This window comes from Carettochelys insculpta, chromosome 11 (genome assembly GCF_033958435.1).
Source record: "Carettochelys insculpta isolate YL-2023 chromosome 11, ASM3395843v1, whole genome shotgun sequence".
In the NCBI taxonomy this organism is placed as follows: Eukaryota; Metazoa; Chordata; order Testudines; family Carettochelyidae; genus Carettochelys; species Carettochelys insculpta.
Window position 1 is genome coordinate 18,274,489 of NC_134147.1, and position 65,023 is coordinate 18,339,511.

General features: G+C 53.3%; 6 protein-coding genes across 8 annotated transcripts; 4 read left to right on the forward strand and 2 right to left on the reverse strand.

Annotated features, from left to right (window-relative positions):
- Positions 1-10,891: 10,891 nt before the first annotated feature.
- Positions 10,892-20,617, reverse strand: CDCA5 (cell division cycle associated 5). Its single transcript, XM_075005251.1, has 6 exons — positions 20,505-20,617; positions 19,443-19,552; positions 15,445-15,507; positions 13,205-13,246; positions 12,239-12,772; positions 10,892-12,074 (listed from the first exon to the last, which is right to left on the reverse strand). Exons 1-6 carry the CDS (start codon positions 20,572-20,574, stop codon positions 11,994-11,996), a joined length of 900 nt encoding a protein of 299 aa, XP_074861352.1. The 5' UTR covers positions 20,575-20,617; the 3' UTR covers positions 10,892-11,993.
- A 122-nt stretch (positions 20,618-20,739) lies between these two features.
- ZFPL1 (zinc finger protein like 1) lies at positions 20,740-27,022 on the forward strand. 3 transcript variants are annotated; one of them, XM_075005139.1, is made up of 8 exons: positions 20,740-20,775; positions 21,067-21,189; positions 22,625-22,736; positions 23,249-23,442; positions 23,730-23,805; positions 24,260-24,445; positions 24,920-25,052; positions 25,293-27,022. In XM_075005139.1, the coding sequence occupies exons 2-8, from the start codon at positions 21,088-21,090 to the stop codon at positions 25,480-25,482; spliced, it is 993 nt and encodes a 330-aa protein (XP_074861240.1). In that variant the 5' UTR covers positions 20,740-20,775; positions 21,067-21,087; the 3' UTR covers positions 25,483-27,022. The 3 variants fall into 3 exon arrangements, with proteins under 3 accessions (XP_074861240.1, XP_074861239.1, XP_074861241.1); XM_075005138.1 differs by lacking the exon at positions 20,740-20,775 and having other exon boundaries at positions 20,796-21,189; XM_075005140.1 differs by lacking the exon at positions 20,740-20,775 and having other exon boundaries at positions 20,796-21,189; positions 24,923-25,052.
- A 1,225-nt stretch (positions 27,023-28,247) lies between these two features.
- On the reverse strand, positions 28,248-29,643 carry CATSPERH (catsper channel auxiliary subunit eta). Its single transcript, XM_075005597.1, has 3 exons — positions 29,410-29,643; positions 28,906-29,005; positions 28,248-28,324 (listed from the first exon to the last, which is right to left on the reverse strand). The coding sequence occupies exons 1-3, from the start codon at positions 29,641-29,643 to the stop codon at positions 28,248-28,250; spliced, it is 411 nt and encodes a 136-aa protein (XP_074861698.1).
- A 1,331-nt stretch (positions 29,644-30,974) lies between these two features.
- Positions 30,975-40,147, forward strand: VPS51 (VPS51 subunit of GARP complex). Its single transcript, XM_075005150.1, has 10 exons — positions 30,975-31,231; positions 32,027-32,156; positions 32,273-32,419; positions 33,661-33,880; positions 34,403-35,144; positions 37,101-37,316; positions 38,085-38,303; positions 38,388-38,509; positions 38,811-38,898; positions 39,631-40,147. The coding sequence occupies exons 1-10, from the start codon at positions 31,016-31,018 to the stop codon at positions 39,889-39,891; spliced, it is 2,361 nt and encodes a 786-aa protein (XP_074861251.1). The 5' UTR covers positions 30,975-31,015; the 3' UTR covers positions 39,892-40,147.
- A 3,421-nt stretch (positions 40,148-43,568) lies between these two features.
- On the forward strand, positions 43,569-48,831 carry LOC142019058 (toll-like receptor 5). Its single transcript, XM_075005414.1, has 2 exons — positions 43,569-44,155; positions 45,746-48,831. The coding sequence occupies exon 2, from the start codon at positions 45,757-45,759 to the stop codon at positions 47,716-47,718; it is 1,962 nt and encodes a 653-aa protein (XP_074861515.1). The 5' UTR covers positions 43,569-44,155; positions 45,746-45,756; the 3' UTR covers positions 47,719-48,831.
- A 1,567-nt stretch (positions 48,832-50,398) lies between these two features.
- Positions 50,399-59,588, forward strand: TM7SF2 (transmembrane 7 superfamily member 2). The gene is made up of 11 exons (XM_075005081.1): positions 50,399-50,473; positions 53,159-53,338; positions 53,603-53,799; positions 54,106-54,160; positions 54,507-54,701; positions 55,461-55,564; positions 56,324-56,443; positions 57,649-57,817; positions 58,249-58,329; positions 58,484-58,606; positions 59,313-59,588. Exons 2-11 carry the CDS (start codon positions 53,284-53,286, stop codon positions 59,471-59,473), a joined length of 1,260 nt encoding a protein of 419 aa, XP_074861182.1. The 5' UTR covers positions 50,399-50,473; positions 53,159-53,283; the 3' UTR covers positions 59,474-59,588.
- Positions 59,589-65,023: the final 5,435 nt, after the last annotated feature.

A 65,023-nucleotide genomic window follows, 5' to 3' on the forward strand; every position in this document is an offset into this window, starting at 1 on the left:
CACGGGTGGGGCGGGAGGGGAGAATTTTAATCCACCCCTGCCCTGAGGCAGGGCCCGTGCACCCAGAGCATCCCTGCCCTCGGGAAACCTGTTCTTAAAGCCCTCCAAGCGCAGCGCGTCCTGCGTCCCTCGGTAACCTCTTCCCACGGGAACGGTTCCCACCAGCCCTACGCTCTCCCTGGCCGTGCCTGAAGCAGGTGCCTTCCTGGCCCATTGGTGCACCTGCAGAACGACCGATCTCTGGCTTCTCTGGAATAACCCCTCACAGACTGGAACTCTTCCCCGGCCCCCTCGGCGTCCCAGCCGCGGGCTCCATGCACCCCCCGGGGCAGGCTTGCTAACTGCAGCCCGTGGTCATTGCTGCCCTCCAACCACTCCTGTTCGTCCCCCTCTTTCTGACAGCGCGGGGCCCAGGCTGGCTGCAAGCCCCCAGCTGAGGCCTGGCCTGTGCTGGGCAAATCAGGACAGTGAGTGCGTCTCTCACATGCAGCTTAAAGGGCACCTGGCTTTAGACTTCAGTACTCACTTAGCTGGCTCCATATCGGCCGCCTGCGGCTGCACTTCCTGGAGAGACCAACGGAGACAGACGTCAGCAAACGACCCCAATGCCCAAGAGCCCCGAGTGGGTGAATCCGCGTGGCCCCCGTGTGCACCCCGGGAAACGAGCGGAAGGGACTTATGCCCCTGGCACAAGCCCCAGCCCCCGACTCCACTCCCCTGCCGGAGCTGGAGACAGAGCCCTGCGGCCAAGCTGGGAGTGAGTGATGGGCAGCAAAGTGACTTGTTGTTGGCCCGTTGTCCGAGCCATCTTGCAGTGTTGGTGTGAGGGCAGCCCGGACTGGCTGATTGAAGGGGAGGCCTGGGAGGAGGTGGGGGGCACAGGAGCTAGGTGTTTCTGGGCTAGCGGTGGGGGGGTGCAGGGAACTGGGGTACAGGAGGACTTAGTTGGGGCAGCAGGGTGATGGGGGAGGTGGGTCAGAGGGAATATGTTTGGTGCTGCAGGGTAATCCTGGAGGGTGTGCAAACCTGCTGAGTCTGCAGGGTTCAGGGGAGCTGGGAGGGGACGAGGGGAGATCTGTGGGGCTGCAGAGGGTGAGCGCACTGCAGGGGATCTGTGGGGCTGCAGGGTCTGGGTGCACTACAGGGGATCTATGGGGCTGCAGGGTCTGGGTGCACTGCAGGGGATCTGTGGGGCTGCAGGGTCTGGGCGCACTGGAGGGGATCTATGGGGCTGCAGGGTCTGGGTGCACTGCAGGGGATCTGTGGGGCTGTAGGGTCTGGGTGCACTGCAGGGGATCTGTGGGGCTGCAGGGTCTGGGTGCACTGCAGGGGATCTTAGGGGCTGCAGGATCTGGGTGCACTGGAGGGGATCTATGGGGCTGCAGGGTCTGGGTGCACTGCAGGGGATCTGTGGGGCTGCAGGGTCTGGGTGCACTGGAGGGGATCTGTGGGGCTGCAGAGTCTGGGTGCACTGGAAGGGATCTGCGGGGCTGCAGGGTCTGGGTGCACTGCAGGGGATCTGCGGGGCTGCAGGGTCTGGGTGCACTGCAGGGGATCTGTGGGGCTGCAGGGTCTGGACGCACTGGAGGGGATCTATGGGGCTGCAGGGTCTGGGTGCACTGGAGGGGATCTGTGGGGCTGCAGGGTCTGGGTGCACTGGAGGGGATCTGCGGGGCTGCAGGGTCTGGGTGCACTGCAGGGGATCTGTGGGGCTGCAGGGTCTGGACGCACTGGAGGGGATCTGTGGGGCTGCAGGGTCTGGGTGCACTGGAGGGGATCTGTGGGGCTGCAGGGTCTGGGTGCACTGGAGGGGCGGGTATGGGCCAAAAAGGGAACTGGGGGAGAGCGAAGTAACTAGTGCTGCCTACCTTGCCGTAGGCCAGGCCTTTTTGTGTTGGCTCCTCTGGCTGCTCCTTGCCCCTGGGCCCCTCCCGGGAGCCGGCCTGCTCCTTCGCCCCAGTCCTGGGGGCAGCGGGCTGCTCGTGGCTCTTGGTCTCCTCCCCACGGCCTGGCCTGCCTTCTCGGGGCCTCCTCTGCTCCTCACCCCCTGGCCTGGCCTTGGGGGCTGTGCCCATCTCTGGACTGCTGCCATTGTCCGTGCGCCTGGAGGGTGCTGGGTTGGTGTGATCCCCCTGGAGGCCCCTCCTCTTGCCGTGGGGGCCCCTCTCCTGCTGACGTTGGCCCTCCCGGCTCTCAGCCAGGGACCCCTGTGAGCTGGCTTTGCTGCCGGAGCTCTTGGATTCAGAGCTGTCTGTACTGGAGCCCTTGCCGGCAGTGGAGGCCTCTGGCGGCTTCCAGCCCAGGGAGCTGAGGCTGGATGGGCTCATGACCTGCCTGGTGATCTCATTGAGGAACTCGGAGAACCTCAGCTTCTCCTCCACTAGCTTCATCTGGTCCATGCTGTGGTGCTTCTTGGTGATGCCCAGCGCGGTCAGCAACTCCAGCTCATCCTCAGCCATGGGGGGAGGTGGGGCCCGGGGCTCCCTCCCCCCTGTCCGCACAGGGATGGTCTCAATGGACTTGGCCTTGCGCAGCCCGTCACCCTTGGCAACAGCCCCATTCTTCAGGATGCTTTTGGTGCGGGCCGGGGCCCTCGCCCGCCTTTGCAGCTGAGGGGCCAAGATCTCAGCCTGCTCGTTGAAGACCAAGCTCCTCTCCAGGCTGCCGGCTTTGTAGAGCCACCTGCCCCTGCCAGCCTGCGCAGAAGGTGAGGACTGGGCCTCCTGGGGACCCCGTGGCTGGGACAGCCGGTCGGCACTCTGGCTGTGCCCCTTTTTCAGCCTGGGAAAGGAGAGAGGCTGCTCAACCTTGTAGCTGGCAGGCCCCTCCCTGCCTCGGCAGAAGGCCTTGGCTTCCCTGGAGATGTCCACACAGGACCGGGCATGTTTGGGCTGCGACCTGGGGCCACCCACCAAGAAGGCCTCCTTCTCCAGGCTGGCTTCAGATGAGCAGGAGGCTGCAGTGGTGGAAGAGGCAGCTGAGGAGGAGGAAGAGAAGCGGTCCATCTGGTCTTCCATCCACTGCTGGTGGCTCCGGCTCAGCTCCTGCTCTGCACCCTTCTGCTGCAGTGGGGTGAAGAACTTCTCCATCACCTGCAGCTTCCCAGCATGGACCTGGCCCCCATCGGCCTTGTCCCAGTGCACCAGGGAGAAGGTCCCTGCCTGCCCCTGGGCTTTCTTGTAGGATTTCCTGCGGATGGCCGAGGCACTCATCCTCAAACCAGGGCGCACCGTCCAAGAGCTGCTCACAGCACCGGCAGGCCCTGCCTGGCTCTGACGCCAACCCCCAGCACAGTTAGTTAACCAGACCCGACGGCTTAGTGGAGCAGAAGCAGCATGTGTCAATACGATGGGTGTTGCAGCATGTGATGCAGGCAAGGGAGGGAGGAAGGATGGGTCCTGGCCACATCTACCTACCCCTGCTGGCCTTGCAGCAGCTCAAGGAAACAGTACCCAAAAAGCTACTTGAATAGAAGTGCAGCTGCTTTTCGTGGTGGGCAGGAACGGGGGCGCGATGCACAAGTTGTGTTCCTGGTCCTCTTGGCAAATAGCCACTGGGGGACCCGTCCTTCACGAGCTTATCCAATTCTTTTTGAATCTTGTTATCGGTTTGGCCTTCACAACGTCGCCTGGCACTGAGTGCCACAGGTGGATGGGGCTGTGTGAAGAAGTGCAGCCTGGGGTTTGCTTAAAACGTGGTGCCTGCTAATTTCATCAGCAGGCTCCTAGTTCTTGTAACACTTCACCATTCCCCAGCCATGATTTTACAGACCTGTCCTGTCCCGCTTCATCGTCTCTTTCTCAGCTGAGCGCTCCGAGTCTGTTTAATTTCTCTTCACTGTTCCATCCCCCCTCACCTGTTGTCCTGCTCTGAACCTTTTCCAATTCTAACCTATCTTTCCAGAGACAGGGCAGTGAGCACTGCACGCAGGCATCCCTCTCCCATGCCAGCTCTCAGCATGAACCAGGGATTTATGCAGCGGCATTATGGTATTTACAGTCTTATTCTCGCTCCGTTTCCTAGTGGTCCCTAACATCTGTTAGCTTTTTTGACTGCTGCTTGCAGTGAGCAGTTGTTTTCAGAGCCCTAGCCACGATGAGTCCCAGAGCTCGTTCTTGGGAGGTGATGGTTCATCTAGCCCCCGGCATTTAATATGCAGATTTGGGATTCCATTTTTCAATGTGTCTTGCTTTGCACTTATCAACACTGAATTTCACCTGCCACTTTGATGCCCAGTCACTCAGTTATGTGAAATCCCTTCGCAGCTCCTCATGGTGAGCTTCGGACTTAGCTGTCTTGAGTAATTCTGGATCAGTTGCAAATTTTGCCACCTAACCCTGGACCCCCTTTTCTAGATAATTTATGAGTTGGTTGAACAGCACTGGTCCCAGTTCAGATCTTTGGGAAGCCCCACGCTTTACTCTCCCCACTAAAAAGACCATTTATTCCTAAGTGTCCTTTGTTTCCTGTCTTTCTGACCAGGAGAGGACCTTCCTTCTTATCCCGTGATGGATTTAGTTTGCATAACGGCCTTGGGCGAGGGACCCAGTCAAAGGCGTTCCAGAAGTACAAGTACAGCTATTCCCACTGATGTCACACACTCGTGGACACCCTCTAAGACATCTAACCCTCGGCAACCCCTCGAGCCGGGGGACGATCTTTCACTGGTTTTATTTTTCATGTGTCCTTTGGTGGCTGAAGCATCCAATCTTTGCACCCCAGGCTCGTTGGCAGACGTCACAGGTGATGAAGGAAAATAGGGTTGGGCCACAATTAGTCTTTCCTTTCTTCTCTGGTGTTTTTCTGTGGCTGGTTTTCCACAGAAGACCTTCCTCTGTGACAAGTCTTCACCAGCCACCCCCAGCCTGGGTCGTTGTCTCCCAGCGTGTGTCGTTGCAGTGCCACTTCTCCTGATGATGAGCTTGTGGGTCTCTCTAAAGCATTTCTTTTGGGCTCCCTGTTTCCTTCCTCCTTTGTGAGTGGGTCGCACAGCAGTGGTTTTGGTAAGAACTCAGAAGGCAGGAGATGCCAGCGTTAATGTTGGTGCAGGTAGCAGGTTCTTATCTTACTATCCAGTAGGGGGAGTCCCAGACACACGTTGCTACTCAGAGGTTTGCTTCTGGTTAATCTGAACCACTGACCTGAGTGGGACTAGACAACAGGCGCCTGATTCTGAGCATGTTGGTTGAATTTGTGCCCAGGCCAGCTGGATGCTGACACTGGTTAGTGCTGTTGCATTCAGGTCTGGTATGAGGGTCTCTTTTGCATTGCGTCCTCTGCAGCTCTGCCAGGATTAATTAACCCCAGGCCTGATCTCCACCCTGGCCCAGCACTGGCCACCCAAAGGGCAGCTGGTTCCCTTCTCCTCCCGGGCTGCTGCTCCCATCTCTGTACCAGCCCTGCCCTTCACTCTGGGAGCTCTGCCTGGTGGGGCCTCCCCGGCCCACAATCCATCTCCCCCTGCCTCCTGCTCATGGGGTTGCCACGGGGACAGCTGTGTGCCTACGCCTGCCTTCTGCTGTCCTGTGCATTGACTGATGCTCTCACTCTGCGGCATGCAAAGCACACCAAGGTGGCAGGAGTAGGGCAGGCAGCCCCCCGATCCCATTGACAGAACGGGATTTAAAGCTATCATGCCCATGAGGTTGGGGTGTTTTTAACCCTGCCCTGAAGGTGGCCCCAGCAGCTGGGTCCCATTGAGTTTGGGTCAGGCTGCAAAGCTCTGACACACACATCCATAATGCTGGGCAGCTCTGAATTACACTCTCGCTGCTAGTCCTCAAGTAACGGTAGTGCTGCCTACGGCATAGGGCACTGCATTCAGGACACCGGGGTCCTGTGCTCAGATCTGCCACTGTCTTGCTGGGCGAGCTAGCGGAAGGCTCCCTCCTCTGTGTCTCGGTGTCCTCACGATACTGGCATCCGGGGCATAGGGCTTTGAGCTGTACAGACTGCAAGTGCCTTCTAAGAGGGAGGCGGCGGTGTGAGGCCAGTGCGAAAGCAAAGGGATGCGCAGGTAATTATAAAGTGAGATCAGACGCAGAACGGAGAAGTTGGGGGCACTGGCCTCTCTGGTGTCGCTTTGCGGTGTTGGAATGGCTGCACTGGAGCGCTGGGTGTGAGCTGCTGTGACTCTGGGCAGCACTGGGCCCTGATCTCGGGGCTGCACCCACAGATAATGCTGGGGATGTCACTGAACCCAAGATACGAGTCTTGGCCCTTCCCTGGAAGCACTGTGGCTGGCTGGGTGCGTGCTGGAGTCGGGGGACCAGAGGTGTGGGATTTGGGGATGTCTCCAGTCCCCTGTCTCTGTAGCATCTGAGCATCTCACACTTCTCCCCACTCAGTCCCCCCTCTGTCATTATCCCCGTGTTAGGGATGGGGAAACTGGGGCCTGGAGAGGCCAAGTGACCTACTACGAAGCCTGTGACAAGGCAGAAAATTAGCTCCAGGCCCAAGCAGGTGCCCTAGTCCCTGAGCTGTCCTTCCCACCCCTGAGCCATCCTGCAGCAGGGCTGCTATGCTGGCAGCTGCTGGCCACTAACACACCACACACCTTTAACGCCGAGGGAAACCTGAAATCCTCATCTCCCAGACGCTGCAGGTGCTCTCGGAAAGTCCCCTGGCTCATGTGATCAGGTGACTACCAATGATGGGCCTTATCCTCAGCTATGCCACCCACTCCCTAGCCTGCTCTGGGCGTAGATGGGCTCCCGAGGATCCCCACTCCCACGCGGTGCAGAGCTGGTGTTAGGGAGTGCCCTGCACCCTGGCTAGTCTGTCCCCCAGGCGCCCTGGGAAGGCTGCTGGAACTCGTGGCAGAAAGAGAGAAGATTAACCTGTGGAACTCCTTGCCCGAGGAGGCTGTGAAGGCCAGGACTCTATTAGGGTTTAAAAAAGAGCTTGATAAATTTTTGCAGGTCAGGTCCATAAATGGCTATTAGCCAGGGATAAAGTATGGTGCCCTAGCCTTCATAACAAGGGCAGGAGATGGATGGCAGGAGATAAATCACTTGTCTTCTGTTCTCCTTCTCTGGGGCACCTGGCATTGGCCACCGTCGGCAGATGGGATGCTGGGCTTGATGGACCTTTGGTCTGACCCAGTATGGCCATTCTTATGTTCTTATGTTCTTATCTACACACATATGTTAGTCACCCACCTCAGTCACTCAGCTGGGGAGTGTGAAAAATCCACCGTCCCCACAAGTGGTGGAGTTAAGCCGACCTCCCCCCCGGCAGACATGGACCTCACTACTGCTTCTCTGGGAGGCAGATTAACTAAGACCCTCCTAAAACCAACGACGAGTCCTGTGGCACCATAAAGGCTAACAGATCTCTCTGGGTGTAAGCTTTCATGGGCCGGAACCCGGTATATCAACTAAATCTGTTAGTAAAACAAAAAGCAGTCAAGTTGCACTTTAAAGACTAGCAAAATAGTTTATTAGGTGAGCTTTCGTGGGACAGACCCACTTCTTCAGACCATAGCCAGACCAGAACAGACTCAGTATTTAAGACACAGAGAACCAAAAACAGTAAGCAAGGAGGACAAATCAGAAAAAGATAATCAAGGTGAGCAAATCAGAGAGTGGAGGGGTGGGAGGGAAGATCAAGAATTAGATTGAGTTAAGTATGCAGACGAGCCCCTATAGTGACTCAGAAATTTCCCATCACGATTTAAACCATGTGTTAATGTTCCGAATTTGAACATAAATGTCAGTTCGTCCACTTCTCTTTCTAAAACGGTGCGATAATTTCTCTTCAGTAACACACATACCTTGAGGTCATTGACAGAATGCCCCATTCCATTAAAATGTTGACTAACTGGTTTGTGGATCTGGAGTGTTCCACCCAACGCCTCCCTGGTTTTGGGGATACAGGCTAACACGGCTGCCCTGGGAGACTTGAGACTCCTCTGTTGCTACAGCAAATGACTACACCGAAACACTACAGCTCTGCCGTTGTAGCACATCAAGCCCCTAAAGGCACCTGCTCCTTATCCCCACTTCAGGGCCAGTGCAACTGAGCACTGGGCTTTAAAGAGTAGTGAGGGGGCCTCAGGACCCCTGGGTTCTATTCCCACCTCTACTGCTGTCCTGCTGTGTGACGACTACAGCAAGTCATGTCCTTGTATGCTGCCTCAGTTTCCGTTCCCACACTGCGGTGTGGGTCTGTGCCGTGCACAACAGGGCCCTGAGCTCAGTTCAGCTTGTGAGTGCTAAGGCTGTACAGATAACGAATGGGCTTGCAGGGCAGAGGTGTGTTACCTGATCTCAGGTCTCACGTTTCTAACTCAGCAGCCTCAGTGCGGGGGCTGTCTGGTGTAGCCTTCGTTGGCTGGGTCATTTCACAGCAGTTTCCCCAGAGCCTGGAATTATTTGGCTTGACAGATCTGAACAATGCAGCGACCCAGACAGGCACTGAGGCTGGTACTACTCTCTTCAGGCAAGGGGGACAGGCTCTATGCTGTGTGAGGGATGTCACCCACATGCCAGCATGTAGCCACATCAGGTCTCGGGCATCGGGAACATTTGCAGTCACAAAGCAGTGGTGCACAGGAGTCGAGGGGAGAAGACAGCTGGCCTGGTGTGACGGGAGGGGCCGTCTCTGCCTTGTGCTGCGCTGTGCGGGTGTTAATACGCTGACCATTCTGTCCCGGCCCTGGTGAAATGGCTGAGTTTCTTTTCAGGGACAGTCAGGGTGTAGAGTGTCAAGGTGGGCCTGAGTCAGACCCACTGAGGTAAGCAACAACCTGTGTTACCTGTCCACTCCCCTGCCCCTTCTGTTAGCCAGATCCCTCTCCCAGCTACTGCACCTTCCAAGCCAGTTACAGCCCCACCACCTAGCAACCCGTGCTCTTAGCTGGCCAGGGCTGCTTATATCTGGGATCCTTCACTCTGATAGCTGCTTCAGGGATGGGTTTATTGAAGCCGGAGGGGGATGTGTGCACACACGCACACAAGCTATAACCCAGCAATTCAGAATCAAGCACCTCACACATCTGACCTGGACGACTATTGCAAAAACTCTGTGCACATCCCCTGGGGCTCTCCCTCCTCTCACAGCCACTTGCACTCAAACTCACTGTGACCCATTTGGTCTTCTCACCTGTAGATGAACTAGGCCCAAGGACGCGGCTGCTAATTTCACTGGGAGGGGCCCAGTCTGCCCTCCTCCCCAGAACACAGTTAGACGCAGAGCCTGAGTCCATTGCCAGAGCACAGCCTTCAGCCCCCACCTCCCCTCCTGAATCGATATCATGTGATTCTCTCTGCTCCCAGCAAAGATACAGCAAGGTTAGAGCCAGCCCCACTGGCATCCTGGGCAGGGATCGATGGACCATGGATGTAATCAGCTCTTAAACAAGCAGCTGGGGACTATGATGTGTGTGGGGGTGGGAAGTAGCAGTGGGGGGAGGCTGCTGCTAAACTCCTCCCAGTAGACTCCCCCCTCCAGTGTCTGTGAAACAATGGCTTTACACCCCCCACCCCTGATGTTTTGCAGAATCAAAATTAGCTGGTTTCAGCACTTGGGTCCTACCAGGGATCAGGCAACGGAGGGGCTGTTACCCAGGAGCTGCAGTGGTACTGGGACAGGGCAGGGCAGGGCGAGATTTTTGGAGCAGGTGAGAGGTAGGTGTGCTGCTCTGCTCTCAAGGCAAGATGGACTGTGGCTTCCGGACATGCAGGCTCTACGGGCTGGGCCGGGGCAAGCCCAGCTGGGTGTGCAAGAATATCAGTGTGGCAACTCACATGGGGCCGTGGTCTGCCCCTTGTGCTGCAATAACTGGTGTCACCCACGTCACTATGATGGGTCCAGCCTTCCTTCCCGGGCCTGGGGCATGCAGCATTGACAGGCCTCGTGCTGCTACCAATGGCAGGCATCCAGCCCCTCTTTTTTCCACCGCGCCAGGGCCTCATGGTGCCTGAGGTTTTCCATGGGGCAGCACTGCAGCTGTCAGCCAGGAGCAGCACAGGGGGTTGGTGCAAAGCATGCCGCTGGCACAGGCTTTGTGCGTATGGGGCTGTACTGAGCCCAGGCAATAAAAAGCGTGGGGGAGGGGTGGCACCTGGGAGGACTGAGTGCCTGGTCTAGGAAAGCCAACATGGGGAAGGACTCAGCCAGGGTTCCTGCAGCCTCCCCGTGCTCACCTGGCCGCTGAGATTGCAGGGGGTGGCTCATACAGGATCTGCCCCAGATGCACCCTGTGCAACCCCTCATTGCAAGAGCTGCTGGTGGGCCAGGTAGGAAGTGCCCCCATTAAGAGCAGCTCCCCCCACAATGTACCGCCTCTGCTGGCTTCCCACAAGCAGCTGAACCAAATGCCTGGGAGAGAGGGAGGGAAACATTGATAGACATTTCAGGGGCCTGACATCCAAGCAGACACCTTAAAACAGGGTATGACTAGTCTCCCATTGGTCAGGGCTGTAGCCAATGGGGAGGCAGGAGCACTTCCCCAAAAGCCTGCTCCCCCTTCTTGCACTCCTAATCCCTGCCCTCCTCCTGCACCCGTGGGGGAAAAGTAGCCTGGCTGCATAATATGCTTAGGGCGCAATGACAAGGGAGCAAGGAGCCACTTCAGGGCTTCCTGCATCTTAGGTACCTTCCCCGCCTGGCCTGTGTAAGGGGCTACCTGCTCAGTAGCTCTCGGCAACTCACCTCCCGGCCCAGCTGGGGAGAGTGACCTAGCTGCAGGGACCGCTGGTGTATAACAAAAGCCAGAGCTGGCCAGAACACCAGCCATGCACTGCTCCCTCTGAAAGGGAACCACCAAACTATCTCATCTTGACATTTCTCACACCAACTGCCAGGGCAGAATTACATTGTTGTATGAACTAGGGATGAACTTAGAAACGGTTTAAAACATTTTAGAAATAAGAACTATGAAAAACTTGAATACATTTTATTTCCAGTGCCATTATTCATACTAATCTTGCTGGTCTTCCTCCCGTAGGCCGAGAGGTGCAAAGACTGGGATCAGGACCAGCCCAAAAGACCAGGCCTGGCCTCTCTCCCCAGACAAGGTGCTCTGTGGGGTTGGGGCCTCTCTCAGTCACTTGTCCCTCCCACAAGAGCAGTGCAGAAAGGGAGAGCGAAAAGCAGCTGCACAGCCTTTCAAAATAAGCTCAACCCATTTCAGTGAGGGTGGGGTTATAGGAATGCCATAAATTTTTAGTAGTTCTAGTTTTGCTACACATAACATTAATTTACAAAGTTAAAAGTAATAAAGTGGTGTATTTACACTATTAGAAACAGGTTACAACCCACAGTCAGTAGTATCATCATTTCAAAAGTCGGGTTCTGTCCTGGAGGATAGCTCGTGTGATGCTAATTTTTAAAAACAGAAAATGGCTCCAGAGATGATCCCAGCAATCACAGACTTCTGCAACTGGGTAAAGGATGTGTTTTGGGGGGGTGGGGTGGTCAATGGCCTCCTCTAATTGTTTCCAGCCAGGTCCAGAATACATACAGTGGGGCACAAGAGCGTAAGGCTGGTAAGTGTCTGCACCACCAGTAGATATGTACCCCAGCCAGGTCAGTCGCTTTAGAATTCACTACTCAAAGAATTAAATTGAAGTGTAAAGAGGTGTGCCGTGCTTTAGGCTGTGAGAATGCATAAGCTACTGGGTTGGCTTGAAAGATTCAGAAGAGGTCTCAGGGTGGAGGGGTATCGGCTGAGCTGCCCACCTGGCTTGCACCAGCCCCAGAAAGCGGGAAGAGCTGATTGGCTGCAATGCCTGGAAACAGCTGATGAGGCAGCCCATGCAGGAGCTGATCTTCTCTGGGTGGATCCCTCCTAATCAGCTGGACAGCTGCATATTTCCCCGAGAAAGAGAGAGAGAGACGGTCCTTTGGCACACGACCCAGTATGGCTGTGTTCTAAAGCTACGGGAGACAGAGCCACTTTATTCGGTTTTAGACTGAACAAACCCTACCGTGCCATTACACACTTAACACTTCAGCTATGTACAAAGGAGCAGCGCTAGGGAGAAGTTTCATTCCACGAGAAGATCAAACTGCTCTGCTTCTTCAAACTGTGCGTTCATCTGAGCAGCCCACTCATCCAGTTCCGATTTCTGGAGCAGAGGGAAGGAAGTTACAAAAAGAAAAAAGCCTGTAATTGAAACAAGCACAGGTGGATGCAGAGCAGCCCCATGTACCACCGAACAGAACCCAGGCGTCCCTGCCCACAGATCTATCATCCCCCCATCCAAGCATGAGTCCCAAAGGCAACACTCACGTCTATCTGGGGGATCTTCTTTTTCTTCCGTTTCTCTTTGGGGAAGGCGATGCCAGGAATGTCTGTGTCCCATTCCGTAGTGGAGCCCAGAGCCTTGGGTGCCACAGGCAGCTCCTGGGAAGGGGAAGCTTTACCCACTGGTGACACACCTGCCAGCGCATCAGGCACCAGAAGCTTCTCAAAGCCAAAGAGTGGGGACTTCTGCAGGCCACGGCTGAACGCGGGCGTGGACATGTCCAAGAGGTCAGCGCTGGGTGAGGCATAGCGCCCCGGGGAGCTGTGATGAAAGGAGGCATCGAGCCGACTGTAAGATCGACGCACTTTCTTAGCCATCAGCACATCCCTCTCATCCTGGGGAGAAGGGTCGCATACACAGCTGCTATATGCGGATACGACAGCCTTCTCCATCGTCACAGGGCCTGAGGCACTGGCAGGGGGAGATGATGCTGAGACTGGGTCAGCATTAGTGCTTTCACATCCTTCAGTCTTGCTGCTCTCCACCGGGACATTCTCTTTCCCTGCCTTCTGGGAGATCTGCAAGAAAAAAAAAAGTGGTGTTATCCTTCTGTCTGCCCCTTCTCCTACACGTTGTGTCAATACGGCTGCTCACTGGCAGGGCCAATCAACACAAGTCTCAGGGCTGCCGAAAGGAAATTGAAAATATAAGGTAGCCCAGCCCATATTTACTTTAAATCGAAGCAGATCTGTAAGAGTTCAAAGACTGACCCAAGTGTGTGGAGCAAATCCAGCCCTAGTAATTAGTTGTCTCCTACTGTCCTGCTTATTCCAACTTGCAAAATCACCCCAAAAGCGCAGGATCTTAGTCCATATCTCCTGTAACATCTTTTTACAGATGAGGAGGTAAGACACAGAAACCAAGACCCAGATCTGCCAAGGGACCACCCTTCCCTTCATATCCAGTATAGTAGTATCGACTCAAACCCAAAGGAGAACATAGACACTTACCCTGGGACTGCGCCACGGAGTCAAAGCAGCAGCAGCAGTCCCCTTGGAGGAACAAATGAATCACAGTTAGCATTCAGCCAGAAGACTGGGGTAGAACAAGGGGTGAGGAAGGCGAAAAGGAAGACAAAATATTTGTAGAACACTGAAGCTAGATGTGCACGTGTGGACCACGGGCACCTGTACGGTGTGTTTAGAACGGAATACCAAACCAGTACTAGCTGTTAGGACTCTCATAAAAATCACATCATTTCCCAAACATCAAATGTCTCAATTCAGAACTTGAAGCCGATTCCTTGAGTGCGCGCGCTTGGGATGAGAATATGCTCAGCAACACATAGGGAATGTAGCTCAGTCATTCCTCACAGGCCATAAGGTTTCTAATTATACCACATTGCCGCAGTGGAGTTTTCATTTTACTCAACACCAGCGTAAGGAATCAAGGATCAATCAGTGAAATAAAACATCCTGGGCGTTGCAATAACTTACATGTGTTTTTTTTTTTGTTTGTTTTTTTTAAATTTCAGTTAAAGCAACTGCAGATCGGAAGGCAAAAAAGGAAATAAATGAAACTTACATCAGCCAAAAAATAACTTTTTTTTGTTGTGGAGGGAGAGGTCTTCGGCTGGGAGATAAATTAAACAGCCTGGGCTCTTTACCAAAAAGATGGAGGAATTACTTACCTGGTATAGTAACTTGAATTCTTCGAGGTGTGTCACCCTGGGAGTGCTCCACATCAATGTACGTGTGGGCTCTTGACTGGAGATTTTTGTCCATAGCGTCAACAGCTCCACGATTGCACCCCAGAGACCCTTGTGCCCAGATACAAGGGTATATAGGGATGTGTGCACCTGATGTCTCTGCAGTTACTTCTCAACCATGGAAGTCCCAAAGAGGAGACTCCAAGGCTGAGGAGAAAGAAAGCAGGCAGTGGATAACCCAAGGAACGACATCTTGAAAAATTCAAGTTACTGTCCGAGGTAAATAACCTCTCCTTCATTTGTTCCCCTATTGGTGCTCCATGTCTTGAGACCCACAGTGGAGGAGGGTGCCAAGAAAGTGGGTTCAGTTCTGCTCATAGGACAGCACCACCAAAACTGCATCAGGCCTGGAATGGGGCACAAGAGTGCAAGGCTGGTATGTGTGTGCAACATACACCTGGTTGCTGTTTTGCAGGTGTCTGATACATTTCTAAGAACGGCAACTGTGGTAGATTTAGCTCTGGTGGCACAAGCAGTGACTTCTGGAGCGTGGATGAACCCCTGAAAACTCATAGCTTGATCGAACACAACCTACAAACCACATGGACAGTGTGTGGGTAGAGATCGGCTGTCCCTTCATTGTTCTGCACAGAGATGAAGAACCCAGGAGAAACCTGAAAAAAGGCCTATTCCTGTGGAGGTAAAAGGCAAGAGCTCTTTCCACATTCAGTGTCTGGAGGTTCACTTCTTGTCTACAGGAAGGCGGCTTGGGGTAAAATACTAACAGGTGAATTTCTTCATTAATGTAGCATTCAGAAGAAACTCAAGGAAACAAGCAAGGACAAAGGTGTTTGGTTTTTTTTGCGCTAAGTGTAGTACTCATGTGAAAATCAAAGATATGAAATTCAATAAAGACAACTGCAATTCATTAGGGCCATTCTGATTTCCAATCCATTCCTCCAAATTGCAGTCCTTCCTAGTGTGGTGTCATGCACAGATTTTATAAGCATACTCTCCACTCCATTTTTCAAGTCATTAATAAAGTATTGAATATACTGCACCCAGGAGAAATCCTTCAGGACCCCACTAGATATACGCTCCCAGGTCAACAGTGAATCATTGATCACTATTCTTTGTGAACAAAATGGGACACAATCTTTCAATCAATCTTCTACCCAACTTGTTGTAATTTCATATTTCCCTAGTTTGCTTATGAGACTGGCACATAGGCAATCCCCTTGCAACTGCTGTTTGAGTCACTATCCACCGCAGTCTGAGAAAGGCTGGTCTGCCCCATGAAATCTGAATGGTACAGAGTAAAAGCACACAGAAGACCAGATATTGTGGTTTGTGATACATTTTACATGGCTGTCAATTTGGGAGGGACCTTTACAGATCCTTATTTATGCTCATTTTAATTCTTTATTTCTCCATTTATTGTGTGGGCTGAGGCTGGTTTAGAGCTGGGGAGTGTAATCAAAACAGATGTCAGTTCATGTGCATACACAAACAGCTAGCTACAGGAAGATTTGACTCACAGACCTGCTGCTTTCGGGGCATGATCTTTTTCACCATGATCGAGCGCTTCACCACAGGAGCTGGAAGCTGCATAAATTAGATAAAGGTGACAAGACTTATTATTTGTTTCCTCTAGTATAGCCTAGGACTTCCATTGCATTAGGTGATGCACAACAACAGAATAAAAAGATGGCCCCTGCTACACAAAGCTTTCAGTCCAAGTAAAGACAAACCAGGCAGATATACTCAAGAAATGAAAGGTCAGACTGGAACACAATCATCTCTGATGGTACACTGAGCTAGCTTTAGCATATTATTTTACTGAACAATAAAACACAAAGCATCCACAGGCCTTAGCCTGTAACATATTAGCTTACATGGTTACCATAATAAGGCTTTGAGGCCCACAAACTGTTACAGATGAATGGCCCAACAGTGACCGTGAGTTCTACGGAAGTGAGAACAGTGTTCTTAAAGCAGAGATTCTGTACAATAAAATAGCAGGTAACCAAAGGAACATGGAAGTGATAACAGGGTTAGGATATTTTAGGATAAAATGTTAGCCAATGCATAACAGCAAACTTGCCTAGGCAACAAATTGTTTAACTGAAACCATTAATATACTGATCTATAGGATAAGGGCACCCAGCATAGCTAGGGTGATGAAGTTAGACAAGGACGAGGGAAGCCGGGCATTTGTGCGAATACTCACGATAGCCCCAGGCCCTGTAACAGGGGATCTGGACCATTGGATTTCTTTGGCATGACAAAGACAGAGCAGGACCATTGTCCCTTACCACCAGTCTACCAAGGAAGGATGAGCGTGCAAGGAAAGGTAAATAAAGCTAATAAAAGCTAAGATGATTCCTCTGCCTCTCCTGAGGATCCAGGTATCAGAAGCTCTTCAGCAGCTTTTCTGTACCAAGGCAACTGACTGGCAGATGGCATAAGCTTGATACTGACTGGCAGATGGCATAAGCTTTTTATAGGGATGCCTGGGTCAGACAACTGCATAATAGTTCATGTGAGTTCTCTGCAGAAAGCCGATAGCCCACTGACCATCATCATAATTACAAAATGTATGAATAGAAGAATGAGGAAGTTATGTATTTATGCTGAAAATTATGCTGTGAAGGTCTTGGAGTTAAGAGGGTCATCACAAATGACTCACCTTAGAAACGTTCCTTTCAAATATGAGATAAACGCTTGTCTATATGCTGATTATGAATTTATATGCTCTTTATGAATTAACACAAAGGACTGTTCTGAGATATCTTAGGGTACAAAGGAACACACAGCATCCTTCATCTAGCAGGCAGACCGACAGTATTCTGTCTTATAAAAGCAGGTTTACAGCCAGACATGACAGTATTAGTTAATTAAATTCACGGTAGATAAAAATAGATGATTAAAAAAATTAAAAACAGAATTTTTTTTTAATTTAAATGGGATAAAAAACAATAAAATACTAAATTTCCCATTTAAAAATAACAGTTACAATTAAATCTACACATGCTATACATACACTTACAGTCCCATAAAAGCGGACTAAGGGCTCTAGTCTGGCCAGCCTACCTACTATATCTCTTGCTTCTACAAAGTTCTGAGTTTTCAATTTCCTTATCTCAGCAGACTGAAAAGTAATGTGTGAAAAGAAAGACAAGCTAGAGCGGACTGTTTTTGTTCTGTGCTTATGTGATGGTGGACCTTGGCCAAGCACAGCAAAATGCTGTCTTAAGACAGAGACAATATATAGGAAAAGACGGAGGTAGCAATGAAAGGAACAATGGAGTGGAATGGAAAGAAAAAAGGGAAGACATTATTCACCCACTTCCCACACACACACCTTCCTATATTCTCCCACACTTTTGCCACAGAATTCTGAAGAAATTTCTCTGGGTGAAAAAAGAAAGTGTGTCAAGTGTAAGCAGTGGCAGGAGGAGATGCAGGGCCTAGCTCTAAGAATGAAACATAAGGAAAACTTCTTATTGGGAAAAAAATTATGTGGATGGAGATGTGGACATGGCTGAGTAGATCCACTGGTTAGTAACAAATAAATATCAGAGATGTAGCTGAGTTAGTCTGTACCTGCAAAAACAACAAGTCTTGTGGCACCTTATAGACTAACAGATATTTTGGAGCATGAGCTTTCGTGGGCAAAGACCCGCTTCGTCTGATGAAGCGGGTCTTTACCCACGAAAGCTCATGCTCCAAAATATCTGTTAGTTTATTAGGTGCCAAAGGACTTCTTGTTGCAACTTAAATAATTCACTTTGCAGTGCATTGTTCTTCAAGACTCTCGCTGTGCCGTTTAGTATAAGTGTGATTTGACAAAAATTCACAAACAGTTGTGTTAGATGTTGCTTTAAAAAAAAAGTTAAGTTTAGCTAATTGTTTTGGCTTGTTTAATTGGTTAACTAGGTTTAGAATCTATCCCTCGAGTAGAAAGCTTCAGTAAGGGAAATCTAGAGTTGCCTTTTGTCACAGATGTCATTTTCTTATTCTACATTACTTAAATACATGCCCCTTATTTTAGAACATCATGGCCACAGACCATAATGATGATGCCATAAATTTATTCTCTAATTTACTAGAATGTAACTCAACTTTTCCAAAAGAAGCCACTTGTTTTCTCAAAAAACAGAAATGCCAGTGAGCTGAATGGGGCTTACTCCACAATTAAGTGCAAATGAATCACAGTCATAGATTTCTTTGCCACCACCGATACAAACTATCACAAATATAGTTTTTTGCATTTAAATTCACAAGGCAAATTTTTAACAGATAGGGTAACTATGAAAAGTTTTCCAGGGGCATGGTGGATTTTCCATTACTCGAAGCCTTTCACTCAAGATTAGCGCTTTTTTTAATTTTTCTTTGAAGATACAATAGAGCTCAAACAGAAGTAATGGGCTTGATGCAACAATGAGTGAGGGTCTCTAGCCCATGGTATGCAAGTGAGCCTAGCCACAGCCCAAGTACAATAAGGGCAATGCCCACCCTCCCCAGCTATTCTCTAGTGCAGGGATGTCCAAAAGAAATGTGAAGATTGTCACAGGCCTCCCCCCCGCAAACTGCTGTTGACTCACCAAAGGACATCCACCATGTGAGCGGCCCCCGCCATGCTGCTGGAGGTCACCCCCCAGCCATGCAAGCTGCCGCCCCACCGCCAGAGGCCTCACCCCCGCTGCAGCCACCAGCATGCCTAGGTTTGCCCCTCAGGAGGAGCCGCCTCTGCTGCTGTCACCACCTGCTTGTTTCACCAAGAGGCGGCGCACACCACCTGTGCGGCTCTGAGGAGCCGCTTCATCACACTGTGGTGTCCAATTTGCGTTTTGGACACTGCAGCTCTAATGAGCAAGAGTTCAGCCTCTGCAGCTGCCAGCAAGTAAGTCAACTAAGAAACACAGGTATTTGTGGTGTTAAGAAACTGAATTCACTATCACAGGCCACTGAGTGGACTTCAGATAGGAAAAGCTTTAAGTTAGTCCCATTATGCAGATTCTAAAGTGCCAACAATTAAACCCATAACCAGGTGCATTACTTACGATGTGCCAATAGCAAGCAAAGAGTTTACACTTTCCACAACCTTCATATTGCCAAGCACTGCACTTTTGCTGCATCTGCCCAATTCACTCTTATGTATACTGCAACTAAATCCCTTTTTCTCAGATAGCCAAAGATATATCTTATCCTTTGCAAAGCACAGGCCAAGCCTGCAGCCCCTTACCTTGCAATAACAAGGAGCAGATTCACCACTGTACAAACAAACCACTGGAGAAGACATCTGCCCCGTAGAGTATATAATCCAAACAAACAGTACAAACTTGAAAGTGCTTTGGATGAGCACACCAGGACTTCTGCACTGAGGGCAAAACTCAGGACAACATTTAAAGTTAACAGCTGGTTGAGTTGGCCAAAATGGGAAACATAGCTTTTCAGGACCTGCGTAGCCTACTTTGAACCCTCACACCACGTTGTTCGGGAATATTCGGTATAAATGGGGCTTCGTTATTACTCACTGGGCTCCCCACCATCTTCTTCTCCACCAAAGGTTTTCTCTGGGAGGCACGCCTTGGAGGAGACCCTGCAATCCTCTCGGACCTGCGCCTTGGAGGAGGGGAGACAGTACCTGAAAGTGAGGGAGAGAAAACAAGTTTGAAAGTTGGTTATTCCCACTGCATGAGGAAACTCCTTCATCCAAACTACCAAGGCAGGGACATTTAAGTGCCTCTCAGTCCTTTACTACCTGCTGGTGTTTACCTTTTTATAGGCATAACATGTTCGGAAACTGTGAAATACTCTCCAGACCCGCATCCTGCACCCAAAGAGTCCTTCAGTCTGAAGCAACATTCCCATTCAACCTGTTTCTCCAGTGACACCACTCCTAGCCCTCAGGAGACATGCCCACCAGGGTTCCCCGTATCTGGGCACTGGTGCATCTGCTCAGGAGAGAGGCAAATGCCACCCAGCTGATTAGCGGTGCGCCCCAAGCTAGGCTTGGATTTCTATTGGTGGTGCATGTAAAAGTGTATTCTGCACATGGACGAAAAGATCAGAGGGAACACTGATCCCCACAATCATGCACCCGCAGGAAGCAGCACCTCCTCCTCCCTATGCCCTGCTCCCCCAGCCCCCACCACACTCCAGCAAATGACCCGCCACACGCTGCTCCCGAGGCGAGGAATCCTCCGTGTATCCTGCTCCGCCTGCAATCGCCCTGGGACACACTGCCGCCTCCCAAGGGACGCGACCCCGCCCTCCGCGCGTGCACCCCAGCACTCCCCCCATGTGCCCCCCGCCCCTAGACAAGCCCCCGCGCGCCGCCCGAGACGAGACCCCGCCCCCTGCGCGTGTACCTCGGCGCGCCCCCCCCCCGTACGTCCACCGCCCCAAGACAAACCCCCCCGCCCCCTCAGAGACGCGATCACGCCCCCGGCACGCGCCCGGGTTCCAAGGCAGCTCCCCCGCGCGCCGCCACAGACGCGACCCCGCCCCCCTGCGCGTGCCCCGAAGACAACCCCCGCATCGCCCGCCCCCAGTACAGACCGCTCCCCGCCAGTGGCCCCCGCGGCCGCACTCACCCGCCCGGGCTCCGCGCCCCGCTGGGGCCGCGCCCGCAGACCGGGTCCGTCTCTGGCCCCCGCCCGCCATAGCTGGGCCAGTCCGCTACGCGCCGAGCCCCGTTCGAATCGCCCGCCGCCACACTGGAAGTGACGCAAGGGCATCGCCGCCTCCCTTCTCGCGAGGCTTCGGTGAGGCGCTTGCCCGCAGAGTGCCGAGTCCGGGAGGTGTAAACGTCATCAAAGTGCGCCCTACCCGGAAGAGACGTGGCAACAGCCTCAAACGGGGCCTGTGAGTGTCAGGGGCGCCGATGGAGGGGAAGGGGCAACCCGGGGCTGGGAGCCAGGCCTCCGGGGTTCACTCCCTACCCCTGGGAGGGGGGCGGTGTCACGTGATTAGAGCGGGCACGGGGGTGGTTGGGAGCCAGGATCCCGGGTTCTTTCCCTGACGCGAAGGAAGTGGGGGCTAGTGGTTAGAGCAGAGCGGGGGCTGGGAACCAGAGCTCCTGGTTTCTGTCCCAGCCCTGGGAGGGCATTGGGGCCGGTCTGGGCTGTGATCTTGCTTAGTGCACTTTCTCTCCAGCTGTGTGATCAGTGAAGCACCATGGGGCTGTGTAAATGCCCCAAAAGGAAAGTCACCAACCTCTTCTGCTTTGAACACCGAGTGAATGTCTGTGAGAGCTGCCTCGTCGCAAACCATTCCAAGGTAATTGGACTTCAGCCTCCATGTGGCTGCTGAGCAGTGGCGGGTCAGCTGCTTGTAGGGACTGGGAATCTGTAGGGTAGGGATGGGGAACTCTTTTTGCATCAGGGGTCACTGACCTACAGGAAACAAATCAATTGTAGGCTTCCCCCCACAATGGGGAGAGCTGGTACTCACAGTTCTAGGTGGGGAGGCTCAGGTTAGGGTCAGAAATGAGGGGTGCAGAGTGCAGGAGCAGCTCTGAGTTGCGGCAAGGCATTGGGATGCAGGAGGAGGTAAAGGCTCCAGATGGGTGTATGGGTTCCGGGGTGGAGATGGAACTAAGGGATTTGGCATGCAGGAGTGGCAGGGAATTGGGGTGCAGGTTGTGGGAGGGAGTTGGGGTGTGGGTGCAGAGTGTGTGAGGGGGTTTTGGGCTGTGGGCTCTGACTGAGTGGCACTTATCTGAGGCAACTCCCCATCAGTGGCACAGTGAAGCTAAAGCAGGCTCTCTGCCTGCCCTGGTTCCCTACTGCTTCCAGAAGCAGTTGCCATATCTGGCCTCTAGGTGAAGAAGCCCGGTGGCTCTTCATAGTGCATGACACCCATGCCTGCAAGTGCCACCCCCATAGTTTCCCTTGGCCGCTGTTCCTATTCTGTGGGAGCTACAGGGCTAGCATTGGGGGGCAGGAGCAATACACGAAGCTTTCCTGATTTCCTCTGTGCCTTGGGGATGCAATGATGAACGAGGGCTTCCAGCCCAAAGATTAGAAATTGCTTCAGTCTAGGTGAAATTAACTGATGGGTTGGTTTGGCTCACAGGTGGGAGGTTCCTTACCACTGCTCTAGGGTATCAGTTCCAGTCTGGCACCAGGGAAAGGGGACTGGCTGGCTCAGGAGGGTGGGGAATGGGTTTTACCCTCTTAGACACTGGTTTACATTTGACCTAGGTTGGTAGCAATTGAAAGTCCTCTTTGCTCATTGATTCCCCACCCCCTTCCCAGCCACATATCAACTTCAATTCTGGATTATCAATCTTCCCCCATTCTGTGTCACGACTCCTGGAACGTTGCATCCCGTTAATATGCAACAGTGGACAATGGCCTCATATTTCCTTTGATCCTTACACAGCTCTGTCCAGGGTCCTCTTGGCATGGACCACACTAAACTTTTCCATCTACATATGCGTCATACCTCAGGATGGAATTAATTCTCTGTCCATTGCAATCCTTAAGTCATAAGTGTGTACAAGAGGTACTCCAATTCACACACAAGTTATGGCCTTGATTCAGGAATTACAGAAGGGGATTCTGTGACTGTGTTAGGCAGAAGTTCAGATTCGACTAATGCAATGGTCCCTTACAATATGTAAGATCTTTTCCTGGGGTACCCCTCCAACTGCAACCCCTTCCTTGTCCATGCCATGAGCTTTCTGTCACTAACATCTTGTATCTTTCAGTGCATTGTTCAGTCCTATCTTCAGTGGCTTCAGGACAGTGATTACAACCCCAACTGTCGTCTTTGCAACACCCTCCTGTCCACCAAAGATACTGCCCGGCTTGTGTGTTATGGTGAGGTGGTTTTAACCATGGCTTTAAAGCATTTCAATAGCTTTGCTTGGTTTACTTTTCCTTAGCTGACTTGGTTCACTCGCTGGCACTGGGAGGAGGGTGATTTCATTAGTTTTACTTGGTTTACTTTTCATTACTTTTCAGTTTGTGTCGTGCGGGTGTAGACTTGGTCCCAAAGCCTGATTTTTTTTTTCTTTTAAAAGCAAATTTAAAACTTGGGTCAGAAAAGCGATTGCCAAAATGACACTCTGGGTCCTCTGTTTGTTCTGGTTTTATAGCTTTTTTTTATCAGATCCAACTGACCTCTAAGAGTGGGAATAAACACCAAACAATTATGAGAACAATGGGGATGAGTATAGTTTCTCTGGCGGAATGGTCTCCGGCTCACTTTCCAGCAATGAGCAGTAATGGAGGGGGAGATGTTTGTGAAGTTGACCCAACAAGGAGGCATCTGGGGAGTCACTGATCTGGGACCGTCACTCAAAGACGTTTCCTGTTCTTTGCCTTTGCAGATCTGTTTCACTGGTCATGTCTCAACGAGATGGCAAACCAGCTCCCAAAGAACACAGCCCCAGCTGGCTACCAGTGTCCCAGCTGCAAGGGTCCCATCTTCCCCCCAGCCAACCTGGTCAGTCCGGTGGCATCAGTACTGCGAGAGAAACTGTTGACTGTGAACTGGGCTCGGGCTGGGCTTGGGCTGCCACTGGTAAGAAATTACCCATGAGGTTCTCCTCTTGTTCTGTGCTCCCTGGTGGTTTTCAAGATAGAAGCTAAGAGGACAGCCAAGCTGGATGGATATTGCTATTCACGTACCAGCAGGAGATGGGGAAAAAGGGTGTGGAGCCTTTGCTCTCCTTGGGGATGGGGAACATGGGGCACCAACTTTGATCTAGTCTTCAGCTTGTCCAGCAGCCACAGTCTGGGGCTGGCTGAGCTGATGGAGAAGAGTTTGGTGTCTAAGGGCTGTTGCACTTTTCTTTTTGTTCTCTTCAGATTGACGAGGCTGAGAGCATCAAAGAGACAGAGTCACCTGATACCACAGACTACACTGACTGGTCTAGCTTCTCTGGTGAGTGCGGCGGGGCTCTGGATGTAGGACTGGCTCCATAGATGCCTACACATGGACCCATCTAGCCCAGTATCCACCTCCCCCACCTTCACCACACTGGATCAGATCTAGCTGCTGACCTGCTCTGGTCTCCCCACCTTGCACACTGTCAGAGACCAATGGGCGTGTCTAGCCCAAAATTCCCACCTCCTTGCTGTTGGGGATGAAACCTTGAGGGCCAGTTTCATGTGCTCCTTTTTCTAAAGTGATGAGAAAGGAAGGCTGGCGGGTTTTCAGGGATCAAAGAATCAGTATGTGAGACCTTGCAGTTCTAGGGCATCAGATCTAGTTGGACAGAGACCTCCATGAAGCAAGTGGATGACAATTTGCTGTCCCAGACTTGTGGATGGAAGTCATCCCTCTTAGGTGTCCGTGTTTCATGCTGGGTTCAGTTTGCTTCTTCCTTTCTTGGCAGCAACTGCAGGCCCCGGCTCAGAGGAGACCGTGCAGCCAAGTGCCCTCTCAGCCTATTCCTACAGCGCGCCGCCTGGCCTCTCCTCTGCACCACAACAGCAGGGGGCGAGCAGTGGGGGCCTGAAGGAGGAGCACTCAGTCATCGACATGGGGAACGCCAGCAGTGAGACCATCACCATCAATGCAGGTGAGCAGCGTAGTTGTCCTCCCCTGGGGGAGTCAGTGGGACACAGCCCCGAGGAAGTGAGGACTCAAGGGCTGCCTTCAGGGTGGGTTAGCAGTTGGGTGTGTAGTGCCCCTGATTCCAGGAGTGCTGGAACAGTTTGTGTGGTGCGGGTGCTGAGACTCCTAAACCGAAACGTGAAGTCTGCCTCTGATGGAAGTCACTTCGATGCCGGGGTTGCAACGGCCCCTGTGCCTCTTTCTGTTCACTCCTGTCTGACGCGGGAGTCCCCTTGGGGATCACGATAACTCACAGGCAAAGGCTTGTGGCTCCACCGCAGCAAGCAGCGCTGGGGAAGAACTGGTTTCTGGATTGCCTCACTGTGGTGGAGCAGGGGACAAAACAGGGCTTGGGGGGGTGCCTGTTTTCTGTCCCTGAATTCTCCATTCCTGGTACCTCCGGCTCTCTGCTACACTCTAACACTCCCTACCTCCCCAGCAGCCTCTACGCCACGGAAAGTCTACGACACCCGGGAGGGCGGGGGCGGCAAGGCATCCAGCGCCCAAATGGACTGTGACGAGGACAAGTACCGCCGGCGGCCAACGCTCAGTTGGTTCGCGCAGCTTCTGAAGTAAGTGGTCAGTGGTGGGGTGGGAGGAAACCCCGGCATGTGCTTGCTAGGGCCATGATCTTTGATAGAGCCTGTAGATATTATAATGCTAACGTGCCCCCCTACTGCCTCCAGTTTTGTGTGGAGTCTCTGGGTACTACTCTAGTCCTGCTATGAAGGCAGATGCCCTAATGTGCCCCATTCTCACTGTGGGCCTTTCCCCAGCGCTGCTCTCAGGCTAATACTAAGTCGCCCCGGCAGGAATCGCTCTGGGTCCAAGAAGCGGCAGCCAAGATCCTTGATGCAACGGTTTGTCATCATCCTTCTGATCGGTGGCATTGGCTTCCTCACCCTGATCATCATCATGTCAAAGCTGGGCCGGGCCTCGGCCGACAACGACCCCAACCTGGACCCCATGTTTAACCCCCACATCCGGGTGGGCCAGAAATGAACCAAGCTGGTGGCTCCTCCCTGGGCATCTTGTCCAGGCAGGGATGCTGGGGACTGGCAGCTGCAAGCGGGGCTCTGAGGGGCGTACAAAGGGTACCCACCAGCCAGGACACTGCTGGCCAGCTCAGCTGAGTTGGAACGTGAAACTGAGGCGGGGGGGGGAAGGGAGGAAGTGACTTTGGCCTCTTTCAAAAATGAGACTCAAATAAATCTGTGGTTGGGGTGGGGCAGAGCAGGGGGGAGGGAAAGACTTAAACGGCTCTGGCTTGGGGACCTGCTGGGGGGCTGGTCTGATCCCTGTCGTCTCTGCCAGCTCCAGCTGAGAATCAGCCTCTGTAACTGTGCAGCGCTGGAATGGGCCAGGGAAGAGGGAAGCTTCCAGCACTAGTGATCACGAAGCGCTTGTGGAGCTGGCAGGAGTGAGTCTAGGGCCTGAGGCAAGTGAGAGCAGCGCAGGAGCGGAGCCTGGACTCCTGGGTTCTATGGCCAGCCCCCAAGGAGTGGCGAGCTGGTGGGCAGAGCAGGGCCATTGGGAGATGGGATTCTTGAGTCCTGTTCCCAACAATTGCTGACCCTGCTGTGCAGCCTCAGGTGAATCACTTCCTGCCGCAGGTGTGTGTCCCTGCTCTGTAAACAGAAGTGCTGCTGAGGTGGGGGTGCAGGGAAATGGGCTATTTCTGTTACCGTCTGCAAAGGAACTGGCTGCTAGCAGCAGCGAAGGGCAAATACTCTGCACCTTCTTGGAAGCATGAGCTACTGGCATTACTGTCCTGTGCTCCTGAAACTGGTGCCTGGTGCCTTGTGCCCTGGGCTTGAATGCCCTTCTCTTAGGAGTCAGCTGAGCCCCCAAGCTCTCAACTGCTCCCCACCTGGAGCTTGCCAGCCCAGTCTGTCTCAGTGGAGGAGAACACGGTTGTCTTAATGCAGGCCTTTGAAACAGGTCTGGGCTCTTTTGTTCCCCTTTCCCGTTCTCCAATCCTGGGCAGCCTCTGCTTCCTCGGAGGTGCCTTGTAAAATCCATCCCTGCAGTCAGAGCATTGCAGAGCTCCCTGGTTCTAAGCCCTTCTATATAAGCCCCCTTTCCTCAACCTTGTCCCCAATGCCCCTTTGCCCTGTGGCGGAAGAGGTCGTCATTATCCTGGTCTCACCTAGATGGGGGACACAGCCAGCTGCTGGCACTCTTGGGGGAGGCCTGTTCCAACCAAAGCTTTTCCTGCTGGGAGCGAGGCAGCTCAACCCATGTCCCCAGTGTAAAACCACCTTTCTGCTTTGCCAGAAACGGGAGTGGAACGGAATCTCCCATCCTCTCCCGTCTCCCATCCTCTCCCTGCTCCCACACGTTCTGAAGGTTCCAATCAAATGGAGGCTGGATCCCAACTCTTCCCCCATCCCCCCTTTTAGTTTTGCCCATGTGGCTGAAAACTCACATTGACGCAAATGATGGTAACCAGCCCCTTGTTGCATCCTCATTTGCCCTCTCCTCCTACAGCCCCTGTATCAGGGCGGGGAGGTGGAACATACTTTCTTCTGTTCTGATTTTTCACATCAGTAACGATCTGGTCCCTAGCTTTGCCAGACGGGGAGGAGCAGACACTAAGGTCCACCCCTCTGTGGCCAGCATTCTTTGCAGCCCGGAGATGTCGTTAACCCCTTCCTTGGTGAGAGAAGCCTTTGCTCCCCATCTCGTAATACCACAGAAAGGGAGCGACTTGGCTGGGCTGTTGGGTGTGATTATTTTGCTAATGAGAATGGGGCGGGGTGGGGGGGTGTAATTCCAAAGATGGTCACTCCTGGGTCTGTACCGCGCTGAGGCCAGGAGGGCTGTGGGGTGCCTCCCACTTGAAAGGGGCGGGTGCGTGTGTGAAGTATTGCCCTGGTCTGGGATTTAGGGAGGGCGTGGGACATGCTGGTCAGCACTGGAGTTTAAAGAATGGGGGCAGAAAGGGAAGAGACTTCCCGGCTTGTGGTGGGGAGAGGGGTCTGCCTTTGAATGTAGTTTGCTTTCCTTCTATTTATTGAAACAGTGCGAAATGTGCAGAGTGGCCTCGGTGGGCCAAGAGAGCACACGCCATGCCCCAAAAAGTGACCATTGCCTCCAATCCCGCTGCTTTCCTGCTTCCGGATCTTTGACCGGGCCTTAGCGGAGATCTGCCATTTGGCAACTTCCCCAGCTCCCCCTGCCTTTCTGCCAATAGCTGTCTGGATCCACTAGCCCTGGGGCCGGGGAGGTGGCATGGGACTTAGCCTGGAGGTAATAAAGAAAACACATCGTCTTTCTCACAAGCCAGTGGAAAGGAGAGCTGGGCTAGGAGTCCTGTGTGCTTCCACCAGTGGGTGGTGACTGCTTGTGTTGGGAGGTGGGAGTCAGGACTTCTCCCTTGTGTTTGTTAGCATGACCCTGTGGTCACAGTATTGGGGTAGGGGTTGAGGTTTGGGCCACTGCTGTAGAATGAATGAGCCGTGTAGCTGTCAAGTGCTACTGCTAATGGTCAGCCATCTGAGATGTTGAATACCCATTGGGTGTGTTGGGAGAAGATCCTGGCTCTGACTGCCTTGCTCCAGGGGAAATGTGACGACTAACGAATTACACCATCTGTAGCACTACAGCAATATCCTGTATTGTTATTAAACTTGATTTTGGGTACAGCCTGAGCAGTGTGTTACTGCCCCCTTCCCTCCCCACTTCCTAATTCCTAGGGAATGAATGGGGGTGAATGCTGCGCCAGCACCGCTCCAAGGCTGCTGTGGACAAGGTTGGGCTGGAGCTCAGTAAATCTCCTCCCTGTATTCAATAGTCAGGTACTCCAGGCAGAAGCGGCCCACAAAGAGAGCAAAATTCATCACTAGAAGGGATAGAGCCAGAGTCCTGGTCAAGGAATGGAGTCTACAGCTTCCCTTTGTGGCTGGACCAGGTAGGCAGCTAGGGCCTGAGTCCTCCCCAGAGCAAATGAGTGTCCAGTCATTCACTCTCACACACATCCCCTAGTTGTGCCCTTAGGTGGTTCTGATTCTTGCTCAGTAACCTCCTGAGCTGGGGAGCCTCAGTCCTAGTGTAGCACCAACAGACCCAGGTTGCCAGCACCAGGAATAGAACCTGTAAGCATAGGGTCAAAATCCCCACGCTTTACCACATGAGCTAAAGGCCAGCTGGCTCTCAGCTGAGGCTGTAGAGCAGGGACTTCACTCACCCCAGATGAGGTCTCAGTGCCTCTGGTTACTACACTAGCTTCTGTGTTCCATGCAAGCTTTTGGGCAGCCTGCTGGGTTTTGAGGGTTCCCCCACTTGAGCACATGCCTCAGATGGAGCTGAGAATAGAATCCAGTAGTCAGCTGCCCCACCCACCAACCACTGTAACTGGTTAGTCTCAGCTGAGTTTCCCTTTTTGCCTTTGCTGTGCTCAGGCACTTGGCTAGAGTTACTTACCTAGTGAGGTCAGGGCAAACCCCCTGAGAACTTTATCATTGGCCTCAAAGGTGTAAAGCGTTCCAAGCAAGGCCCAGTAAAAGCTTATCACATGGGATATCTGCAGGGACAAGTGCAAAACAAGATGGTCAGGACTCTTCCCTGTCACTTCCCATTGCTAACCTCCTAGGCCTCACTTCACTCCTATACGTCTTACTACTCCTACTCCGGAGTTCAACTGCTGTCCTCCTTGCACCCCTCATGTTATAATCTTACCTCAGTATTCAAATGTATTAGTGGCACAGGATTGGCCAGCCTTGGTGGGACCTAAGATCTGACAGTGGCCAGAACCTGTAGATCCCTCGCCAGCAGGGATGGGTTATCCCCACTTCAGAGACAAAATGACTTGCCTCAGATCATAGTCTTTGGCAGAGCTTGGAGTAGAAAGCCAAGGAGTCTAAAATACTTGTTAGTATACCTCTAGGCCAAGCAGCAAGATACAAGGAGCAAGGAGATGCCTCTTACCAGCAGGACTGTGGTGCCATGAAAGCTCATGAGGTTGAATTTCTGGGTCACGGTGAAGTGATAGAGGTCTCCCCCAAAGATACCCATATGCACCAGCAGCAGCAGGAGGGAGGCAATGGTGAAGATTACTTTGCTGGGGAAAGTGACAGTGATAAAGGGGTCCTTCCAGCTCATGCCTCCCCATCCCATGCTAGGCGAAAGGACCAGCTGTTTGGTAATTCTACCGCTGACCATGGTGAGGAGAAAGGGTCACTAGGTCCAGGAGGCAGACTGGAGGCTGTTTGCAGTGATTGCAGGACCTCACTACAGGCTAGGGCTGGTTCAGAATCCATATATCAGGGTGCTGAGGTCATAAACAACTGTGAATTCTAGAAGAGTTCATAAAAACCCATAGGAGCTAGGAGAAGAGGTTGCAGCAGGTTGAGTGGAAGGACACTGTGTATGGGAAAAGAGGATACAGGATAAAGAATAATTTAAAACATCCAACTTGAGGTATCACAGTGATGAATCAGATTGTCCCCATGCATGACAGATTATGGATGGATAGATGAATGAGAATATTAGGTAGGAATGGGGTGGATGGTTGTCTGGATAGCTCAGGTCAGCAATGGGCAATCGAGGCTAGTGAGGAGGCTGCATGATCGACCCTCCTTCATCTCAGCGGGCTGGAACATTATTGTAAGCAAGACGGTTTCTTGGCTTTCATAGTCAATGATGTGTGCAATCAGCATGCACCTCACTTCATGTGCCCTAGCTTTATGTGCATGTCATTTTAGTGTTACCAGTAGGAAAAAAATCTATGTGGATGAAAACCAATGTAATTTGGCAACCCTGCACATGGATATAAACAAATAAAATGTTTCACAGGCTGCAGGTAGGACACCAATGGGCTGCATGTGGCCCTCAGGCTGCAGGTTGCCCACCAGTGGATTAGATGGTAGGTGAATGTATGGACAGGCAGAGAGATGGTTGGATATAGGTGATTAGATGGGCGTAAAGGGATGGATGGATAGGTAGATTAGATGAGGATAAAAGCATGGCGATGGTTACATTTGTGGATGGAGCCACAGATTAAACTAGACTAACAGAGTGTAACCATTGAAAAAGTGGACAGTAACAGGATGATGTCATTAACCAGTTTGATGGCATTGGTAATATAAGGAGTATTAGATGTTCTACAACCACAGCCGTGTGCTGACATCACGCAATAGTCTAGGAACTGCTGTGCAGAAGGCTGAATTCATGTGCACGAACTGGATGACGTCACACGCTAACACGGTGACATCGCAGCGTGACACGGCACTGCCACAATCTCGGCGAATTACAAGGCGCCTATGAGGTCACTGGCTCGTGACAAGGCACAGTTCAGTTGCACGGCCTCCGGCCAAATGCCCCGCGCCCCCTGGCCCGTCCCAGCAGCGAAGTCTCCGGACAGTGGCAATGACTGTCGACAGCCAGACGACACCCACAAAACGCGACTGATCCCGGAAGTGACCTCACCAGCGTCGGGGGAACGTCCTCATCACGTCATTGAACCCGGAAGTGAGCTCACGTCGCTTACTGCCCACCCCCAAGAGCTCCGGCTGTGCGGGTGTGGCGGGTGAAGATGTCGGCTGCCCAGGGGGGTCCCCTGGCTGGCGCGGCCGAGGCCGGTTCGGAGCCGCCGGCGGGGAAGCGGCGGCCGCACGGGATGCTGAAGCTCTACTACGGGCTGCCGGAGCCGGCGGGGGAGGCTCGGGGCGGCCTGGCCCCGTTGGGGGATCTCGGGGGACCCACTGACATCAACGGGGCGCACTTCGACCCGGAAGTGTTCCTCACTAAGGTGCTCGCCCACCCCGGATGTGCTCAGGCACAGGGGCCCCCTCAAAGCCTCTCGATGCCCGTGTTCCGAGGCCCTCCCAGGACCCCGCCGGGGCCCCCCGCTGGCCCCTGTCCCGGTCCCGTCCCGCCGGAGGAGCCTCCCCCTTCCCGACAGCTTCCAAGGGGGCCCCCACCTTTCTGTCCCTGGTCTGCCCCATCAGTGACCCAGACCCCTGGGCGGGGGGCTGGTAGCCCCCGGGGGGACGCCACACATCCTTCCCAGCCACCTGTCACAGCTGTGGCTGCCCCCGGGGATTCTCTCCAAAGGGCCCTGCTGTATGGCCAGTCTCGCAGGGAACCCATCCTGTCAAATCTTCTCAGTATCGCAGCCGTCAGGGGCTGTTGTCTGCCTCCCCTGGGGAGCCTTCTTCCAGCTTCCGCCATTCACACCCGTCCCCCAATATGAGGGGGCTGTGGGTCATGACTGAGGGGAGCCAACCGAGCTGGAGAGTGGGGGAGCTCAGGACTGAGATTGTAGACGCTGCAGGTCAGGCTTGAGGGGCACTGGCAGAACTTGGTGCTAGTCCTAGGGGACCAGGGAGCTGCGCTCAGGCTTGAGGTTGACCAGCATAGCCGGGTGAGGGCACATAGTCTAGGTTTGGGATTGTAGGGGGCTGCAGTTTAGGATTATGGTGCACTGGCAGAACTGTAGGGTAAAGCCCAGTGGAGGGATGTCAGGGAAACCAGTGGGGATTGAAGGGTACTGGCAAAGCTGACGTCCCTGGCTGTGCCCCTTACTCACTGTTACTCTCCCTAGCTGCGAAAGGAGTGCTCGCTAGCCCAGCTTATGGACTGTGAGACTGACATGGTAAAGCAGATCCGTGCCCTGGATAGCGACATGCAAACCCTGGTGTATGAGAACTACAACAAGTTCATCTCAGCCACAGGTACCATGCAGGGCTGCCCGGATCCCAGTCCTCCACATGTGGGGGATGAAGGCCTGTGTCTTTAGCAGTGGGACTGCATTTTTGGGCCTGGCTGATTTCCTCCTTTTACTCCCCAGACACAATCCGCAAGATGAAGAATGACTTCAAGAAGATGGAAGACGAGATGGATTGCCTGGCTGCGAACATGGCTGTCATCACAGAGTTCAGTGCCCGCATCAGCAGCACTCTGCAGGACCAGCATGAGCAGATCACCAAGCTCTCAGGTACTAGCCCCAAACTGCCCTCTTAGCCAGCTGGCAAGGTCCCAGGGTCCGATTAGGGGTTGGAGAGATACTGGGGTGAATAAGTGTATTGGTTTGATCCAGGGCAGCTGAAATAGCATGGCGATGCATGTCAAACTAGATTAGGTATGTGCAAAGTTGGGGGGCACAGCCCAGTTGCTCCCCTCCCACCTCCCGGGGCTTCTGCTGCCTTGCCAGCTTTCTCCGGCTTGGCGGCCTCTGCTGCTGTCACCAAGGGAACACCCCCTACCTCCCTCCCCACCCTGGCTGCTGGGCAATCAGAATGTATGGGGGCCCTGAGTCAAGCAGTGGGAGCAGCCAGCAAGTTCCCAGCTTGATAAGACCCCTGCTGGGGTCCCCCCTCGAGCACTCCTCCCATTTTGGGGCACCCCCTTCTCGAGCGTCCCACCCGTTTCCTGTGGTCCTTCTACAGGCTGGCAGGGCCTGGCTAATTGCATGATTGAAAAGTGGAGCCTGACCTAAAAAGGTTGCTCACCCGTGGGTTAGATGAGACACTAAATCTTACCTGAAGTTCAAGAGCAGAGAGGATTCTGGGAGAGTGCTATCTTCTGCCTTGGCTGGGTCAAGACTCCAAGTCCCTTCTCAGGAGGCAAGAACTCAGGAGTAAATCTAGGGCATCCAAGGCTAGAAATGAAGCACGGAGGGAAGTCTGGGAGGGAGAGTCCTGTAGGTGCATGTTTCATTCCCCTGCCTGGTCACTGCTGTGGCTGCTGTTATCCACAGCCTGGGAGGGCAGTGTCTCCCTGATGTGTGGCCAAGATGGTAATTGATGGAGAGGGACGCTGACATCAATGGGGCGCATTTTGACCCACCAGGGGAAGAGCTGAGAGCAGCCCAGGAAACCTATCCAGTGACCAGGAGAATCATAATAGAATAGGGGTGGTGGGTGGCAGTGTTCCCTGTAAGCTGAGCACTTGGGCGGCCACGCAGGAGAGAATCAGGTGTTGCCCAGCCGATGAGCAGAGCACCCGCATTCCCCCATGATGGGCGGTGTGTGTTGCTATTGGTGGTTCACATCTGCCTATGCCTTGGTGAACATAATGAAATTTATTCTACCCGGGGATGGTCAGAATGAGAGGGACACTGGTGGTAGTCCCTGAAGGGCTCCAGGCCATTCCTGCTGGAGCAGCTGCAGAAGGGCGTCAGGGGGAGATGCCAAGGGATGCTGGCACTGCTTCTAACAGGGTCTCTCTGGGTCCCAGGGGTCCACACGCTCCTACGCAAGCTGCAGTTTCTCTTTGAGCTGCCTGCACGCCTCACCAAGTGTGTGGAGCTGGAGGCCTACGGACAGGCAGTGCGCTATTACAGCAAAGCCCGTTCGATCCTGCACCAGTACCAGCACATGCCCTCCTTCCAGGGCATCCAGGACGACTGCCAGCAGATCATGGCCAACCTGGCACAGAAGCTACGGGAGAAATTCAGGTACAGACCTTTGGATCTGATCCAGTGCAGGGGGAGTGGACAAAGACTGAAGTGAGACAGCTGCATTGGTCTGACCCCCAGCAGGAGGGGCACCAGGGTAGAGGGTGCAATGGTCTGATCCAAAGGGGGATAGATTAACGAGTGACTCAGTCATCCAGCTGTCCCCATTCGCTCCACTTAGGCTTGTAAGGAGCTGTGTGATGAGTTCGTGTCCCAGGCATGCTGCTGGATGGAGGCTGAGCTGGAGGCCCTAGAGACAGAGCTGGGAGAAGCAGGCGGCATTCCTATCACATGTAGTGACTGCAGGGTGGAAATCAGCACCCTGGAGATTTATGATTAGGTTTCAGGATCATCACCCCAGTTGAGATAAAGGAACTGGAGTCCAGTCTAGAAGCTGGCTGCTGTTGCTAATTCCCATTACCAGCCCTTAAACCCTGCTGCAGATACACTAGAAGTCGGGGGGGGTGGGGTCCATGTCTCAGCTCCCCTGCCATCTGCAATGCCCTCTCCTTTCCTTGGCAGGGATGGGGGCTCTGGGGCAAAGGACCTGGCTGAGTGCGTGGAGCTGCTGCTGCAACTGGATGAGCCTGCAGAGGAGCTGTGTGATGAGTTCCTTTCCCATGCTCGCTGCCGGTTGGAGGCTGAGCTGAAGGCCCTAGAGACAGAGCTGGGGCAGCCAGGCGGAGCTCCTCTCACAGATATCCTGGAGTTCATTGACCGGGGCTGCAACATCTTTGTCAGCAACATGTGCCTAGTGATTGCCTCCTACCAGGAGCTCTTTGTTAGCCGAGAAGGGGTGCAGGACATCACCCGCATGGCACAGGACAAGCTGGTGGCCTTTGTCAACTGCCTTATGGAGACATACTTCTCCCTAGTGGAGCAGCGCATCCAGTTGGAGAAAGGGGTTGGTGACAACTCACTGCTGGTGCGTGCCCTGGACCGCTTCCACCGGCGCCTCCAAGCTCTGACCAAGCTGCTGCCGGCCTCCAACGTGGCAGCTGAGGGCACAGAGATTGTGGTGCGGGCTGCCAAGGAGCGCATCCGCCAGTACCTGTTGGCCCTGCAGAGCTTCTATCAGGACTGCCTGACAGATGTGCGCCAGTCGTTGGCTGCTCCGCGCCTGGCGGGCAAGGAGACCCCCAACCTGGCTGAGCTGCTGGGCACCATTTCGGCCTCTGTCCTTAATCAGATCAAGTCAGTGCTCACCTACGTCCACCTCTTCACAGCAAAGGACATCACCTTTTCCAACAAGCCCTACTTCAAGGTGATACAGCTGAGGACGGGGAGACTGTGAAGTTAGAGGTTGAGAATCGGGTATATTCAGTCGCTCCTCCAGCTGTTCCAATGCCGCTTGACGATCCCAGGTTCTTCTACCCCTTTTCACCAGGACATCTGCAATGCTTTATATAATGGAGGCCACTAGCCTCAGCTGCATTAGTCGAGATGGGGAAACCCCAAAGGATGGTCCAGTGGTTCAGGCACTAGTCTTGGGAGATATGTTCAGTTTCCTGTTCTGCTGTAGGCTTCCTCGGTGACCTTAGGCAAGTCACTTTGCTGGTGCCTCGGTTTTCCCACCTGTATAAGGGGGATAATAGGACTGGCCTGTGGCGTAGGGGTGTTGTGAGGATAGTGATGTTAAAGATTGTGAGGCACTTAGATGCTGTGGCATAGGTATGGATACGGCCCCATAGATACACACTGGCACAGGGAGGAAAATGATTTGCCGAAGGTCGCCCAGCAGGCCAGAGGCAAAGCTGGGAATAGAATCTGGTCTGCGGAGTCCCAGCGCTCTGCCCTCTAAGCCACGTGGCCATAAACACCGAATCCTTCACTAGGAACCTTCCGGGGGGGAGGGTGGCTCCCTTACCTTTGTGCCCTCCCCACGTGGGGCTGCGGCTGAGCTGCAGAGGAAACATGGACGGGGTAAGAGGACTGAGGCTCAGGTCACAGGTGGGTCTGGAGCCAGGAGCAGGACCAGGGGAACAAGGCTGGGGGCAGAGCCACAGTCAGGCTGCGGGGGGTGGTGGGGTGGTGTAGTATCGGCGCTGGCTGGCTGGGAGCTGGACACGTGACCAAGAGTGGAGCCAGGCTGAGGCCAGGATCAGGCACAGAGCTGGGAGCTGGGGATGTGGCTGTGGACAAGGCAGGAGGAGAGGTGGGGGCAGAGAGGTGGTGCTTTCTAGGGGCTGGCCTGGATGCTGCTGCTGCCCCTCCCCTCAACATTCTTCTGTCCCCCCGAGGGGAGGTGCACCTCACGCTTTTGGGGGCTCCTGGAATGATGGAGTCCATGTAGAGCCTGTTTTGTGTCACTCTGCAGGGTGTGTACAGCAGAGGGGCAAACCCCAGGGAGGGAGAAGAAATTTGAGTTAACGGCCAATGTTGGCAGGAGACCAGGTGGGGATAAAGTGTCCAGGATTCAGCCGAGGCTGGAAGTGAGGATATTTCTACCCACCGGAGGAGGAAGGGTCTGGAACAGCCTCCCAGCAGGAGGGGTTGGGGGACAAGCAGCCCAACTCGTTTAACAGTGGAGTTACTACTGCCATGGGCTAGTGAGGGGGCTGCATGAGTGGCCCTCCTCAGTCTCAATGAGCCACAAGGTTGTAATAGCCACGATAGGGTAATTTTGCTGACTGCTCTTGTGTACCTAGAATTTGCGGGAGGCGCTGATTGGATGCACAGGGAGTGCCTGGCTCTCATAGTACCCCACCTCCCGTGGCCTGACTTACCCACCTGTCACTTCAGTAAACCCGGTTGGAAAAAATCGACACGGCCGGAAACCAGCAGAAACTGGCGGCCTGTGCGTGGGCAACGGTGTAAACAGTGTCTCGTGGGCTACACGTAGGACCCGACAGGCCGTGTGTGGCTCATGGGGGCACGTTGCCCACCACAGAGTTAATGGCTGGGATGATGTGGCCTGGTTGCTTGTGGGGGTGGACTCAGTAACCTAGGGGGCCCTTTGAATCCTAAGTCTCTATTTTTAAACCTAATCTCAACCTGCTGCCCCCGGGAGGTCCCCCACTGTGACAATTGTGCTTCAGTCCCAGCCTGCAGCCCTGTCCTCAGGGTGAATGCCACAGGCAGTCGGCATCTGGGGGAGCGGCTGTGGATGGGGAGATGCTGTCAGGATTGCTGGCTTGGCTCCAGATGGAGCCACTACCAGGAAGCAAGAGGAAGTGCTGACACCCCCCACCCCAACCCCATTCCCCCCCATTTCTTCCAGGGTGAGTTTTGCAGCCAGGGTGTCCGCGAGGGCCTGATCGTCAGCTTCATCAAGTCCATATGCCAGACGGCGCGGCAGTTCTGTGAGACCACAGGGGACAAGGGTGGCTCCACACCCCCCACCCTGCTGCTCCTGCTCTCTCGCCTCTGCCTGGACTACGAAACCTCCACCATCAGCTACGTCCTCACCCTGACTGACGAGCAGTTCCTAGTGCAGGTGACAACCCCTGGGAACGGGGAGGGGCCAGGCCTCAGTCCCAGAGGTGGCCTGTCCTGCAGTGTGGTGGGAGGGGAATCCCTGGCTGGCTGGCTCTGGGTGTCCTCTGCCTGGGACGCCATGTTCAGTTCAAAGCCCCTCAATCCCCCAAGAGCTAGGAAGAAGTCCCTGGACAGGGTGGGAGAGACCATCTTTCTCTGAGGGCTGTGAGCCCACGCCAGAGTTCCAGGGGCTGTTCTCTGGGGCTGGGATCCCAGGGGAAGGGGTGGGATATCTGTAGCTGAGCTGGATGGCAGCGGGAGCGCTACTGGGTGGCTGTGCACGCCCTGAGCTCTGCTGCTCACCTCTGGATTTCCAGTCATGTGCCAGCTGCTCTGACCACCCTTTCCCCTCAGTGGGCCTGAGATTCCATCCCCACCTGCAGGCAGTGGGGACAGCTTGGGGGGGAAGTGATGTGTGGCTGGCACTGGGCAGGATAAGATGGGAACAACCTGTGCCATTTTGCACGCCCCAGCCCCACCCACCTGATGGGGTGCTGTGTAGGTGAAGTCTATGGCGTTCCCCACAGCACCCCTGCCCACACTGACCCAATGGGGCAGTGGGGTGAGTGACAAGGGGAGCATGTGACCCACCCAGAGCTGGTGATGCTACAAGGCACACGGGGAAGGGCAGGGGCAGGTTGTCCTCTGAGTGCCCCTCACGTGGAGGTAGTGGGCCTTGGGGAAAGTGCCCTGTCCGGCACCGCTGACGCGCTGTTCTCCCTCCTAGGACCATTCCCCCATCACCCCCGTCACCAGCCTGTGTGCAGAGGCCCGTGAGACAGCCCAGCGGCTACTCAACCACTACGTGAAGGTGCAGGGGCTGATCATCTCGCAGATGCTGCGCAAGAGCGTGGAGACGCGTGACTGGGTCAACACCATTGAGCCGCGCAATGTACGGGCCGTCATGAAGAGGGTGGTGGAAGACACCACCTCCATAGATGTGCAGGTCAGCCTGGGAAGGACAACTTGGGGCTTCCTATATTCCAAGAACCTCCCATTCACCTGGGCTGCTTCTCTCCCTCCCTTGCAGGTAGGACTCCTGTATGAAGAGGGCGTCCGCAAGGCCCAGAGCAGCGACTCCAGCAAGAGGACCTTCTCTGTGTACAGCAGCTCCCGGCAGCAGAGCCGCTACGCCCCCAGCTACACGCCCAGGTCAGGGGGTGCGGGTCAGGATTGAGGGGCACAGGAAGGGCCTGGGGTAGCAGTGGGCTGCGGGTGGGAACTGAGGGGCTCAGGCAGAGTCGCAATGGGGGGGTTGCCCTTCCAGCTACATTTTAGGGTGAGCAGCCTGCACCAGGGCAGGTAGGCCTTCTACTGCTCCATTCCAGAGGAGTGGGCTTTGACCCAGGGTTTTACTGCAGATGCAACCTCTGGTGAGGAGGCCTGCCCAGATCCCGTTCCCTGCTGTGCTGCCAGTGTGTGTAACCACTTGTCTCTGCTTTCCCTCTGGCAGTGCCCCCCTGGACACTAACCTCCTGAGTAACATTCAGAAGCTGTTCTCAGAGCGCATCGACATCTTCAGCCCTGTGGAGTTCAACAAGGTGAGCAGAATCTCGCACAGGTCAGAGCCCCCAAATCCAGCCAGTCCTCCAGCTCCCCCGGCCCCAGGGCATCAGAGCAGGAACACAGCCCCCCAGCACTCACTCCATCTGATCGCACTGGTCTCCTCTGGCCTTAGGATGTACTAATCTTCAGTGACGCTGCCACCACCAACGCATTAGAGGAGGAACAGAGCTGCTCACACACCTCCCCTGTCCTCTGGGGACCCCTCCCTCCTAAGCTATCACACATCCACTCCCCAGACACTCTCACTTCCCTGTTCCCTACCTCCCACTGACCTCTCTGCCCTCTGGCGGGGGGTGCAGCCCAGATCTGGCTTCGTTCCTCCACAAGAGACTTCTGCCACATAGGCTGTGTCTGCACTATAAAAATAACTTCAGAGTTGCTTTCTTTGAGGTACAACTTCACAGTAAGCCACTTTGAAGCTGAGCATCGACACACACCCTACGTTGAAGTTGGGCACTACTCCGTTCCCGGGAACGGAGTAACGGCTTCGAAGTTGGGCTCCCTATTCAAAGTTAACTTCAAAGTAAGGGAGAATGTGTGTGGACTCTCTGCTGGCTACTTCGATGTAGTGCCTAACTTTGAAGTTAACTTTGAATTAGTTCCTAATGTAGACGCACCCGTACGGTGCCCTGGAAGTCATTCTTCCCCCTGTGTCCTCCACATGGATAGCGGGCAGTGCTTGACTGACCTCCCTGCCTATCCCCCAGGTCTCTGTCCTGACTGGCATCATCAAGATCAGCCTTAAGACCTTCCTGGAGTGCGTGCGGCTGCGGACCTTTGGGCGCTATGGCCTGCAGCAGATCCAGGTGGACTGCTACTACCTCCAGCTCTACCTGTGGCGCTTTGTCTCTGATGAGAACCTGGTGCACTTCCTGCTTGATGAAATTGTGGGCAGCACGGCCCACCGCTGCCTGGACCCTGTGCCCATGGAGCAGAGTGTCATTGAGGTCATCTGTGAGAGGGGCTGATGTGAAGGGAGTCAGCCCAGCCTCGAGGCAGATGCCAGCGTACTCCTCTGCAGGGAGTGGACGCTTGTGTCCCTCAGACTCTTCTGTTCCACTGGGTGTTTCCCCCACTAGATGGTGTGAGGGCTGCCTGAGAGCGTGGCAGAGAATGGCTTGTGAACACATCGGGGGAGGTGCCCTGTGAACATGCCCATTGCTGCTAGCCTGGATTTGTTGGGCCACAAGGGGAACGTGCTGAATAAACCACACCGTGATCTGATCAAGTCTCTGCTGTTCATCGCAAGCTCTGGGGTTGGCTCCCCTCTGCTGGCCTCATCTCTGAGGCCCCCTGTTGTGTACAGCTTCCCTGGTGCTTTGTGAACATTCAGAGGCTGGATACCCGGGTCTACCTCCTCGCTTCTCTGAAGTTCCCCACACATCCAGCACTGGCCTCCTCCTCTCCTTACTTGAGAGCTTTTGCCTTTTTGAGCTGCCATGAACAACAGCCTCTTACATTTCTCCATAGCATCCCTTCTCCCCTTCCGTCTCTCTCTCTTGTCTTGTGGTGGTTGCAGAATTGTAGCAGCGTAGGGCTGGATGGGATCGTGAGGTAATCTGGTCCGTTCCCGACAGGACCATAAGGACCTTGCCCCTGCCTGCCAGGTGTCTAACATGTTCTGAGAAACCTCCGGTAAGGGAGAGTCTGCCCTGCTCCCTGTGTAACCTCTTCTAGTCCTAGCCTGTAATTTGGCTTAGATTTTTTTCTCCCTATTATCTCACCTGAATCTCCCTGGCTGCCCTGTAATCCCTGTACTTCTTGTCCTGTTCTCTGTGATGTGCAGAATAACTGGTCTTTAGAATGACATTTTGCATGTAAGCGTGGGGCCCAAAACAACACAGGTCTCTGGTTCAGGCTCAGCAGTGCCAAGCAGGGCCCAGCAGTTTCATCCTGTGTTTACCTACCACACTCCCGTTACTACAGCCCAGAGTCGCAACAGCATCGCAGCACTGAATCATATTCAACTTGAGCTCCCTTAGATCACTCTCCGGTTCCTTTTCTGCAGTCCTGCGGCCTAGCCAGCTATGCCCTGTTTTGTACCTGTGCGTTGGATTTTTCCTTCCCCAGGGTAGTGCTTTGCAATTGGTTTGTATTGACTTTCATCCTGTTCATTTCAGAGTAATTCTCCTATTTATCCAAGGTCACTTTGAGTTCCAGTCCTGTCCTCCAGAGTATCTGGAGTAAAGTATCTGGTCCCAACTGACCTTCTTAGTGAAGACTGAAGCAAAAATGGCATTAAACACTCCAACCTCCTTTGTATCATCCATCTCTCGTCCCCACTGAGTCACGCCCCTATGCTTTCCTTTCTTTCTCTTCATCCTAATTCGGCAGGAAGGGAGATGCTTCCCAGAGTAGGGCTGCCACACACGAGTGAAAATGCCCACAGCGAACCTGCCCTGAAATCACAGGAACCCCTATTCTCCTCCTCCAGAGTAGGAGCCGGGGGTTGGGAGGAATTTCTCCCAGGGGCCGTGATTGTGCAAGGAGGTTCTGGGTGGCTTTGCTCAGGGTATCCAACCTTAGTTCATGTTGGGGGGGTGGCAGGGAGTGTCCCTCTGTTCGGTGCACAGTGCATGCACCCAGGCCATAGGTTTACTGCCTCGGGCCGATAACACCAATAAGTGGGATTGGTTTGTCATATCTTTCAAAAAGACAGCAAAGGGCTGAGCTAGGCTGGGAGCTGATCTGCGTAACTGTGTGGGGAGAGATGCAGCTGTGCTTACCTCGCCTCTGGTGTAGATCAGAGGTGGAAGCATTCTTCCATTGGCCTAGCTGCCGCCTCTCCGAGAGGTGGATTAACTGTGCCAACAGAAGAACTCCTGTCGGCACAGGTACTACCATCACTAAGGGCCTGTCTGTGCTAGCTGCTTACTTCGAAGGGAGGCTGGTAAGTAGGGTGCCGGGAGATTATTAATGAAGCACTGCACTGCATATGCAGCACTTCATTGAGCTAATTCTCCCCCGCGTTAAACTTCGAAGTGCTGGCTCGCGTCTAGCCGCGGCTCACCCGTCGGTACTTCGAAGTGCCCGGGGTACTTCCAGTCCGTTTACTACTCAAAATTTTGAGTGGTGTACTGCTGCCAAACCAATGACAAACCAATCCCACTTATGGGTATAATCGGGAAGAGTGGTTTTAATCTGCACACGGGGTTAGAGCCACAGCACTGGGTGTCCCGCAGGACTACAGCAGAGCAGCAGGTGTCAGATCACCCTGCAGGGATTTCACCCCAGGAGTACCAGCACAGACTCTGAGAGGAGTGCCCCCTACTGAGCCTTCACCCCTCTCCTGGACCACAGCAGCTCCTATCGATGCATGGTGTCTGCTCTGATTGGGCGAGAGGATTTTCACTGCAACCTACGTCACCCCCTGCAACCCCTCTGCCTGGTCTCGCACCTAAATCCTGACCAGCCGTAACTCTTAAGTGTGACCAGCTCACAGCTGTCTAGGAGTTGGCTCTTTGTCTGCTACCTATTCACAGGGCAGCGAGCGCCTCTGGCATAGAAAGGTTCCTTTCCACGACGGCGTGGTTCTTCCTGCATCCTGGATGCTCGGCCCCTCTGCAGACCGAAGGACGTTGATTTCGTAACAAACCAACTGTTTGCTTCAGAGGACCACACGTGCCCCATGACTTGGCACTAGCCCAGGCCGTGACAAAAGGGCCACAGTTGAGTAATGCTGCATAGCACCCTGGGGTTATCCGGGGTCCTGCGACACATTGTGTGCAGGGAGTAGAACACCTTGTGCTCTCCATGGCCACCCAAAGGGGGTGGGGGATTCCAGGGTTGGGCAAGTGAACATGCTCTGACAATGAGGTAAATCACAACCTGGGAAAATACCAGATCTAGGAGGCGGTGCTGTGGGAGGCTGGTTCAGCCTGGCCAGGCCCTTTTCTGGCACAGCTGAGATGTCAGTTGTCATCACAGAACAGTTCGAGCTGTGGCCTTGTCTCCTTTTGCTCCCTACAAACACACTGCCAAAGTGTGGGCCTGGCAAGGACCCACAGGCACCATTTCAAAGTTGGAGTGGCATTTACCATTGGAATTACAGTAGCAGCATGGACGCAGGCTGAGATCAGAGGTGCATTGAGCCAGGTGCTGCACGGCCTTTCTCTAATATTAGGGTCCCATTGTGCCAGTCAGTGAATGGACCTGGACTGAAATCAGAGCCCCGTCACACAGTGTGCTACTGGGACCCCAACTGAGATCAGGGCCAGGCACTGCACGCACCCCAACTGAGATCATAATCCCGTCGTATGGTGCACTGCACCGACCCTGACCAAGCTCAGAGCCCCGTTGTATGGCGCGCTGCACCGACCCTAACCAAGATCAGCGCTCTGTTTTATGGTGCACTGCACCGATCTCAACCGAGATCAGAGCCCCCTTGTATGGCTTGTTGCACCAACCCTGACTGAGATCAGAGTCCTGTTGTGCAGGCACTGCAATGACCCTGACTGAGATTGGGACCCCCATTGTGCTGACTGCTGCAGCCCCACAGTGAGAGTCAGCCCTTGCCCCAGGACAGTGTCAACAGACAAGGCAGACGCACAAATATTCTCTCCATTTCACAGATGGGGAAACTGAGGCCCGGCACAGTTCAGTGATCTGTCCACATTCACACAGGGTGTCCAAGCCAGCAGCGACCCAGTGATTGTCAGCCTCACTTGTCAGGCTTGAAGCTGGTCAGAGACCAACAGGACTGAAGAAGGAAGCTGTCTCAAGGGCCAGACCTGTACATGGACGTTTTGGTGTGAAGCACCCTGAGATCTCCCGAGTCCCACTCCAAATTGGCACCCTCTCTTGCATTTACTGGTATAAACAGGACGCTGGGCGTCAGGAACCCTGGGTTCCATTCCAGCTGTGGGTGGTAGCAACGTCTAGTGGTTAAAGCAAGAGGTCTGCACATCAGGCTGTGGCTCATGGGCTCAAGACGACGCAAGGCCACTCGCGCCAGCTTGCTAGGGTGACTAGCGACCGTTCACAGCAAAGGAAGCAGTAACTGCGGGAGGGGGCCGGAGGGGAATTTCCCCCAACTTCCCATTTTGCAAGTTCCTGAAGTGAGTCCCACTGTGTAAACAGCAGACAAGGTGGGGCCAGAGCCTCTGGAAGCAGCTGTCATCTTCCGCAGTGCAGGCATAAATAAAGCCAGAGCAGGCGGTGGCTGGCAAAGGGTGCAGGTGGTGCATGCGACTGCTGCAGGGTGCCTCCAGAACGAGTCCTCTCTCCGTCCGGGTGAGTAGAGGGGCTGGCAGGGGTGGGGGAGGTGCTGGGTGGGAGGGGAGTGCACAGGAGGAGACAGCAGGGTGCCTGCAAGCCTGGGTGCTGCCTTGTGAGTATGGCTACCGCAGGGGAGCTCTGTCCCTGGGGCCTCCTGCTGCAATGAAGGGGCCAGTTACCGCCAGCAATGGGCGCCTGGGACCTGAGTGCTGGGCTGAGCCCCATCACACTCATTTCTCATGAGCTACTGGGCAGTTGCAGTCACTGCCCAGTAGAGGGAAGCCAGTGGGTTCCCCATTCCCTCAACCGCACATTGCCCTGCACCCAATTCCTGAGGCAGCCAGTATAGGAGGGAGGAAAGGGCACGCTCAGCTACTCCTGACAGCCTCCTGGCTTGACTTGTGCCTGCACCGTACAGCTGTCGCATTCAACAGACACTGCGAACCAATGTCTCCTCAGGTCCTCCCAGCCAGGGACCCCTACATTCCTGCCCATCTAGCGCTATGGGAAAGAAAGAAAAGTCACCTGCGTGTGATGACCCCCAGATTGAGACCTTGTGCCCCTCAACCTGCTCAGTGCAGGGCTTCCAGACAGATGCCCCCTTCCATCCTAATTTTCTGTATCAAACTAGGACCTAGGAGCACCAGTCATGGCCCAGGGCCCCATTATGCCCACTGCTGTATGGACACCTCCCAGGAGATCTGTTCCAGCCCACCAAAAGTCCAGTTACTAGCCAGCCCATAGCCCCCGGGACGAGCCTCTAGCTCCATATTTGATACAAGCCCAGGTTCCGCAAGCTAGAGGCAGAGCTGCTCAGAAAATGCCCATTATCTTTACTATATTGTTTTAATATTCCTGTGGGAAGTTCTTGTTTCTTTGAGGTAAAAATTAAACCAAAAAGTGGCTGGGGCGTTTTTGTTTAGTTTCCCATTAAATATATTGTTTTTAAAACCCTCAAATTAGTAACCCCCCTCAAAAAAAAAATGGAAGAGGAAAAGCTGGGTTTTTTTAACCAAAAGACGAACAACTTTTACTCAAACCAATATTATTTTAGTGGAACATTTTTCAGTTTCCAGAGTATCAGGACAATGGCATTTTTTCTGTGAAGTGAAAATTCTCCGCAAAACACTCAGTTTTGGACAAAAAGCCACGTTTTGTCAGGAAAGAAGAAAAGGTTTTGCCACAGAGGCCTTACCAGCTCTGATGTACAGAGATTCTTCTTGTCGTCCCAGGCAGAGGCAGAAGCCTCTGTGGTTTCTATCTTGCAGCCCATCACACAATGGTGTCTGAGTACCTGCCAGCTAAAATCAACAGCCATAGGCCAGTCCCCTTCCAGATTTCTTGCCATGTCTGTATAACACCTGTCCCCTGGGTGGGGTGTTGGTACTATGGGATCTCAAGCAGGGGCCTCCAAGAGCGACAGCTTTATTATGCCTGTAGCAGCCTCGTCACCACTGTATATCTCGCAGACATCAAGGGAAAGGGCTAGTGTGGGCAACAGAATGGGCACGAGTTTCACCTGCACTTAGCACCACTAGGAAGCACAGTGTAAGTGTCCCCTTACACGAGTGGCCACTGTGGAGTAACGCTGTTCTCACTCTTCAGCAGGTTCCACCATGCTCACACACCTTTGCCTCCTGGTGCTCTGGTCGCTGAGCTCCAGTCCTGCCCTGGCAGATATTCGGAGCTGTCACGTCTCCAGGATTCAATCTACAGTGGTCTCCAACTGCCAAGCTCAGCGCCATGAATTGGTGCCAGAAATTGATCCAGCCAGCCAGATCCTCCTGCTGAATTTCAACCTCCTCTCCAATATCTCAGCCTCCTCCTTCCCCAGGCTGGAGAGGCTGAGGAAGCTGTCTCTGGGGTGTCAGCTGGGGGGAACGCTCTCCATTGGAGAAAGAGCCTTTGAGAAGGTGGCCAACATCACATTCCTGGACCTCGGGGGCAACAAGAAGCTGAGCCTCCAACGCACAGCTCTGGCTGGCTTATGGCAGCTTGAGGTGCTCCTGCTGGATGCCAATGGCCTTGAGGAGGGTGTGCTGGAGGGCAGCTATTTCCAGGATTTGGTGTCTCTCAGAAGGCTGGATCTCACAGGGAACCAAATAAAGAGGCTGAGACCCGATTCCTCTTTCCAAGGCTTGAGGCTGCTGGATTCCCTTCATCTCCGGCTCAACAGGATCAAGGCAATCTGTGGGGAGGATCTGACCCACCTTCGGGGAAGACACCTGTCCCTCCTAGATCTCTCATCCAACCAGCTGTCTTATCGGGACCCTTGGTACAGCCACTCCTGCCCCAGTCCCTTCCACAACATCACCGTGGAAACCCTGGATGTGTCTTCCAACCCATGGGATGTGGGTAGTGCTGAACGTTTCTTTAAGGTCATGGGGAATGCCCAGGTACGGCATTTGAAGTTGCAGCATTCAGGGGCTATTGGGAGAGGTTTTGGGTTCAATAACCTGCGTGGACTTTCTGCCACCACCTTCTCAGGGCTCAGCCATAGTGGGGTCCTCTCCTTTGACATGTCTCATGGCTTTCTCTCCAAGCTGGGCTCTTTAGTCTTCTCAGGTCTCCCTGAGCTCAGAGTGTTGCGCCTGGCATCGAATCAGATCCACGAAATCCATGCGGGGGCCTTTGCTGGGCTGCAACACCTCTGGACCCTGGATCTATCCCACAATCTGCTGGGGCAGCTGAACACGGAGGTTCTCCAGAGCCTGACCCACTCCCCACTGCTGCACCTCAACCTCAAGTCCAACCACATCGGGGCCATCCAGCACAATGCCTTGCAGGGACTGAGGACTCTGCGGATGCTGGATATGCAGGACAACGCCCTTTCACGTGTGCCTCCGGGGCAGCTCCCTGCCCTGCAGCGCCTGCTGCTGGGTCAGAACAGGATCAAGCACGCCTGGGGGATTGGGAAGCTTTCCACAAACCTGACCTTCCTTGACTTGTCTTCCAACCGCATACAAGACCTCAGGGGGCTCTGGAATGAGCTGAGGGGCATCCCTGCCCTGCAGTTTCTGAACCTATCACAGAACCTGCTCTCTGTGTGCTCTGAGCACCAGGACAGAGCCACATCCAGACAAAGCCAACTCAGGGTGGTGGACCTTTCCCAGAACTCTCTGAACACCATCTGGAATGCAGGAGGCTGCATGGATATTTTTCACCATCTAGACAAGCTGATGGTCTTGAATCTCAGTAAAAACAACCTCCAAATCTTGCCTGAGGGCCTCTTCCAGGGGCTGGTGTCTCTCCAGACTCTGGAGCTTTCTGGAAACCTCCTGGCCATGCTCCCTGATGGGCTGTTCCGGGACCTGCTTTCCCTGCAGGTTCTAGGGCTGCAGGGTAATCCCTTGGTGACTCTGTCACCATCTGTTCTTAGGCCGCTCCAGGCACTAGCATTCCTGAATCTCAGGGAGGTCTCACTGCTTTGCCATTGCAGTTTGCAGGACCTGGGGGACTGGCTGCACTCCACCAATGCAACTCTAAGCGGTGGAATGGAAGGGGTCACCTGTTTTGTGCCTGCCCCTCCTTTCACAGGAATGCCCCTCCTTTCCTTCATCCAAAGCAGCTGTGCCTAACAACACAGGTCATGCTGTGTCCAGCTCTTCCCGGCATAGGAACCTACCTGCGCGGCTTTAAAAGCTGTTCCATAAGCCATGTGGTTGGCACCCACCTGTGATGCTTAATGCAATCACATGCAGCAATGCCCTGTCATCTTCAGCTGTGAACCTGTTTCCCAAGGCTATAAGCACAGCCTGGAGTAAAAGTCAAGGCATTTGGGTTTGACTCCTAGTTCTGGGAATAGAGTTTAGTAGTTAGAATGGGGGCAGGAAGTAGGGTCTAGTGGTTTGAAGGGGTGCGGGTTCAGTTGTATTCCTGGTTTTGGGAGTGGGGCCTCATGGATCAGAAAAGAGGAGCTGACTGGTTTCCAGCTCCAGGAGAAGGGGGTTAGTGGTTGAAACTGGGGCACAGATGGCCACAGTCCTGCCCCTGCCTGTACTGCAATTCTCCTTTGCCCATTTTGCAGTAAAGGCATTGGGAGATTTAACATATCTCTGGGGTGTGTTGAAGAGCTCAGTGTCATCACCCCTTTATTCTTCTAATGACAGCCGAACAGGTGGAAAACCCTCACAGACTTACAGCTCCCAGCATGGCAGGGACGATGCTTTCTGAATCCTGGAGCATTATGGGTATGCAGTGGGCATTCGGCAGGGTCTGTTTAGCACAGATGCAGGTTAAATCACTACATAGGTTCCAGCAGGAACCTTTCTTAGGGAACAAGGTGTGACTTTAACAGGTGTTAGCCCATATCCCTTAACTAACCCTGTTCACACGTTGAAAGCATGGTGCAGAGCAGGCGAGCTGCAGTTTTAACTCATTAGCTTGCGAAGGTAAACCCATGTTAAACCTACAATCACTTTGTCTGTACCAGAATTTTAGCGTATCTAAAACACACCTTTTATCCTTAAGACCATGGAAAGTGCTTCCATTCCTCATCTCCAGCTCCATGTCCACTGGGACGCAAGATGCCATCACAGTACACAACACAATTAACAGCGGTGTCCACAGGGGTGTGTGGACAGGAGCTGGGACTTCAGATGAATGCTGTTTCCTAAACAGGCTCTCTTAGCTAAGCAATGTTGATTTTTGTTGTTATTGTTGCCAATAAAGCTTCAAACTGGTAAATGCAATTGGTAAATTGCAGTGATGTGTATTTAGAGCCCTGGGATGTGTCGGGGCTGCAGGGAGATCTACAAAGACATAGGAGGAAAAGGGTTTAAGAAAGGAAAGGAAAATCAAATGGAGGGAAGCCAGCATGATGTGCCTAGCCTTCTCGGGAGTCAGTTCGCAAATGTGGAACAAAATCCTTTGGGGACTAAGGACCATCCCAAACCTGCTGGATTTCCATGCTAAATGCCAGCTTATCTCTCTGGCCAGCCATCTCTGACATAAACGCAGAACAGTGCAAGGGGATGTAGGCACAGCCCAACTAAAACCATGGCATGCAGGATTCTTCCCCTGGGGAAAGGGTGAGAGAAAGCACTTCCCCCGAGGGGGCAGATATTCGTCATACTGCATAATGCAAAGATACTGACGTGATGAGAATGAGCTATGAGCCTGCATAGAACAGAAAATCTTCCCTCATGGCTAAGAACAGATTCCAGCTCTTCAGCCCTCTACATCCCTCCTCTCAATTTCAGCCACTCACACATAGCTACACCCCTCGAATGCCCCTCAGCATCCCCTCACTTGTCTCAGCCTTCCTGTCTTTCCATGTCTCTTATCCAAGCTTAGATGTATACGGCAATTTTTAGTCTGTTCCTCCTGCCTGGCCGTCTCTCATAGCACTGCATTCTCTCTGGTGGGAAGGGGATCTAGAAGGGAACAGAGTCCCTAAAGCCACACACAGGAGCGTGAGTGGGGCAGGCACTTGCTTGAACTAGGGCGTGATTGTTGTGGAACGCAAGACTCCAGAACCATTAGAACCTTCCAGCAACACACACAGTTTCATTAGTAACATGATGGGTGTAGGAAACAGCCCTTGATGAATCCTGCAGAGTGGCCACTATTGTCCTCTGAGGCTGTATCATTTTTGTGCAGGCAGCCTCAGCCTGACCCCAGCTTATGACCCTGACAGAAAGCAAGAGAAGGGGCTTCCTGGGCACCCAGCTGACTGTGGGCAGACCTGGGGAGGAGGTCTGGCACATTCTGGCATTGCTTCCTGCTGTGCTCAGGACAACAGAACCGAGCGTGTGTCCCTTGTGAATTGCTGAGATTGCACCAAGGGACAGACCTGGTTGGTCTCATCAGTTTTCCCTGCTACTAGACACAACCCTGCCAGGCCCTAGGGACCACAGCAAGGACCCTGCGAGACGCCGAGGTGGAAAAGCCCCCCAAAGGCGCCGCCCTGCTGCTGTCTGACGCCGGCCAGTACCTCGGCTGGGAGGTGGGGAGCCAGCTGGTCCGGCCAGCTCGCGCAGCGCACACAATGCCCAGTCCCAGGCAGACTGCCAGAGCCGCAGGGCTCGTGGGCGGGGCCAGACAGCCATCGCCATGGCTACGGCGCAGGGCCAGTGAGGAGAGACCTAGGGAGCGTGTTCCGCCCCCCTGGTTAATATCAAGCTCCAGCGTCATCCTGATAGGCCAGCAGCCCTCGTGCGGCCACACTCCCTGCTCGCGGATTGGCTGCTTGGCCATAGTGACAGGCTGGAGCGAGGGGACGAGCTACGATTGTCTGGCGTGACAGCGGCGGCGGCGGCGGGGGGCAGGGGCGCGTGCCGGGAGGGATCCGGAGTCGCTGCCGACGTTGGCCCGACGGACCCGGCCTGCCAGGTAGGGCTGCGCTGGAGGGAGCAGCGGGGCTGAGCGGTGCCGGGGCTGCAGCACTGGTTCGGCTGACAGCAGCAGGCAGCGCGGCGGTGCTGGGGCGCCGATCCCCGCCGGGAAGCGGGTTTGTGGGGGAGTCGGACAGTCCTCCCCGTTTGTGACTCTGGAGGCTCTGAACTGGAAGTGCTGCGGCCCGAGCTGCAGTCGCCAAAGGTGCCCACTTGCGCACCCGGCTCCTACCTCCCCACCTGCCTGGCAGGCCCGGACTCCGCACCTGCCTTGCTGGTGCGCCCCCACATCAACTGCAACCTCACCTGCTGTTCCAGTCCTGGCCTTTCCCCCCACAGCTCTGCCAGCGCCCCCCTGCCTGGCCCGCACCCCCGCTATTGCGTTCCAGGTCTGCACCCCACACACATCTCTGCCAATGCCCCTGCCTGGCCCCGCCCCCCGCTATTCCATTCCAGGTCTGCACCCCACACACAGCTCTGCCAATGCCCCTGCCTGCCCCCCCCGCTATTCCATTTCAGGTCTGCACCCCACACACAGCTCTGCCAATGCCCCTGCCTGGCCCACACCCCCGCTATTGCATTCCAGGTCTGCACCCCACACACAGCTCTGCCAATGCCCCTGCCTGGCCCCACCCCCCGCTATTCCATTTCAGGTCTGCACCTCACACACAGCTCTGCCAATGCCCCTACCTGGCCCTCCCCCGCTATTCTATTCCAGGTCTGCACACCACACACAGCTCTGCCAATGCCCCTGCCTGGCCCCACCGCCCCGCTATTCTATTCCAGGTCTGCACACCACACACAGCTCTGCCAGCCCTCAGTCCTGGCCTGCAGCCCCACCTGCTGTTTCTATTAGAGGTTTCTGCCTCTCAGTCCTGTTGTGCTGCACACCCTCCTATCCCAGCCTAGATCTTTCTACAAACATGCTTTAAAACAACACTGACTGTCCTGCCAGACAACCATGAACTCTGGAGCAGGCAAGGCTGCTGCTTGTCTGTAACTCTATTGTGGGAAGCGTTTCCCTGTCTTCTCTGAGCCAGCAACCTCACTTCCATCTGCAGACCCACATTCAGTGCCCTGCCCTGCTACGTGTCTTAGGCCCAGGTCCTCAAAAGCATTTAGGTGCCAACTCCCATTGCCGTAATCTGTCCCACGTCACCACGCAGGAGTTTGATGCTGATCATCTTATAAACCTCTGGGACTCCATGCAATTGGATTCTAGCAAAGCAGCCAGTAGCATTAAAAGAAAAATGAGTGAGCGACATGAATGACTGACAGAAGAGTGTCAAGAACCATGGGGTTGAGTTCCCTAACTGGGACTGGGAGTTTACCTTCCAGATGGGCTTCACCTGGCTGGCCAGCCCACCCAATTGACTAAATGAAGCTACCAGCACTGCATTTATGCTCAACGGCAACACAGCCCTGCACTTGCTGCAACTGCTCCTGTGCATGGCTTGCCAGGGGAATTAGTTGGCTGCTCCTTCGCAGAACCATGAACACAGGCATGTACCAGGTGTGGTTCACCACCTCCCCCAAAGCCTGCCCCTTCTGTGGTGAGAGGGAGACACTGGCGCACACTTACTTTGAGAGAGCCAGGTTGCAGCCCCTTGTCTGGCTCCTCCGAAAGCTCCTCCTCAATTCTGGGTGCACTTTTCCCTACACCTGTTGATCTCTGGCTATCTGTGGCCCCGAGAAAGTCACAAGACTTCTTCATTGACCTCCCAGTATTGGCCACGGTGGCCATTCACCATCCTAGGAGGAGGAAACTGCAGGAGGAGGTGCTCTGTGACTGTGGGACCTATTTCCAGGCTGCTCGTAGGTCACACCTCCGACTAATTTTCCTCTGGGCAGCATCCACTGGAGAACCTCAAGGAGCTGTGGGCATTGCCCATCCACAGTTCTCTATCTGGTGTCCCCCTCTGGATCCCTGCTTTTGACCCTGTGACCCACACTCTCATCCCTATTTTTGTTTGTTTGTTTGTTTTCATTTGGTGTCCCCTGAATTCAGCTGAGACCTGGGTCTGGTAGTTCTTCTGCTTAGGCTGAGGGGGGAAGGGGCCTTTAGATGTGGCAAGGTGCCCAGAATGGCTCTTGTGACTATTTGCTCCTGCCCTATTTTGGTTCTGCACCCTTGCCTGGCTTCTGATTCTTAGCTTCAGATTCTAGTGCTGACCACTGCCTGGTAGTGGCTTTTGACTCTGACCTTTGGGCTCTGGTGACTGTCCCTTGGTCTAACCCCCAAGGGAAACTGCCACACCCCAGTCCTGACAGGAGGTGGGTTGCCAGAAAGCAAAACCCAGCCCAGGCTAAGCAATGTGAGAGCCATGCCCTGTTGCCTTCCAATGAACACTGCATACACAAGGACTGGAAATCTCAAATTCTTGATTCACTTCTTTGTAGTCCTGTGACTACTCCCAGCCATGGCAGCATGACATTGGCCTGGTGTACAATCTGCAGTTAGGTTGACATAAGCTGTCTTACATTGACCTAGCCGTGGAAATTGTTTAATACTGCGGTGGCTGTAGGCAGGTATGAGTTAGGTTGACGTAATTCTCTAGTGCAGACATGGCCATAGGCTAAACACCCAGCTCAAACCAGTGCGGGCTGTGTCTCAACCCTCCCTGCTGACTCCCGCTGAAAGCTGAGAGTGCCAGGTGCTAATTACTCATCTTCTGTCCCACAGGTGCGGGATCCACAAGGGCATCTCTTGAAGGAGGAAGTGACCGTGGTTTGAGAAGCTCCTCCATAGCAGTTCCTGTGGGAAGTGCTTTGTGTCTGGGCAGACGAAGCTGGGGCAGCAAGAGAAGGATGGATCGGTATAAGACCCCACGCACCAAGGAGCTGGAGTTTGGAGGGCCCCTGGGTAAGGGGAGGATGAGCAGAATCGGAAGACAGTGGCTCATGTACCCTGAAAGGCAGAGCAAATTGGAGCTGTGCTCCAGGGCTGTGTAGGCAGCTGCACGGTGAGAGCAGGGTGGAGCTGGCGGTCTGCCCTCCTGAGGTCCCAGCTCTGCCATGGACTCACTGTGTGGTCTTCTCTCTGAGGGATGCTGCTGCCTGTCACTCATCCACTGTTCTAATCACCCTGGGGATCTGTTTGTTTAATCTCTCCTTCCTCCCTCTACAGGAGCCACGATCCTCATCTTTCTCACCCCTGCTACTGTCTTCTACCTTCTGTTGGTGTGTCGCACTGAACAAGCCAGTGTGCTGAACTTCCCACCCCCACTGCCACCCCTAAGCACCCTCTGGAACCCCCATGCCTTCCTCCTGCTCCTGGCGTGGGTGGGACTTCAGGCTGCCCTCTACATGCTGCCTATGGGGAAGGTAATGCTGTGTCTCGCCTCACTGGGACAGAGGGGAGGGCAGAACATCCCCTTCCCTGTTGGGGGAACCTTCCACCTAATGGTACCTGGTTGGTTGCCCATGGGGTGTTAAGGGCACATGCAAGTTGCGTGGGCCATAGGCTGAGCCAGATCATGGCCAGCAGGCTACATAATGCAGTTAAAGACTTGCCCAAACTCAGTTCCTCGATACAACCGTGAACAACACTCCAGGTGGGATGAGTCAGTGAGGGGGCTGGCGGCAAGACCAGAAAGATCAGCGCTAACTGGTTGTGTGGCTTTCCCCCAGGTCACAGAAGGGATCATCCTTCGAGACAAGACCCGGCTCCAGTATCGTATTAATGGTGGGTGTTGGGTTCTATGTGGGAAGAGAAATCGACTAAGACCTGCCCCAGAATTTTCCGCCAATCACGTCCCCTACAGAATTTCCTTATTGTAACAGGTAATAGTGTTGGGGGGAGTGCTGTCTAGTGGCCCTGAACAAGGAGCTAGGAATCAAGGCTCTGGGGTTTTATCCCCAGCTCTGCTAGAGATTCTCTGTGTTACCTTAGGCCCCCTCTCTGTGCCTCAGTTTCCCCAGAACAACACGGGGGCGGGGGGCTGTGGCTCAGGGATCCTCAACTAAAAAGTCACCAAATGGTGCAATGTCTAAGCCACATGTGTCTTGTTTTCCCTCCTCCTGCACTGCAGCTTTTCATGCGATGGGGGTTACAGCCTTGGTGGTGGGGGCTGGACTGGCAGCCGGGCTGCATCTCAGCTACATCTATGACCACTTCCTGCAGTTGGCTTTCTCAGCCTTGTTGCTGGCCTTTGGCCTCAGCTTCCTCCTCTACTTCAAGTCCCTCTTTTCCCCCGAGACAGCGCTGGCGCCTGGTGGGAACTCAGGTGAGTTCTTCCATAAACATGGGGCATGCAGACATGGGGATGATCTTGTGCATACACACACACACGTGTGCACTTAGGTAGATGTGTGAACACAGACATGCACATACTGATGTTGGTGCACTACACATACACAGGGACACCTGTGCATGCACTCACAGACAGTCTCTGTGATACGCACATCATACCTCGTGCATCCCAGGGAGGTACAGGGGAAAGCAACCCGTGATGCCACCAGGTTACACACTGCCAGGACTCTAGGGAGGTATTTGATCAGCTGGGGAGGGTCAGGAAGGAACCACCTTTGTTATAGGGAGTTTGACCTTCCAGTGAAGCATCCAGTAACAGCACCCGTTGGTGACCAGACACATCCAGATTTAGCAGTGTAGGGTGGGTCCCCGGATTGATCTGGGGTGGCAGGGAGGGGAGCATACCTGGCTGGCTGGACCCATTGGTCTGATCTGAGGCAGCAGTGGTATTCCCTGTAAGATGAGCACCTGGGTGCCCACCCAGGAGAAAGTCAGGTGCCTCCCAGCTGGCCAGCAGAGCGCCCACAGTCGGCTGCATTGTGTTTCTACTGGGGCACATCTGCACAAGCCTCAGTGCATGGAACGACATTTATTCTGCCCAGAGATGGCAAAATCAGAGGGAACCGTGGACAGCTGGCTGGATGGGCCTAGTGGTCTGGTCCAAGGTGTCAGGAAGAGGCAGGAGGAGTAGCTACTCCCCCTTGAAGTGCCTGACTCCCTACTGGTTACACAGGGAACCCCATCTATGACTTCTTCATGGGCCACGAGCTGAACCCACGCATTGGCTCCTTCGACCTGAAGTACTTCTGCGAGCTGCGACCAGGCCTTCTGGGCTGGGTAAGCAGGTGGTGATTCAGTGTCCTCCCAGCTGCAGAAAGCCTGTTGGGTCCATGGCTGTAATGATCTGTGTGGTAACACTTATTAAGGCAAAGGATAATTGGAGAACCCGCTGCAGGGGAATACTAGTCTCATGGGAAGGGTGGCAATCAGTGTTCCCTTTAAGTGAGCACTTGGGTGCTGCCCAGGAGAGATTTAGGTGCCACACAGCTGTTCAGCAGAGCACCCACGGTGGGCAGCATGTGTTTTTATTGTGGTGCACATAACATTTATTCTGCCCGGGGTGGAAAAATATTAGAGGGACTACTGGTTAAAACTTTCAAGGGGAACTGCCCTACCTCCAGATGGCCATGAGTAACAGATACTGCACACAGGCAGAAATCCCAGCCTAGATGGACTCACTAGTCTGATCAAGAATGGTGAAATGGGGTGCAGAGTCTCACACTGGATGGTCCCTTTGGTCTGATCTGGGGCAGCAGAAGTGTAGGATGCCAGGCATGGGTGGGCCCATTGGTCTGAAGCAGGGGTAGGAATAAACCAGGTCTTATGCAGGGGCTAGATATTTCTTCGGTCAAATCTAGAGCAATGGGAAAGGGAGGATGCGAGGCTGGTCTGCCCCGTATGTCAGTGAGATGTTCGGGGCCTCGTTCAGCAATCAGGTGTTTCTGTCTGGGCAGACAGAGGGCTGGGGCCAAGGGAAGGAGCACGCAGGGACGCAGGTCTTCTCCAAACTCTGCCTGATTGCTTCCTTCTTGCCAGGCACTGGTGAACATGGCTATGCTGGTGAAAGAGACTGAACTGCGGGGCAGCCCCTCGCTGGCCATGCTGCTGGTCAATGCCTTCCAGTTGCTCTATGTGGTGGATGCACTTTGGAATGAGGTGAGTTGCTCCCACATCCCTGGCTCAGCCTTGGCTTGGGATCTTCACTGGCCTAGAGGCTACAAAGGGAACCTTAGGAGGCATCCGGATTCTCTTCCCACGTTTGGGAGGAAGGTGAAAGTCCAGCGATTTGAACAGTGAGGCTGGGAGAGAGGACCCTGCTCTGAGCAGTGGGTAGGAGTTGGTGAGTTAAAACACAGATGTGTCCAGGATGGATTGATTTTAAATCAAAGCAATTTAAATAAATGATTTGAACCAGATTTTGCATTTGTACTTCATAGTTATTTTCCTAACAAAAGGTTGATTCTCATTGGTTGGTAGTTACTGAAACATGTTAACTTACAGCCAAGCATACCTTGGCTTTATATTAAATTCAGCACTTCTTTTTGCTAAAGAGGTGGCCACACTATATCTGTACACATTTATTTGAGCCATTATACATCTGACTTTACATGTATTAAGATTCCTAATTTTTAAACTTTATTATGTTAAAAGATGGTGCATGTTGTATTTAGTTACAATTTGATGATGCGTGTTTTACTTGCAATTGATGCCAGGTCTATTTGGATGTAAATTACAATTTAGTTAAAAAATCCCCATAAATAGCATGTTGTAGCTTTTATACGTTTAACAAGTTTATCAATAAATGTGTTCTCTTTAAAATGGATTATATTAAACAAAGGAAGTAGTATCTGTAGTGAATTGAACTGAGTATTTCTGGTCACCATGTCAGTCAAGATTTTAGAACTAGTAAATCTCATCCTCTCACAACCAGTTTTTCTTCGTATATTAGAAGAGAAAAACAGGCTTTCCTGCCTGTTCAACCCCCAGTTGGTTTCTTAACTTCAAAAGAGCTAGCCACCGAATAGAATGAAATGAAAATAAAATATTCTGTCTGCACCTGCAGAACAGACTACTGCCAACAGTTGTAAGATGATTTAGTACTTCAACAAACCCTGATTCTGGGTGTCTAGCCAGTGATGTGAAGTAGTTCCATGTTTTCACTTTCTTTAAACTTGGCAACAAACGTATCCTGCTTAATGTTGGTTTTTTTGGCTTTATATGATTTAATAATAAATAATAATTTAATAATAAATTATTTATAGCTTGTTTAGGCCTTAGCATAGGTTATTAATTTCAAATTTTAATTTTAATTTTTTACTACTCTTTTTTCATGCTGGATGTGTCTCCTCTGTGTCCTGCAGGAGGCCATCCTCACTACCATGGACATAGTACATGATGGCTTTGGCTTCATGTTGGCCTTTGGGGACCTAGCCTGGGTGCCCTTCACCTACAGTCTGCAGGCCTACTTCCTGGTCAACCATCCCCAGAAGCTGAGTCTGCCCATGGCTGTTGGGATCCTCTTACTCAATGGTGAGGCTCAGGTGATTCCTTTTTAAATACCAGATCAATAAGCCCATATCCCTTCTCCTTCCCTTCCTGGATCAGACCAATGGATCTACCTAGCCAAGACCAATAGGTGTTGTATTCCTCCCTCTTTTATCCCACAACCCATCCAACACAGTATCTCTACCCCCCATACACACACACCCTTCCTGCCTCACCAACCCTACAGCATACTTTAACGTACAGTGGGGCGAAATCTATTCCTAACCAGCCCCAAGCCGCACCTTCAAGCCTGAGAATTGAAAGCCCTGCTCTAGGCTTGTATCCACCACCATTCTCATCCATCCCTTTGTCCTTTCCAAGTGATCTGTTCCCATACAAATCAATGGCAGAAGTGCTGGTACCCAGGTGCCTAGAGTTCCCACAGCCTAGTCTCACTCTGGTTCTTTCCTTGGCAGGTCTGGGCTACTGCATCTTCCGCAGCGCCAATTCCCAGAAGAACACTTTCCGCAGGAACCCCAATGACCCCAAAGTAGCTGGTGAGCTGCAACCATCTTTGGGATGGGAGTTGCGTGAGGGACTTGGAGGGAAGGCATCTAGAGGAGGAGGAGAAGGGAATGCTAATGGAGGGTTGGTTAATGGGAGAGAGCGGGAGGAATGGATGCCATGTGGATAAGGCTTTTCTCTTCTCAGGTCTCAAGACCATCCCCACGGCCACAGGCCGGCGTCTCCTAGTGTCTGGCTGGTGGGGATTTGTGCGCCATCCCAACTACTTGGGGGATCTCGTCATGGCTCTGGCCTGGTCACTGCCCTGTGGTGAGTGTAAATCCTGGATGGAGGGGCCCCAGGGAAAAGCTACAAGGAAATGTTGGGGGATGGCGGGTTGTCTTCTCCAGTCCACAGCATTGTTGTCCTACTCGGATCTCTATCGTTAGGGGATGCAGGCCATATCCCTACTGCCCTCTGCAAAAGAAGCAGCGCATTATCTCTCTCGCCTTCATGGCAATGGTGTGCGCCCTGGGGCATCCATTGCGTCTTTCACAAGCCGTGAAGAGGGTACCATGCTGGCCCAACATCCCAGTAATGTCCCAGGCAGATGGCACCAATATGCTGCCCCATACTCCAGCCACAAGCCACGTAGCGGGCACCTTGTCTGGTTGGCCTGAAGTCCCTGGTGGAGGGTGCTGGCTGCCCTTTCAGAGTGATGGTATCGTTAACATGAGAGCAGGGAGGAACCTACGCCCTAGACAAGCTTGCTCAGCATTCAGGCTACCCACTAAAAGGGTGATTCTCAACCTACTTAGCAGTCTGGACACCAGATGCAGCTCTCTATGCATTATGTGAACCAACCTACACAATAGATGTACTCCCTTTATGGCCCTGAGGATGCCACGTGGGCCACAGTGGCGTGCTGGCTGGGCCACAAGCAGCCTGTGGGTTGAAAACCATTGTACTAGAGGCCCTCGGAGGAAGGGCCTGTGGCCTCCTCTTTTCATGCCCTAGGTCTCTCCTGTCCCCTCAGGCCTTACACACATCCTGCCCTACTTCTACGTCTTGTACTTCACCGTGCTGCTGATTCACCGAGAGGCCCGGGATGAGCACCAGTGCCTGCGGAAGTACGGGCTGGCCTGGCAGGAGTACTGCCGGCGAGTTCCCTACAGGATCTTCCCTTACATTTACTGAGATGCCATCCGGCACAGCACGCCCCATGAACCCCCAGGCACGACAGCTCAGATCTGCCCGCTGCTGCTGCGAAGGCTGGTGGAACGCTAGCCTCTGTCCTCACCACTGCGGCATGCTGTCATCCCCTGTCACATCTGTGCTGTGACACTGTCCTTACTGAGTCAATGCCAAAAGCCCCACTCAGCCAGCCCCCGAAGGAGACTGTCGCCCCTGTTGGAAGGGCAGGAATTCCCTCTCCCACGTATTCCGTGGAGCTATGCCCTGACCCGCTTTAAATACTTCAAACAACGCGGCTCACCGCCGGCTCCTGGGAGAGAGAAGATCATCCTGTGATGGAGCCTTTTTCTTCATTACGGAGTAAATCCAGACCCCAGAGCAAGTGGGGAGACTCTCCCTCCTTTTGAACATCCCCAGTTGAAGCTGCTTTGAGCTACCGTCTCCCAGATGCCCTCAGCCCTACCTGTGCACCAGTGCTTGCAAGGGCAGCTTGGGGCTGCACCGAGCTCTGCCACTGAAAGCTAAAGAAGAACTGAGACCACGCTGAGGCAAATGGCAGTACCTGGGTGACAAGATGCTGCCTCCATAGAACTGGAAATGTGTGTTTGGAGCTGCCCCAGGAGGAGGCTGAACTCCCTAAATGGCTTGGAGGACACAAAGGGACCCTGAGGAGCTGCCAAGTCCATCCACCTTGTGCCACGACTGAACTAGAAAGGAATTGTGCTGCGGAGTGGGTGCAGAATTAGAACAGGCTCCAGGTGCTTTGCAAACTGTGGTGTGTGTGAGTAACGGGTGATGGTTCTCTCCCCATCCTGGAGTCTAGGGAGACTCGCACAAACCAAGCTGTTGTAAACACATGGGAAGCTGTCCACACTACCCACAGCACACATTAGGTCAGTGGTCTCTAAACTTTTTACTTCACACCTTACCTTACCCCTGTCCACTACCCCCACCTGGGATGTGGCTCTAGAAGCAGGGGTGCAGACAAGGGTAAGGGAGCAGAGCCTGAGGGGGTGGGTGGAGAGCAAGGAGCCGAGCTTTGGCTGGTGCTCAGGGCCCCACGCTCAGGCTGGCGACTGGAACCTCAGGCATGGGAACCCGTGGCAGAGCTGGTTGCCACTCCCTCCCTGCTTCCATGGCACCCAGGCCCCAGCCATGTCCCTCTGAATATTCCTCCACGCCCCCTAAGTGGGGAGTGCCTCACACTTTGGGGACCTCTGCACTAGATGACTGATCTATAAGTAGGGTCCAATGTTTTCCTAGAGTCATCACAGTTCAGGCTAGAAGGAAGCACCAGGTCATCTGTTCTGACTCCTGTGTGTCACAGGCCACCAACACACTGAATCTGACAACTGAAATGAGACCAACATATTACAGCCTGCAGGAGCCTAAATTATTATGTGTCACAGGCACAAAGTTGGAGGGATGGAGGTGAACCCCTGCGACTGCAGGGAATTGATAAAGTGAGAGATACCCAGATGTGTGGTCAGAAAGAGACCTGGCACCAGCACGTTTGGGGGGAATTTCACCACTAGTACTATTGTACATTACTCAAGCTCTCCGTACATGTGTATCACTTCACTCAGCTGCCACTGAAGAGGAACACAGCAGCTGTTGAGCAGCACACAGCAGTATGTCAATATGCAAATTGAACTCAAACCGATCTATTTAGGGCAACAGAATGCAGTTACTGGTGCAAGTGACAACACGGAATGCATCCGACTGTGAACAAGATACTGAAGTTCGCCTCCCAACTCCACTGAAAAGAGACCTGGGATCTTTGACTGCCTCAGTGTGAGTAGTCAATAAAGCCACCCTCCAATAATTTAGTTTTTGTGCATCCCAGATGTCAGCAATGATAGTGGAGACCCCGTACTGAGTCCCCTCCCTCCCTGCAGCGTAGCATGCCCTAGCACTTCACTGGATCCTGGGATCAATGCTGGCGGATGGGGAAAATGCCCTCTATCTTGCTCCTTGCAGCACTGCCTCACTTGACTCCAGCTGGGGCACTGGAGTCGGCACAAATTCCAAGGAGAGAACACAATTAACTAAATCATCCAATCTCCTAGAACCATCCTGGACCAATGAAGTCACCACCGGTACCATCTTTGTACAGCATCTAGCACACTGAGGCTTCCATCCCAATCAGAGCTTCTCAGTGCTACTATGACGCATAAATTACAAACCACCACCACCACCTCTATCTTGTGACGGTTTCCCTACCACATAGTCGACAAGATCAAAACCGTGTAGTTTGGAAACTCTACTGCCAACATCCTAATCGCAGGTGGTATAATTGAGTTACACCAAAACCCACAAAGTTTTCATACCAACACTAGATGTTTGCCACGTGGGAGAACCTTGCCCAGGACCATCCCCAGTGGAGGATGTTAATCCATGAGGGCTTGGCGCAATTTGAGAGATCCCATTTTGCACAGATGAGCAGAGGCAGAGAAGAAGAAAAGAGTGGCAAACTGCCTGTGCCCCTCCAACAGCTAAAAACTTTTACCCCTTCTGTGATAAGACGTGCATCTCCAGAATCAGGCTGGTCATCCTATCAACGGACTCACAAAAGGGAGGGTGACGTGAAGATGGCCTACTCGTTATCGAGTGACCACCGAGAGACAGATGTCTGACTGCATTTCTCTGTGCTTCACTCAAGCTTAATCCACTGCCTCCCATGAGGGACTACAAAGGAGCTTACTACACAGTTGGTAACACTTTAATGAAAGAGTCTATCTGTCGCAACCGTGCTGGCTGGCTGTAACCTCACTGCAGGCTTCATCTTGGATATCTGAGAATCGACTGCGTGTGACGTCTCTGCTGTTGTAAGAAGGTGCCAAGCGACAGCAGAAAAGTCAGCCTGAGAGATGCACAGGTCACGATGAGACACAGGGTGCATCACCACTGCCACAGTTAGCTTGAACGAGCACACAGGAGTTACTGTAGCTGAGTTCACGTGAGTCTGTCTACTCTTCAATCAGACATTTGATTGCAGTGTAGACTGGCACAGCCATGGTACCTTTCATCGAGCCAGCATGGCTAAAAATAGCAATGGGGATGTGCAGGGCTGTGGTCTAGATCAGTGGTTCCCAACCTGAGGCCCATGGACCCCTGGGGTGTGCAAGGGTATTGAGGGGGTGCAGGAAAATATAAAAGAAGAAGAATTTTTTAAATAAATTGCAAAGTTAAAATCAATTATTTTAAATTAAATAGCTTCCAATGATGTTATTAATTGCTGTCTGAAAAGCTGTTGTGGTTTTCTTTTTCACTGAATGGCTTTGAGAGGGGTCTGAGAATGGTTTGGGGGGTGACTGGGCATCCGTGAATGGTTCAGGAAGGGATTGGGGTTCCACACTAGTGAAACAGGTGGTCTGGCTGGCGCGTGGAACATCATGACCTCTTGAGGGTCCTCCAGTTCTATGATCCTTATACTGCTCCATTGTTTAGCCAGTCTAGTTAGAGCAAAGCTAGTGTAGGTATGCCCACCCCACAAACTATAGTCATGCCTCAAAAAGCTGTGTAGACACACAGAGCAGTGTGAGACCAATTGCACCATGAAACAATACAGGAGCTGTACAGCATGACTGGGTTAACAAATGATGTGTTGCTGTTACTCAAGCTGCTGTCTCAATACAGCATTACTAGCTCAAGTGGCAGCAGCCCTCCTGCATCAACACCCATCCCCGGACAAGTCAGCCAGCTTGGTTTTAAAGCACCATTGAATTCATGCTCGAGATTTGTGTGGGCAGGAGTCAGGTAGGATCAATACTTGAGCTAAACATTGAGCTAACAGCAGAATGAAGGCAAGTCCCACAGAGAGAGTCAGTCACAAGTGGGAGGCTGTTTTGGCTTGAAGTGGAATCCAAGTTTAGTTTGCTGTGTCTGTAAGGGCCTGATTAATTTTAAGGATTGGGAAAATTCCCCTTTTGGGGAATGCTGGACTGTGGTTTTGGACAATGCACTAAAGTGACAATGATTTTATTAAAAATATATTAAATACAGTCTCCAGCTGGGTTCAAGGTCCAGAGTGTGTGAAGCCTTCAAGGCCTGAAGCAGCAAACTGTCAGATCTTAAATACAGGAAACAACCAGCCACACAGGCAACCCTCCTTCCAGGGAGAATCTGTTCCAGAACTTCCCTCCTCTGATGGGCACAAACCTTCTTATTTCTAGCCTCAGCTGATTCATGGACAACTTATACTCTTGTTCTAATGCCAACATTGTTCTTCAGCTTCAATAGCCCTTCTCCCTCCCAGGCTTAACCTACTACAAGACATTCCATCTGTAGGATGGTATGAGGGTGGCTGCCCTAGGTCTTCCACTTTGGGGGGCCCTGCAGCAGCGACTCAGCTGTCCTATGAACATGGCCTAGGGCAGCCTGGGGGCTTAGTAGGGGCTTGGTGCAGGGCAGCAGCAGGGATCACCCCTCACCCCATGGTGATGGGAGCAGGAGCAACCCAGCAGTGGGCTCCATTCCCCCTGCCCTCCTCTCTCCCAGTCTGCTGCACTCCATGGAGCAGAGCAAGTGGCCGAGTCATTCCAGATCCCTATGCTGCAGTGAATAATGAAGAGGGGCTGACCCCTGCTGCTACCCTGTGCCAGGTTCCCAAGCAATTCCTCAGTTTGCATTGCTCAGGGGCGGAGGGCTTTGGGCAAGGAGGTGGAGAAGGGGCAGACGTGGAGCAGAGCAGCTTTGGGGTGGGACAGTGTGGGGTCAGGGTAGAGGGAGGAGCTTGTAACACTGCCAGACTGCTCTAGGCCCCATGCCTCCTGCACTGGCAGTGGGGCTGGCTAAGGCTCTGTGCCCCCGTAAGGACGGCCCTGATCCTTTTAGTTCATTACGGTTAGCTTCTCTCTCGCCTTTAGTGGACAGGCTAAACAAACCCCAGCTCTTTCACTTTCCTCTCCTCTCCCCCATCAGCCTGGGAGCTCCTCTGTGCCTGGGTCTGGCTGGATTGTCAGTCTAGCTGAGGAAGGGATAATAAAATCAAAAGGGTGGAAGCTGAAGTGAGACAAATGTAATCTTTAAGGAAAGCGATGTCCTAGCAGGGAGGGTCAGTAAAAGCTGGAACAGCGCATTAAGGGAGGGGTGGACTGGGCACTGCCTGGAGTCGAAGTAAATCTCAGTCTGCGGGGGATGGGGAAAATCAGACTGGACGTTCACAGTGATCCCTTCAGGCCTCAGGTCCGCAACAGCCCACCCAGCGCAACTATGTACTAATGAAAAAGGACGTGGTATAGTGGAGCCACAAAGTCCCTCAGAAAGGCATGCAGGTGCTGACGCCAGGAAAATCCCTGCAGACTGTTATCTGCATAGACCACATCATTCTGTTATCTGCATATGGCCTTGTGGCATAGAGGCAAGAGCACAGGGACTCGGCAAATGGGGATTCTAGTCTCAGTTTTGCACCTAGCCAACGGGAAGCTCTTTAGTGGCTCATTTTCCTCCTTATGCCTCTGTGTATCTTAAGGTACATAGCGATATAAACCTCAGGTCAGCTGACAAATTCACAGCTGGCATGGTATAGTAGTTGCCAGGGCCCTGCCTCCC

Excerpts from the sequence above, each read along its gene's own strand:
- CDCA5 (XM_075005251.1), bottom strand. The coding sequence starts at position 20,574 with ATGGCGGGCGGGGGCCAGAGACGGACCCGGTCTGCGGGCGCGGCCCCA. Across the intron at positions 13,247-15,444 it reads TCATGCCCCGAAAGCAGCAG|GGGACTGCTGCTGCTGCTTT; the intron begins GTCTGTGAGTCA and ends TGTTCCTCCAAG. Across the intron at positions 12,773-13,204 it reads CTCCGTGGCGCAGTCCCAGG|ATCTCCCAGAAGGCAGGGAA; the intron begins GTAAGTGTCTAT and ends TTTTTCTTGCAG.
- ZFPL1 (XM_075005139.1), top strand. The coding sequence starts at position 21,088 with ATGGGGCTGTGTAAATGCCCCAAAAGGAAAGTCACCAACCTCTTCTGC. Across the intron at positions 21,190-22,624 it reads TCGTCGCAAACCATTCCAAG|TGCATTGTTCAGTCCTATCT; the intron begins GTAATTGGACTT and ends TGTATCTTTCAG. Across the intron at positions 23,443-23,729 it reads CTGGGCTTGGGCTGCCACTG|ATTGACGAGGCTGAGAGCAT; the intron begins GTAAGAAATTAC and ends TGTTCTCTTCAG.
- CATSPERH (XM_075005597.1), bottom strand. The coding sequence starts at position 29,643 with ATGGTCAGCGGTAGAATTACCAAACAGCTGGTCCTTTCGCCTAGCATG. Across the intron at positions 29,006-29,409 it reads ATGGCACCACAGTCCTGCTG|ATATCCCATGTGATAAGCTT; the intron begins GTAAGAGGCATC and ends TTGTCCCTGCAG. Across the intron at positions 28,325-28,905 it reads GTTTGCCCTGACCTCACTAG|TGATGAATTTTGCTCTCTTT; the intron begins GTAAGTAACTCT and ends TATCCCTTCTAG.
- VPS51 (XM_075005150.1), top strand. The coding sequence starts at position 31,016 with ATGTCGGCTGCCCAGGGGGGTCCCCTGGCTGGCGCGGCCGAGGCCGGT. Across the intron at positions 31,232-32,026 it reads CGGAAGTGTTCCTCACTAAG|CTGCGAAAGGAGTGCTCGCT; the intron begins GTGCTCGCCCAC and ends TACTCTCCCTAG. Across the intron at positions 32,157-32,272 it reads CAAGTTCATCTCAGCCACAG|ACACAATCCGCAAGATGAAG; the intron begins GTACCATGCAGG and ends TTTACTCCCCAG.
- LOC142019058 (XM_075005414.1), top strand. The coding sequence starts at position 45,757 with ATGCTCACACACCTTTGCCTCCTGGTGCTCTGGTCGCTGAGCTCCAGT.
- TM7SF2 (XM_075005081.1), top strand. The coding sequence starts at position 53,284 with ATGGATCGGTATAAGACCCCACGCACCAAGGAGCTGGAGTTTGGAGGG. Across the intron at positions 55,565-56,323 it reads GACCAGGCCTTCTGGGCTGG|GCACTGGTGAACATGGCTAT; the intron begins GTAAGCAGGTGG and ends CCTTCTTGCCAG. Across the intron at positions 56,444-57,648 it reads TGGATGCACTTTGGAATGAG|GAGGCCATCCTCACTACCAT; the intron begins GTGAGTTGCTCC and ends TGTGTCCTGCAG.